The 72,089-nt window shown below is 44.1% G+C and overlaps 2 long non-coding RNA genes across 2 annotated transcripts; one reads left to right on the forward strand and one right to left on the reverse strand.

Annotated features, from left to right (window-relative positions):
* Positions 1–13,850: 13,850 nt before the first annotated feature.
* On the reverse strand, positions 13,851–28,260 carry LOC124105130 (uncharacterized). The gene is made up of 3 exons (XR_006855643.2): positions 28,082–28,260; positions 22,069–22,150; positions 13,851–14,744 (listed from the first exon to the last, which is right to left on the reverse strand). It is a non-coding gene; the product is annotated as an uncharacterized LOC124105130 (long non-coding RNA).
* Positions 28,261–30,342: 2,082 nt separating this feature from the next.
* LOC124105111 (uncharacterized) lies at positions 30,343–35,327 on the forward strand. The gene is made up of 3 exons (XR_006855636.2): positions 30,343–30,606; positions 31,062–31,124; positions 34,464–35,327. It is a non-coding gene; the product is annotated as an uncharacterized LOC124105111 (long non-coding RNA).
* Positions 35,328–72,089: the final 36,762 nt, after the last annotated feature.

Below are 72,089 nucleotides of genomic sequence, written 5' to 3' on the forward strand. Positions count from 1 at the left end.
AGCAGAGTGGAAAGCCGCTTACCGCAGGGCAGGGACCAGAAAGAGGGAAGAAAGGAAGGGGCTGGGATCCTGTTATCCCTTTTGAGGGCACACCCCCAATGACCCAAGTCCTCCACTAGGCCCACCTCTAGAGGTTTCCACCACCTGCCAATAGCACCAGGCTGTAGACTAAGGATTGAACACCTGGGCCTTTTGGGAGCATTTAAGATCCAAACTACAATAGAACCCAAGGCCCAATCTGGAAGAAGAATGAGACTCCATTTGGAGAGCCCTTGTTATGTGCTGACCAACTGTTGAACACCCACCATGTATAATCTTGCTCATCCCTCCCCACAAGACACAGAGGAGAGACTTCTGGAGGACTTGGGTACAGAGAGATCACCAAGTGCCCCCTCGATCACATTCAACACAAAAACCACTGCATATGCAAAGTCAAATCTTAAAGCCAACACTCATTTTGAAATTTAAATAGCTCTTTTCTAGATGTCTCTTTACCAAAGGCAAAATTCATTCATTGGAGCCGAACTGGTCACATTTTTTTCTTCCTCTTTTTTACTGGTGCCTGAACACATGCTCATTCTGCCCATGCTCACAAATCCAGAACTGCTCTCCATAACCCAGCAAGGAAGTTTTATTTGTGCCCATTTTACAGATAAGATATCTGAAGTTTGGGGGGATCACCCCATTGTCACACCCCATTTCCTCAGTTTTAAAACATCATATTTGGTATCCATCATATTTTTTTTAGAGAGAGTGATAGAGGGAGAGAGAGAGAGAGAGAGAGAGAGAGAGAATTTTTTAATATTTTATATTTTAGTTTTCGGCAGATACAACATCTTTGTTTGTATATGGTGCTGAGGATCAAACCCGGGACGCACGCATGTCAGGCGAGCGCGCTACCGCTTGAGCCACATCCCCAGCCCAAATCCATCACATTCTAACATTTCTGGAATAAAGGTATTCCCACTAGAGGAGTTCCTTTTTAGCATAGTGTTTCTCTCCCGACCCATTGGCATTACTTTAATGAGCTATCTCACACCCCATTGCCTCTCTGAAGAAGGCTTGGCTCCAGCACAGGTCGTGATATACAGTTGAGTTGACGTTCAAACCTGTTCTACCTGATTCTTTATCCTTCACCACTGCACCATTCTGCACTTAATGAATCTTTGTTAAATGTCATTAGGAATGAAGAGAAAAATCTTTAGCAAAACTTAGCTGGCTGAATGTGGGAGTCCAACAAGTAGAAGAATCTCCACACCTTTAGTTTTCAGCTTCTTTTAGCTTATGTCTGTAGTTTAATAGTACCCTCCTCAATCCAATATATTCTATATAATGGTCAGGCTGTAAATGGGAGAGTGAGCATAGGAGAGAGAAGGCACTCCCCACTGCAAGGGTGAGGAGAGGGGACTAGAAAAAGCAAGGCCTCTGGGCGAGGGCCCCCAAATGAGGTTCTCAGACCTCACCTTCTTCAGGGAACAGACACTGCAAATTCCTGATAGGTTTAAGTCCCACCTTAATTAGACATTGCAGAATGGTCCATGGTTCTACTTCCTCATCTATGAAATGGATAGAAGAGTCGTTGTGAACTCATTATTATCACTCATCAGCTTCATTTAGTGCCACGCCCCCCCCCCCACACACACACGCATGCACAAATGCACTCACAATTACCAGACGTGTTGGTTTTCCTGAACTAGAAGGAAGCCAACAAGCCAAGTTCTTTACCTTTCCGGAGTTTTTCACACATTCTGTTCCTTCTTCTGAAATGTTCCTTCTCTTTCTTTGAAGAAGCAAACCCATGCTTATGCTTGAGCCTCTTGGAAGAATTGTTACCTGTTCAGAGAGGACTCTCTGGCCCTTTCAACAGAGTCCCGCTCTGCTCTTTCTAGATGCTTCCTGTTGCTTTCTCCCTAGCCCTCACTGGAATCTGATTATATTCATTTGTTAATTTGTTAATTCATTTGTAAATTCACAAATGTCTGTAGTTTAATAGCACCCACCTCTATCTAAGTTTTGCATTCTGCTGTTTTAGTTATAATTAATGATAGTCTGAACATATTAGATGGAAAATTCCAGAAATAAATAATTCACAAGTTTTAAATTGCATATTATTCTGAGTAGCATGAGTCAATCTCCTACCATCCTTCAAGGGACATGAATCATCCCTTTGTCCATTGTATGCATGCTGAATATGCTATCTGCCTGTTAGTCACCTGAGCATCATCTGGGTTATCCACTAACCATTGAAGTGTACTGGTGCTTGTGTTCAAGTTACCCTTATTTTACCTAATAATGGCCCCAAAGCACAAAGACAGTGATGCTGGCAATTTGGATATTCCAAATAAAAGTCATAATGTGCTTCCTTTACATGAAAAGTTGAAACCACAAAAAAAAAGATATTTTGAGATGGAAAGATCACATTCATAAAACTTTTATTATAGCATATTGTAGTAATTGTTCTATGTAGATGTTAGTGATTATTGTCAACCTCTTACCATGCCTAGTTTATAAATTAGACTTTATCATGGGTATGTATGTATATATAGAAAAAAGCATAGTCTATATAGGGCTTAGTATCACCTGTATTTTCAGGCATCCACTGAGATTCTCGGACCGTCATCCCCCATGGATAGGGGAACTACCACACCTGCTGCCGCCACCCCTGGAATATAAACTATCTCACTATTCTTGTGTCCCTGCACCTACCACAGAGCCTGGCATGATGAATGCTCAGTAGAGTTTATTGTATAGCATTTTGCAGACTCAATAAATAGAAACTTCAGAATCTAAATCCAGGTCAGCTTATAGCCAGAAGCCCCACACAGGAAGGGCAATGATTTGTCTTGCAACTGGTTTGTTCTCCCACAGAAGCCTCAGTCACCTCCAGGAGCCCTAAGCCTGTGACTCAGCATTCAATCCCAGGTACCCCTCCTGTTCGCCTCCTGGCACAGGGGCCTGAGAATAGAGCTGAAATTTCATGCTCATGTTTTTGATGATTTGGATCCATTTCTGGCACCCTTGGGGAAACAGAAGTCTTCCCACCTATATTTGTTTGGAGAGCAATGGATGCAGTTTCACCAAGCTCTCATTCCCTGTGCTGTTTGGGGAGCAGCAGTTTTATTGGAGCCTTAAGCGCATCGCTTCCTGAATCCGACATTTTCAAACCAGATGCCTGTGGGATTTGGAGAAGTTGAATCAGGTTGGAGACTTTCCTGTCCTTGACAGAGACTCAGTATGGCGTGGTCAACATCCTCAGCATTAAAGTCACCTCCAGATTTTTAGTTTAAAATGCACATTTCCATCATCCCACTACTCCTGGGAGTCTGAGTCAATAGAACTTTTATTAAAGTAGTATTTATTCAGAGGATCTTTTGCACTAAGTATGGTGACAAGCAGCTTTACATACATTATTTGGCTTAATCCAACTAAGCATTCTATGAGGTAGACACTGCTCTTATCCCCATTTATAGGTAAAGAAAGTAGGGGATCAGAGAAATTTAGGAATTTTCCCAAGGTCCTACAGTTCATGAGTGGATCTCTAAAGCTTTGCTCCTCAAAGTGTGGTCCATGGACCAGCAGCTTCAGTATCATTTGGAAGGCTGTTAGAAATGCAGGCTCTTGGGTCCCACTTCAACCTTCTACACCCAAATCTGTGTTTTAAGATTCTCAGCTGACTAATGTTCACATTGGAGGTTTGTGAATCCTGACTAATTTATCTGACTCAAAGTCAGTATCCTTTTCCTCTCTACTCTTGCCCAGTGGTTTTCAAACATGGGTCTGCATAGAAATCATCTGGGACAGTCATACATCGGTAGTCAAGTATCGGGCCTTATTGGCAGAGCTCTGATTCAGTAGTCTGTGCTGAGGCCCAGGAATCAAATTTTTAACGAACAGCCCAGAGGGTTGTAATGCAGAATCCACTTTGTTAACTCAAAATTGCAAACACATTAGCCTCTCTTTCCTTATCTGTTGAGAGTGAAAAAAAAAAATTTAAATGAGGTTCTAGCTTCTGAAGACTCCCCTTTTGTATATCTATGATGAAGAGAGAGATTGGACACCTCAAAAGAGTAAAACCTGGAGGTGGAGGGACTTTAGCGAGAAGGAGGACGAAGCTCTTCCTTTTATGGGTGCAGAGGTGCAATAGCCTGCTCATGATCTTGGAATCGTAAAGCAGAGTGAAACCAGAACCCAGGACTTCTGATTCTTCCTACTCAGACACATCTCGACACAAAGGGCAGCAGCTCAGATGAAAATGATAACGGCCCTGGCACATTTTTTTTATTTTTTATTTTTTTAAATTTTTATTATTGGTTGTTCAAAACATTACATAGTTCTTGACATATCATATTTCATACATTTGATACAAGTGGGTTATGGCACATTTTTAACTGCTTTAATGTATGAACTCATTAAAATCTCAGAACAGCCCATAAAGTGGGTACAATTATCCCCATCACACTGATGAGGAAACTGAGACACAGAGAAGATAAGTTACCTTCTCAGCTAGTAAGGGATAGTGCCAGGATTCAAACCAGACAGTCTTTATTTTTTTTAAAGAAAGAGAGAGAGAGAGAGAGAGAGAGAGAATTTTTTTAATATTTATTTTTCAGTTTTAGGTGGACACAACATCTTTACTTTATGTGGTGCTGAAGATCGAACCCAGCGCCCCACACATGCCTGGCGAGCGCGTTACCGCTTGAGCACATCCCCACCCCCAAACCCAGACAGTCTTTAAAGTTTAGATTTTTAGGGCAAGAATGCATGAAGGGATGAATGAATGGATGAATTAAACATGGAACGACCTCACACTACCCCAGGATACCCTGTTTATTTCCTTCTCTTTGTCTCAAACAAGTGGAAGTGAAAATGTTCCATCGTCCCCTTGGCATCTGATCAGCAGCATGGAAGTCGGAGTCAGACCCAAACCCAAATCCAGTTTTGCTGCTCATCAGCTGCATGACTTTGAGAAAGCTGCAGTATCTACTTAACCCTTTTTTTTTTTTCTCTTCCTGATATATAAGAGAGAAAGCAATAATACTGGCAGTCTCCTAGGGTTGTGGTAATGAAAATAAGATAATGCCACTCAAACTCATTACTATTTTAAACACTGACATATATTTTTACAGCCATATTTGGTTTTTAAATGAGCTTGAAGTTGTTTTAATAGCTTGAAAGCCCCCTGAGGGCAAGAAGCTGTTTCTAGAACTTGCTTATGGCCACAGTCCCCAACTGGGTGTATTAATGAGCCCTGACTCAAAGATAGGGATCAGTGCCAGCACCAGCCCTCCTCACAGAATCCCCAGGAGGGGAGGGAGGAGGGGAGGGAGGAAGGGAGCTCTTATTGAAGGCAGTTTCCCTGACCTGTCCCTCACCCTGCTTCTCCTTTTACAGAGAATGGTGGTGGTGTGCAGAGAAACAAGTGCAGAAGATGAGCTTGGCTTTAAAGGAAACTGATCTTGAAAAATAATTGGACTGGCATCCCCAGCAGACCCTTCCCATCCTGACCTATGACTTTGGGCCTATCACATCACCTCTCTGGGTCTCTATTTTTCTCTCTGTAAAATAACTGGGATAACTACCTAGGTCTCTACGGGCTCTTGCCAGTCTTAACATTCTAATTCTTTGAGTTCTTTTTCAATGACTCTTAGTTTCCCCAACCAGCCCTCTTAGGCTTCACTGTGACACACTGATAGGAAATGAAATGGGAGGCACATAAACATTATTAAATATTATGGCATCTATAAAAATTTGAGAGCCTACTATGTGTTACCCACTATGTTAGTGCTGACACAGGTAACCTCCAGGACGACTTTGGGAGGGAAACAGTGTTGCTCTACTGTTATAGATGAGAAGAGAGCTCAAAAAGGTTAAGTTGCATGCCCAAGATCACACAGCTAAGTGGCATGGGTGGGATTAGAGAAACCGGTTTGTATGTGTGTGTGTGTGTGTGTGTGTGTGTGTGTGTGATCTAGGATATATTATTAGCTTAAAACAAAGCCAAATGTTAAATAATGTGTATAATATACTACATTTTAAGCAAGGAGAAGTTGTGAGTACAACTTATCTAAATATATATATATATATATATATATATATATATATATATATATATATATATCTACGTAATGTCTTTATATTCATGCAGTAGAAAGAAAAATTTTAAATTTGTAAGTGGTTCCTTATAGGGAGAAGAAGCTATTGAGTAGACAGGACAGGGATTTCTTTTAATATATCTCATTTTTAAAAGTACTCCCTGTAAACTCCAAGTTAAATGAAATGTAACTAACTAGTCATTGATATAATCAAATACAAAGGAGTTATTTGAAGTGTAAATCATAGTTATTTGGCTGTACATTCTTACTAAGATATATCCTCAGGAAGAAAGGAACTGGAGAAACAAATTGTCTTTATTAATCGAGTTAGGGACAATGCTGGCACTATTCTGGGGCCATTGTGAGTGTAGCATGTTATAAATCAAATGAATGATTTTGTGGGTGACATTGAAAACCAGGAATTTCAAGATAGGAGAAAAGAAATACAAATGTAAGATAGATGACAGTGGCTAAAATCCCATAATCCTGAATTTGAATAGAAAATATCTGTTCGATACATATCCGCATGATACATATTCCCTAGTTCTATTCACAGGAAGTATCTGGAAACAGCCATGCAGAAACACTTGAGCACTCATTTGCCTAGATTTGCTATCTCTAAATGCATTTCTCAAAGAGAGTTCGGGGCTCCTTGGAGAAATGACTGATTTGATGTCCAAAGCAGGAAATGTACCAATGAAGAATTTGTCACACCAGAAAGCAAGGAAAGCCATCAAAGACTACTAGGATTGTGTCAAAGGATTCCGGAGGAAACTTGAAGAGGCTCCCTTTGGCCAAGGATGGAATCACTTGAGCATTAATAACTTTCAAATCCACATCTAATATCTTTTAATCCATGATATTTAAAAACATTCATTAGTCATCCTTAGAGATTGCTACAGAATCAACACATTACTTGGAAAATTGTTAAACAAAGGGAAAGAATTGAACATTAATCATGTTTATCTATAAGAACAATGCCTCAGCATAACCAAGTAGTTAATGACGGAAAGTTTCTCTGTATGGAAGCATTCTGGCTAATAATATTTTTTTAAAGATAGACTGTAGAATTAGTTCATCACCCTTTTGCAATCCCTAATGAACTAATGTGTCTAAGCAATGATCGATGACGGTGACGGCTTCCATTGCAGAGAGTCGACACTGTGTATCTCCTGATGAAAGAACAGAGCTCCGGCTACCAAGTAGCTTTGCCAGAAAACATTGATTAGGAATTTAATCAAAATTCAACATCCAACTCGGACTTAACAGGAAACACAGGGGACAAGGTATCTGTTAAATGTCACCACAAAGAGGTTATCGGCAAGATCAAGATGTGGGAAATTTTACCAGACAACCCACCTACTTTCTTCTACAAAATACTTGCCAAACAAGAGAGACATAGGGAGACTCTATAGATTACCAAGGACCTATGAGGTCTAGAAATCAATTTAAGGTGTGGATCTCAGCATTAGAAATGAATTCTGATTCAATTGAACAAATAAAAACAAGCAACAACAACATTTACAAGATGATTGAGAAGTGCACAAATATCTATTAACTATTTGATAACATGAAGAAGTCACCATGTTGGCATGAACATACTTTATATACAGAGTTACGAAAAATTGTGCTATATAAGGGTAATAATGAGTGTAATGCATTCCACTATTGTCATGTATTTAAAAAATAAATTTTAAAAAAAGTTAATAGCAACAGAAAAGAAAAGAAGCCAAGTGCCTTTATCTTAAAATTAATAATAATTTCAGTTATATATTTTTAAAAATTAAAATACTTTTGTATTGGTAAAAAAAAAAGAAGTCACCATAATAAATCACGACATAAATTACATCATAATTACAAACACAATCACACATCATTCAGCAATAGGAATGCATTCTGGAAAGTGCATTAGGCGATCTGGTCATTGTGTCAATGTCACAGAGTATACTTAACACAAACCCAGATGATAGAAGGCTTTTGCTCTGTATGGCCTCTTGATATGATCAAAAGATGCAGTACATGGTAGGCATGAGGCTGCTATGAGCGTAATGTAAAAAAAATTACTTTTTTTAATAAGTAAAAATCATTCCTCTAAAATAACAATAAAAATAGTATAGCATGATAAATATATGAACCAGTAACATAGTCATTTATTATCATTATCAAGTATTATTACTGTACCATATAATCTTAATGTACTATGCAATATAATTAAATCATATTGCTACCCTTTTATGCTACTGGCAGCATGACAGGTTTGTTTACACAACATCACCATGGAAACAGTAATGCATTACACTGCGACCTTGACCTTAGGATGGATATGATGTCACCAGGCAATAGGAGATTTCCATCTCCACTGAACTCTTATGGACCACCATCCTATATGGATCATTGTCCAAAATAATACTTTAGGTCACTAAGATTTTTAACTCTTGCAGAGCCCTTATCTTATAGAGAATCATGCTGAAACATTCACAGATGGAATCATGTGGAGCCTAGGAGTTGGCCTCAGCAATGCAGGAGGAGAGAGTTTGTGGATACCGATGAGACATGATTGGCCATGAGTTATCAATGGTTGGAGATGATGGTGGGATTCACTATACTATTCTACTTTTGAATGTTTGAAATTTTCCACAATAAAAATCATAAATGCAAAACTCTTGCAAGGCCACCTATGGGGAATCCTAAATGCATGGCCCTTATTTCTGTGGCTCCTGTGTCCAGGGACTTGACAGTGATTCATGCACCACCTTGAGACAGCGTAAGCTTGAGTGGAGAAATCTCGCTCTCCTCTCCTCTGTCTTGTTCAGAGCCATCGATCTTCAAAGCCACGGTCTCAAGAACGGCATAAAATGAGAGGCCCGAAAGCAAGTGCTAAAGTTATATTCTCAGCAGCAGAAATCAATAATCCTCTACAGAGCCTGAGGTGGAGAAGGCACCGCAGTACCTGGGCAGAATGGCAGCTCTGAGAGGTAGCGAGTTTTGCTTGCTTCACTTCTTTGCCTTTTCTCCAGGGTGTCTCCATTTACCTCCAGGGCTCAGAGCCCTGCTGGTTGGTCCAGTCTATAGAGAGATTCCCACAGTCTCCTGGGGCAGTAGAGGAAGTGGCCACCACTAAAGAGCCATTTCTTTCCCAGTGTTCTGACCTTGCTCTGCAGGGTTCTTGCTAACTCCCTGTGGTTTGGTGGGTGTGTCCTACACCACTCTCATGGTCCACTACATAGCACCCTCCAATCTCCCTCCTCCCTTCAACCTCTGCTCCTCCCACCCACCACCTACGCCTCCAAACATTTCATTCTCTACATTACAGTCAGACGACCTTCTCAAAGCCCAGACCTTACTGAACCAAATTGCTCTGGCTTCAAATCCATTACTCGAGGGCTGAAGACCCACATACTTAACACCAGCATCTGCACATCTATCCTCCTCTGAACTTACTTCACACCAAAACCCTCCATCCTCTCTGTTCTCCAGCACCCCTGACTTTCTTGGCTCAGACTGTCATAATATGGCTAAGATTCATTCACTCACTCAACAAATATTACTTGAGGATATACTATGTCCATTGCAGACATATAACTTAAATAGCTCCATGGATTCTTCAGATCTCAGCTTGAATGTTACTATATCAGATTTTTTTCTGATTTTCTAGGTTATGGCTTTATGCCCCTGATTCAGGCTCGTATGGCATCAAGAACTTCCATCCAGAGTCTCTCTATGTACATATCTACTTGTGTAGCTGATTGACCACTTCTTCTTGTGTTATGTTTTATATATATATATATATATATATATATATATATATTATTCTAAGCTTTATAGACACAGTATTAAGATGACTCTGAAATGTACATACACAAAACACACCCAGAAACATTCACTAACATGAAACATCAGTGTTCTTGAAGAGGAGGTAGATAGGAGTGCCTGGTATATGGTAGGTTCTGGTGAAGTAAAGAGGACCATACATTCCTTCCAACTAATCACTAAAAGATATAGTCTATTTCACTTCTCCTTGAATCTGGGATGACCCTGTGACTTGTTTTGACTATTAGGAAGCTGCAGAAGTGGTGCTGTGTAACACTAGAGCTGTGCCTTCAAAGACCTGCAGCCTCTGCCTGTTCTTAGAGAGCTTCTTTCAGGAATTCAGCAGCCATACTGTGAGGAAACTCAAGCAACTATGTGGAGGGGCTTACATAAAGGAGAAATAAAGCTCTTAGTTGATCAACTGGTAAATAAGTGCCCCACCAAACACCATATCAAGGAGAAACACATATTGTTCAACCCATAGGGTTTAGGGACTTTAGGACACTAAGGTTTATAGTGGTTTGTTAGAAACAATAGATCATACACACAAAATAGAGGTTTGACAAATACTTGGACAATTGATGAACAATTTGTCATTTTCGGTGTCTTATTAAGTATGACAGGCCGTGCTATATGTGCTCCATCAGCAGAACTTGTAGATGGGGCTGGAGTTCTGATGCATACTTGTCAAAAGACTTGGAAATCTCCATGGCAGGAGCAGGAAAACTCAGTCAGGAGCCCAGAACTGAAGAGATCCCACTCATTGGGAAAAATACAGTATTAAGCAAGCAAACAACTCAACATTGCAAACTCCAGTGGTGGTGGGGGGGAACAGATGGGACTCTGCATAGCCACACCCAGCTCTCCCAGAGTTCTTCCAGACCCCTCCCAGTCTGGCCCTGGTGCCCCTGAGATATGAAGTCATCTCCATGGGAAGCAATCATCCTAAACTTTGGATTAGCTGATAGAGGTCCACACTGCAGTTCTGCCATCAGTCTTTGAGGGAACTTTGTAGTTTGTGACTCAGAACTTTCCCAAGGATGCATCACCTTTTCAAAACGATGGGTTTACCATCAGCCTCGATGCTCATAGTGTAGACTTCATTCCTTCAACACACAGGTATCTGTCTACATCTGCAGCTTTGCATTTAAGGTGAGTCTATATATAAGTTCAACCACTGACTATTTTGTTTCTAGAACAGTCAGGTCTGACTGCTCCCATATGGAAATACATATTATTTTATTCTAAATTATTTTTCTTCATTTTTAAGTTAGGTTACAGATGGGCATTATACATATTTTAAGTATGTTCTAAAATGGATTCTGTTCAGTTTGAATTTTATTTCATATTAATAAGGCAATTTAAAAAAATATCAGTCACTAAAAGGTGCTTCGGGATCTGATGGGGTTGGGAATCTCACCAGCACATCTCCAAGTTGCCGATCCTCTCTGAGCCTCAAATTCCTCATCAGTTTGAACAGGTGGAATATCAGTACCTATCTCTTGAGGCTGTTATGAGAGTTAAATGATAGCCATGGATGGGCTCAATAAATGTAGTTATCATGATGATGATTGTAATTATTATTATTATAACTAATTATGCAAAATTTCTCTTTGCAGCTTTGGTTAATTGAAACTTGGCCTCAGTACACAGAGCCTCTGTGACCTGACCCTATCCACATCACACCCCCAGAGACCCTGTGATCCGACACAATTTGCAATTCCCTCTGTAATTTATGCAATTTCAGGGCCCTGGAGCACATGCCTTCTATTCTCTCTGCTTAGGAGGCTCTTTCTGGGCCCCCAACCCCTCCCACTCCTTGTTCCAGGCTCAGTTCAACTATAGCCTCTTCCAGGAAACCTCTTCCAACCAAACTGATGCTACGGCCCCCTTGCATGCTGCTGGAACACAACATGTTTCCCACCCCTCTTATAGCTATATTGTAATTATCCGTAGATTTATCCATCTCTTCTATTGAACTTCAAATCCCCTGGGAACAGAATGATATTGTCTATATCTTTGAATTTCAGCACAAGAGTTGGTGCTCAATAAATGCTTGTTGATTGAGTGAAGAGTACACTTCCTTAGAAATCCCCTTGAGAGCTGGTAGGCAGTAGGACCTGGCTTATAATGTGGGTCTTCCTGCAGCAACCCAGCTCTCTGCAGTGGATGGCCTTGGTCAGCACCACAGAATAAATATTTTCTGTCTTAGAAAGTTTTACCTCCAGTTTCAGGCTTCTCGCCTGTGTTGGATAAAGGGCTATCTTCAAAACAATGAGGACTCCTTTAGGCCTCAAGATGTAAGAAACACTGCTCTGTGAAACCACTGGTTTAACAGCTGGGCTGAGTCTCCTTTTTTTTTAGTTTTGTTTTGGATTTTGTTTTTTAGAAAAGTACTTTTAAATTTGAGCAAAAGCTACTTTACCTAGGAGATTAGTATTGCCCAGAGAAGGAGGAGGGATCATTTTTTTAAACAGGGTATGTTCAAGCCCTACCCCCTATCTACACTCTGAACCTGATTCTTTCTCTCTTGACTTCCTTCCTCCTTCCTCCCTTCTTTCCTGTCTTCTTATATTTTCCACTAGGGAAATGGAGAGGAAAAAGAAAATTTCCATCATTGTCCAACAAAAATACTCCCTTGCTCCTGCTGCCCCAGGGGTCCTGGGCCCCTCTGGGATAATCACTGTGTGTGTGGCCTGGTGTGCTGCTTCAGAAGGCAGCCCCTGGATGAAAGGAATCATCCCCCAGGAGGTACAGGGGAGGAGAATAAAAAGCAAGAAAGAAGAGCTGTGAGCGGCTCTGCAGGAAGCCAGGCCCCACTGGCTTCTAAAAACAAACAGTGGAGATTTCTGTTTTTCTCCTTCTGGGAATGGGGCCACCAAGATTCTCTGATACCCCCATCCTTAAGCAGCCACAGGGAGATTCAGAGACCAAAGCCCCTCCCCTCCCCCACTCCCATCCCTGCTTACCACCAGTGCCCCAGACCCTGATGGAAGATAGATGACCACAAAAATTAACCCTGGGATATTCTCAGTTCTCTCTCTGACTGCAAAAGAGGCCCCTGGTTTTGCCTGTTCAGTGTTTTCTCCTGCACACCCTTTCAAGGAAGCTTCTGCCATTGCCAAAGGAGTTCTTTGGTGTTAGGAAAAGGAGAAGGGGATTCAAGTCTCAGTGATCATTAAAGATGTCTTTTAGGCAGGTTGTTAGGTGAGCATGAGACTGAAGGATGTGCGCATTGTCGATGAGAGAGGGGAAAAAATTGGTGAAGTATATTTATAAACCAGAAGTTCTCCACGTGTGTTCATAAGACCCAACAGTGTCATTTGAGAACTTACAAATTCTGAATCCCACCCTGGGCCCTACTGAATCAGACACCCTGGGGATGGGACCCAGATAGCCATTTCTTTCAACACTCTTTTCCAGGCAATTCGGATGCCTGTTAAAGTTTGAGAACTGTTATTTATGAGAGTTCATGAGATTTGGAGCTAAAACACTTGAGTTCATTTGGAACTATTATACTATCTATGAAGCCACACACTTTGGCTGTGAGACTGTGTCAAACAAAGAAGAAAGAGGGAGGTGGGGAGGGGGGGGGGGAGGGAGAGAGAGAGAGAGAGAGAGACAGAGAGAGAGAGAGAGAGAGAAAAGAAGAAGAAGAAGAAGAAGAAGAAGAAGAAGAAGAAGAAGAAGAGGAGGAGGAGGAGGAAGAGGAGGAGGAGGAGGAAGAGGAGGAGGAGGAGGAGGAGGAAGGAGGAGGACGAGGAGGAGGAGGAGGAGGAGGAAGGGAGGGAGGGAAGACTGCTTTGTAGGAACTAAGAAAGTTGTTTATTTCTGAGTTAAATGTTAAATTACCATGCTAATTTACCATATTAATTTTCCATGTTAAATTACCATGGCCCAGGAAGATGGTTTCAAGTTTCCTGAATGTATGGGCCATCATGGAAGAACTTATAAAAGTTACATGAACTTTAATCATCAAAAAAGGTCATCAATCAATTAATAAACTGACCAATTACACTGGTAGGAGCTTGAGGTGGGGGGCTACAGAAAGGAGAGCATCTCTTCTATGGTTTCAGATGGAATCTTTCAACAGCCTTAGCTTTAGGGTAAGTGGGCACTGGAGGTTTGCATATAGAGATATATTCTTAGAAGCTCATCTATTATTTACAAGAATGTGGGATTAGTTTTTTTTTTTTTTAAGTTAAGGTAAATGGCTATTCAAGGAGTTAAGATAGTCCAAGAAAATTTTGTCTCTTAACCTGCAGCATTCTATCTCTCCACAATCACCATCCAAGATAGAGTAGTCTTTAGGATGTTTCATATAAATGCAACTTCTTCAGCGACTTCAATCCACAACTGCAAGATGAATCGCCAACAGGATGGGGCTTCACTTTTCTTGCTGGAAAAGCAATCTGAAGCCAAATCTCTGCATTCTGAGATGTCGTCTTGTAGAATCTCACTACAAGACCCAATCATCCTGTCTCTGTGCAGGCCAGCACAACTGTTTAGAAAATAAATCCCAAGATGTCTATAAAATCCAAGAACTGGTCTTTTATCTTTGGGGTTTTGTGCTCACAAACTAATATTTTCCAAGTCCTGCTTCCTTCCACTGATGGACAACATATTTATCTTCAGCCCCAGCTTGTTTAGGAGCAATTCTACTTAAAACTTTCACCAGAACTGGGCAGTGACTGGAGGGCTGGAGAGATAACTTTTATCCTTGAGGTCCAAGCTTTTCTAGATCCCACCAGTCCATAAAAACCAAGAAATTTCAGTACTAATCCAGATGGTTCACTGACTTGTGTTCATTATGGTCTGGATATGAGGGGGGCCCCACAGATCCTGTTAATAGAGAAATATTCAGAAGTGAAATGATTAGGTTGCAAGAGTTGTAACTTTAACCAATCCATCCAAGGTTGAGTGGACTGACTGGGTGATAGCTATAGGGAGGTGGGCCCCTGGGGTGTACCCTGGAAGGGTGCTCCTTCCCTGTGGCCCCTGTCCTATTCCCTCTCTGTTTCCTGGCCCCACCATGAGCTGAGCAGTTTTCCTCCACCAGGCCTGTCCCCCATGATGTGCTGCCTCACTTGGGCCCAGAGCCATGCAGTCGGCCGTCTATGAGCTGAGTCCTCTGAAATTGTGAGCACCAGATTTTTCCTCCTCTAAGTTGTTCTTATTGGGTGTTTTGGTCTTAGCAATGAAAAAGCTAACTAAAACAATGCTCCACCTTGTTCAGAGAGGACCTCGGCTTCCCGGGGCCCCCTCTCCCCACAACATCTCACATGATGCTCCTAAATTGGGCCAGCAATTTCCTGATGTTGTCCCACTTAGGGAGACCTTTTGCCAGACAACACAACACCCTACCCAGTAAGTACAGGTACACCTGGAGCATACTCATGTAAACAGGCTGTGTATTACAGGAAGAGTTCCAAAAAAAAAAAAAAAAAGAAAGAAACTAAGTAAATAAATGCAAAATATGCAAATGATAAAAAAGTTAATTTAAAAGAGATACATGTCACAAAAAGTAAAATTGCCTTATTCCCTTCTTGACTCCCCATTCCCCATGTTTAAAAATATTTCCAGAAATGTTTTATGCATACGTACTGTATATCATTCACATAAATGGGACCGTTTTGTGCCTGCTATTCTGTACTACTTTTCTCCCTCAATAGCTTGGATGTAGTTTAGTACTTTCTTTTGGTGACTGTATAATATTCCATCATAAGGATGTTTCAGTAATTATAATAAAAAAATCCCCAATGATACCTTTTCCCATTGTCCCCTTTCAAACTGCTGCGGTGAGTATTCTCCTATCTACTGTTAGATTGTATGTCCATGAGTGTACATTATGATTTACACTCTTCCTCATGGGTCAAAGAATGTATGAATTTACAATCGTGATTGATATAAATAAAACACCCCAACATAATAATATAAAATGTTCCAAAATCTGAAACTTCTGAGCATCAACATGATGTTCAAAAGTTTCAGGTTTTGGAGCTTTTCTGACTTTATATTTTTAGATTAGAAACACTCAATAGAGAAGTCTCTTCAAATATTCCATATATGAAAAAAAGATCTAAAATTTGAACACTTTAGTCCCAAGCATAAGGGATAAGAAATACTCACCCATTTTATCAAAATGCTTGACTAAAATATTATATCCAGTTCTCTGCACAATGACTGTGAATGAGAATATCTGCTTTCTCCTTCACTCATCAACACTGAAGATAACAGACTTTTTAAGCTTTCGCCCATCTGATAGCAGAAACATGGCGGTATGTCATCTGGATTTGCATGACTTTAATTTGAGGAAAGTCAAACTTCTTTTCATAAAGTTATTAGATATTTGCATTTGTTTTTCTGAAAAACTGCCTTTCATATCCTTTGCCCATTTTTCAATTGGCCTTTTCATATTTAATTCATATCGATTTGTATGAGCTCTTTGTAAAATAAGGAAATTAACTCTTTGTCCATTGTATGTGTCACAAATATCACCGACCACTTTATTGTTCGTCTCTTGACTTTGTGGAATTTGCTTCCTTCCATAAAGACATTTTAATTTTTATGTAGTGGCATTTATTAATATTTTGCTTTAGGGAGACTGGCATGACGGGAGAAGAATAGGCAATGAGGTGACTCATTTCAGATGGTATTTACTAATCCAATTTGTCCTAAGGCCAGAGACTTGGAATTGACCCAAGGCTACCAGAGTGGGTGGAAGGTCATGTTGGTCCCCTGCTCTAGGTGGTACCATAACCGTTGGGCCACAGACCCAACCCACAGGAGGAAATATATATAATAGAAATACATCCTGTAGACCCCGAATAACATCCATTCTCACATCTCACCTTTGGTTCAATATCTTTTTCTCTCATGGAGAATCATCTTTCTGGGCCGTATCACACTTTCTGAAATCAACCATGGTGAAGTGACTCTGGGTGGACAAACAAATATCAAAACTCTGAACCCCTGAGAGATGAAGGGGGAGGTTTTGTCTCTGTGCTCCTAAGAAAGTAGGTCCAATGAGCCCATCCATCAACACAACACCCTCTAACCAGCTGAAACTGAAGCCCCTCGAACCAATAAAGGACCAGATAACGAGTCCCTGAGTCAACCAAAATGTCCTGGTACAGAATTAATGAACAAAACGATCACCCCTTCAACCTGCCGGGGGAATGTGTCAGTTTAACTAAATTGCTTATTGGTGGCATTTCAAGAAGTATAGAAAAGAGGTGACCGGTTCTGTGGGACACTTGAGAGCAAGACAGAAAGAGAGTGAGTGGTACATGGACACATCCACCCTGCCCAGGGGTCTTCCCCAGGGTGAGCTCTCCCTAACTGTCCTCTACTTCTCCACTCATTTGAATGCTAAAAATGACATCTTAATTTGATTTTTGAAAAACTACTCTGCTGTAAGTTCAGATGTGGTTTGAATGTATCCTCCAAATTTCATTGGAAGCTTGGTCCTCATTGTGGTAGTGTTAAGGCAGTTAGACCTCTAAGAGGTGGATCCTAATGCAAGGTAATCGGACCATGAGGTGAATACTCAGAAGCGATGAATGTAATTCTCACAGGACCTCAGTTAGTTCCTGCAAGAGTGAGTTACAAAAAGAACAAGGCTTGCTGGAATGTCTCTGGCCTCCCATGTCACCATATGATCTCTCCTTCTTACACATCCTCCCACTATGATGGCATCCAGCAACCATGCTATAGCCTCTGGCTATAACATGTGTTAGTCAACTTTCTATTGCTATAACAAAATACCAGAGATAAATTAACTTAAAGGAAGGAAGGTTTATTTTGACATACAGTTTTAGAGGATTTTTCCACAGTTACTAGGTCCTGTTGCCTTGGGTCTGTGGTGGCACAGTACATCATGGTAGAAGTGTATGGTGGTGGAGGTCTCTTCACCTCACAGCCATCAGGAAGCAAGAAGGGAAAAAGGAAGGGACCAGAGACCCTTCAGTGTCCTGCCCCAGTGACCATCACCAGAGCCGAGCAGATGCTGGTGCCATGTTCTTGACTCTCCATAACCATGAGCTAAATTAACCTCTTTGCTTATAAGTAATCAGGCTCAGGTATTTTGTGAGAGCAACGAAAAACAGACTAATAGAGTCATCTATGGCAGTCACTCTTCAGGGAAATGCACCATTCCTGCAGCTGCTGGAATCTGTCAGAATAGAGGAGGTTAGCTGATAACTCTTACTGTAATGGTTTTTGGATGAGTGCATTATCTCATGTGAAAAGCCGACATAATTCTTTTCTACTATAACCCACGTGTTCTTGGTCCCCAGCTCAGTTGGAAGGAACATCACATTACTTCAAGTTAAATAAAATCTAACTCTTAAGCCCTCACTCATCAGGTTGGTGGGAAATTCAATCTCAGTCATGATTCTGAGAGCCTTTCCAGCCCCTACGTTAATGCCAGAATCTAGTATCTTATTTGGAGGTTGGGTAACAGGAGAAGAGTCTTTTTGAGTCACTTCATGGCTCAAATGCTGATTTTTAAAACCTGTGGCCCTTCTGTTAGTGAATAGTACCATGTGCTGCTCGCACCTGTGGGCTGAGGGATCTTTCCTGAAAGCCACTATCCCACTGACCTCTGAGATTCCACACCCTTTCAAGGGTACTGGCAGAGGGTGGAGCCTAGGGACCTGTCAACTACATACAGGACTTGTCAAAACCCCTGCCACTTACCCAGTGGTAGTTGTGTTAAAATACTTGTGCAGATTCTTTAATATTCCTCTCCCTTTGAATATGGCCTGGGCTGGATGTCATGGGCTCAGTTGTGTCCTTTTCCGAATTCCTAAATTGAAACCCTAATCCCTAGTACTTCAGAATGTGACTGTATTTGGAGACAGGACCTTGAAAGAGGTCAGTTTAGACGAGGTCTTTAGGGTAGGCCCTAAATCTCGTCTGATCCATGTTCTTATAGGGAGGAGACAGCAGGACACGGACAGACAGAGGGGAGATCCTGTGAAGACACGAGGTGAGGAGGGCCATCCTCAAACTGAGGGTAGAGGCCCCACCAACATCGTGGGCTCAGTCTGGTGGCCTTCAGAACAGGAAATAAATTCCATGGGTTAAGCCACCCAGTCTGTTTGTTAACCGCGGCCTGAGAAGACACGCACTTGGTGACTCACTGCCAATGGACAGGTGCGAAGTAAAGCAGCGCGACTCTCCAGGCTGGGTTGGAAAGGGTGTCTCAGCTTCTGCCTGGCCCTCTCCCCCTGGGAAGATGCTCATCCTGGGACCCCAGCCGGCACATGGGGAAGAGGAAGTCCAGGCCACATGGGCAGCCCCAGCCGACAGCCAGTACATGCGAGTGAGTGAGGAGAACAGACCCAGCCCCAGCCTTACAACAACTTCAGCTGAGTGGAGGGAGACACATGCTGTTCCCACTGAACCTGGCCAAATTGCCAACTCAGGAACAAATTAAATGTTCTTGCTTCTAGCCATGAATTTGGGGGGGGGGGGCACTGTGTTTTAGATAAAAGGAATATCAGTCTTGAGGTATGGACGGCTTCTTCTGCTTCTCTAAACCTGTATTTCCTTTCCCCTCCTCCCCATTTGGCAAGATCCCATATATCTTTACCTTTAATTTGTCTTGTTATACAACTTAAGCTTTTCTTTCCGGGAGCAAGGGAGGAAGAAGGAGAGGTCTATGTCAATCAGCTTCTATATGAATCCATACCCACATTAATCTGTTCTCTCAATATAATTCAACTTTACTTCAGGTGAAGAATGAGATCTACATAAGTAAGCAGGTCACTGCATTTTTAGGAAAGGGTTATCACTATGTGCAGGGTCCCTATGTTAGTCACTTTTCTGTTGCCATAACAAAATACCAGAGATAAACTAACTTAGAGGAGGAAAGGTTTATTTGGACACACAGTTTTAGAGGTTCCCGTCCACAATTATTAGGTCCTGTGGTGGCATAACACATCATGGTAGAAATGTGTGGTGGAGGTCTCTTCACCTCAGAGCCATCAGGAAGCAAGAAGGGAAAAAGGAGGGGACCAGGGTCCCTTCAGTGGCCTGCCCCAGTGGCCTAACTTGCTTGCCCTAAGCCTCACCTCCTAAAGGTCCTCCCTCTCCCCAGGGCCACAGGCTGGCAATCGTGCCTTTAACACATGGGTCTTTGGGGAACATCTAAGATCCAATCCCCTTTGGCCACTTCTTTTCACACTCAATGCCAACCTTGAACTTACATTCGGCACCCCCAAACAAATCTAATTCCCCAAACACCAAAGAGTAACACAGATATCATCACAAGTGGAACTGAAGGGTGGAGAAAAGGTTCCATACCCACCATACAGGAAAACCGCTGTAAAAGATGCCTTCCGCCATCTTTTCCCTCTGCCATCTCCAGGGACCGGCCTCCACCCCTCTGACAGTGAGATCTCACCTCCTCTCATCTGACCGACTACATCCAGCAGAGTACGAAGCCCCAGGCAGCCAAACAGGAACAGCTTGTGGCTCCTGGAGCACGCCCCAAAGGCTTCCAGCAACTTCCAATCCCATTTTCATGTTGTTCCTCGTGTTACGCTTTTCTGTTTCTTTCCCTCAGAGCTCAAGGAAATTGGCAAGAGCCGCACTGTTTTTTCTGTGCTGCTCTGAACTCCCCCAGAGTCCTCCATGCCAAAGTCAACAGTGGGGTGGAGGCCCTGGAGCCGCCACTCTGCACAAGACATCCCAGTCCTAGGGCGGTGTCCTCAGCTGCACACAGCCCCAGCCAACAAGCCCAGGCAAGCACAGAAGGCCTATTCACAGTGAGTCTATCACCGTCGCACCTGCTAGAGGGAGGGGACTGGAGCGTAGTGCTGGACCCAGAGGCAGGCACACTTGAGCAATCAGGCCAGCGGGTGGCAACAAAGATGGTGGTTAGTGGAAGGAAGCCACCTCCCAGAGAGGAACCAAGATGTAACAATTCTAGCAGGAACTCACAGCTACCATTTGTGGTGCTAAAAACTTACTATGTGACAGGCGACATGCTAAGGGCAATACATATATCCTCAATGAATACTCTGAGCAACCTTCATTACTCCCACTTTACAAGTGATAAACCTGCGGTTCAGAGGACTTACCCAAGACATCCTTATTATGCCTTAGTACCAAACCAATACCAAAGGAATCTGGTCCAAGAAGACTCTCCCCAAGAAGAGCTACTGTTCTTGAGCACCACTTCTTATGAGCTAACCCGTTAAGGTGAAGTCTGTCTCTTATTGCACACATCAGCCCTGTGAGGAGAGAGTGCTCATCTTCCTTTCAGGGCCAATTGAAAAGGATCCAAAGGGTGGGCAGGGAGCAATAAGCATCATAGGGTGAAATGGAATCCTGAGTGCAGGGTGGGCAGGTAAGTTTGAGAGGGTTTGTGAGTCACCCCCAGAGGGTCAGCAGGCTGGCTTTTAATGTGTTCACTTTTCAGAGGTCACTCTTTTATTGACTGTGCAACCAAGAACAGTTGAAACCTCCTCCTCCCCATCTGACCACACAACTATGAGACTTTTTTTAGTTTCTTTCCTGCATTTTAATGCCACTCTCTGAAGAATGCCTACTGTGGGGTCGAAATCCCTAAAGGATTTCTGTAGCATCTAATGTGCAACTCCAAAGTTGGTCTTCCCAAGGTGGAAGCCAAGTTTCATGCCCCCAGTGGCAGAGGACAGCGCAGCCCACCTTGCATTCCTCCCCCGGGGGAGTGAGGGTACCCCTGCTATTAACTGTGTGAAGGGTGACTCTGCCCATCTCTTTCCTGTGTCCCCACACACTCACCAGCACTAACATCTTTGCCAACTGAAGATTGGATTACTGTCTAATTTGCATTGCAAAATAAATCTTTTGCACTGCGGAGCACAAAATAAGCTCAAGTTCAACACATAACGTCAGGTGCACACCATCTACATGGTGACAGTGTTTAGGACTGTCAAGATGCACGGTGTAAAGGTGACTTTGATCAAACCCTTGCTAAGTGCCACATACTCTGATGAGCATTTTCTATAACTCAGGTACCATGGGAGGGGGGGGGGTGGCGACTGTCACTGCCCTATTCACAGAGGAGGAAGCAGACAAAGGAGCCTGAATGGGGATTACAGCTAGTAGGTGTGAGCAAGGAGAATCAGTGGGAGGCATTTGGTGGCCACTCCATCGCTCCTCTGGCACTCACCTTGGTGTGACTCCAGGCAGGCAGTGTCCTCTCTCTGAGCCTCAGTTACTCATCTTTAAAATATTGGAAGCTTGCCTGGTTGCTGTAAAGACCAAATGAGAGGATGGAGAGGGAGAGATGAAGGAGTAAGCAGAGGAGGGAAGGAGGTGAGGAAAGAAAAGGGAAGGGGAGACAGAAGGTGAAATCCCCTCATGAAATGTGACAGGAGCTAACTATTCAGTGCTCTGATTACTCTGGTGGAAGGCGGCGTTTTTGTAGCGATTTCAGGACAAGTGGGTGTAGAATGTAAGCCTGGTCACTCCCCATCCCTGGGTTCCCTCATTAGCAAATGAATGGAGTCAATTACCCCTAAAATGTCCACAGAGCCAAAGCATGCATCACATCAGAGCCAGTGTGGCCCCAGCCCCTACTCTCCCTCCTCACCCCTCTCTTGCTGCCTTCACCACCTGAGCACCAGGTGGGCCACCAGCTGCCAGTGACACTTGCAGGTGCAGGGAAGCCCCGCAGCTGCTCAGGACAAAGGCTCAGCACCCAGCAGCACCACTTTGTTAAAGGTGGGGCATCCTCTTTGGTTTTCAGGGGACTCAATCAGGGGACACTTTATGCTCCCTGAATGATCTTGAGCATCAGTAGGTGGAACTCAGGGAGCAGCTGCTCTGTTTACCTGCTTTGTGAAAACATCACAGCAAGGAACTCGGCCCTGCTCTCTGGAGACACCTGCTGAGCTGATCTTAATTTCAGGGGGAGGAGGCAGTGGCCTTTGTTGTGTTTTCTTAAGGGTGATAGAAAGGCTTTTCTTGTTCCCCAGAAAATCCTCTCTTCTCAAGCCTATTAAGGAAGGTTGACTTGCTCCTGTGATCAATTAATTCTTCCTTTTTCTTTTCTTTTTTCTTGTCTTTTTGTTTAGTACTGGGGATTGAGCTTAGTCATGCTTTAACGCTGAACTACATCCCCGACCCTTTTTACTTGAAGACAGTGTCTCCCTAATTTGCTGAGGCTGACCTTGAATTTGTGATCCTCCCACCTCAGCCTCCTGAATCCTTGCGATTGCACATGTGTGCCGCATTGGCCCGGCTTTCATTAATTCTTCAGAACTAGACTCTGACCTCTTTTTATAAAACTACTCTGAAAATGCAAACCCAACGATGGAGATCGTGCCCCCTCGTACCAATGACCACCAGGCTGCTGGCTTTCCTTATTCTGTCTATAATAGCCAAGGTACCTATCCAGAGGGGAAACCATGAGGGAACCCCAGCTCAAAAGCAAGAATAGGAGGGGTGGTTGAGATTAGCTGGCATGTCCCACATTAAAGGCATCATGCCTGGCACAAAGATGGCACTAAATCAAAGGGAGGTGGCAGGAAGAAGCTGCAGCATGGGATTTATTGCTGCTCATGTCAGAAGAGATGAGGAAAAATAAGGCCACTTAGTCCCTGGAAGGGGAAGGCATGCTGGAAGGAAGAGAGAGGACAAAGGAGACCAGCCACAAGCTCAGCTTGAGGCAGGCTTCAGCATCTGGCCTCACACACAGAATTCCTACTCTCTGAATCCTCCTGAGAATTCCTTGAAATGGGTCCTTCTATTAGCCCCATTTATGGAGGAGAAAACTGAGGTTCAGAGAGTCAATGCAACTTGCCCTAAAGTCAGGTGGCCGGGAGGCCACAGAGCCAGAACCCTAACCATCTGGGTCTCACCCCAAAGCCCAGGTGAGAAACTCAGTCCCTCTCCCTGACTCCTGCAGCCATGAGGTCACCAACCTGCCCCCTCCTTCAATTGGGGGGGGGGGTTGTGGGGGAGGTGCAGAGATTGGGGAGGGCACTCAGCTCTTCTCCAGGATCTAAGGACCGTGACCCTGCAGCAAGCAGACAAGCCCGGGTCCAGGCAGGGCTAGATGTGAAGCCCAGCTATCTGCCTCATTTCCTCCGGCTGCCGGCAGCCAGCACAGGAAATTAAAAGCAACTCATAGATCACAGAGCGTGGCACCAAGTGATCTCAGACAGCACCCATCCCCCGGCCCTCCCGCTTCTCCTTGGGCAAAAACACAGCTCTAAGCTGTTGGTGGCTGAACTTGTACAAGGAGCTGCAGGGCACCCACGCCCCAAAGGCAGACAAGGAGTCCTTCCCCTCAGAGGCCCAGAAAATGAAAAAGCAGGGCCTCCCGGGGAGGGTGGAGTTGTCTGTGTGGGGTGTTCTAGAAGGAGATGGGAAAGCGCTGTCCCCTGGCGGGAAAGCCGAGGTCAGAGGCAAAGGGAGGCCCATTTTTCCTCTCTATCCCTCTTTGTATGCCGAAAATGTTTGCCATGTGCTGCGTTGACTATTTTCACAAGCAATAACTATTTTAAAGATGAAATAGAATAAGGGTAGAGATGGAGAGACACTCCTACCTCTTGAGGAAGGGGAAGGTTAGAAAAGATTCCTTTCTGGGGATTCTCTTGTTTGAAGTGAATGAACAGGTGACAAAGAAAGGGGAGGCGATTCCAGGTAGAGGGAACAGCTGGAGCAAAGGCTAGGATGGGGGGTGGGGCTGGCAGGGCCAGGGCGCCACGTAGAAGGTAGGGCCCAACACGGGAGGACAGGGGACTCCATTCTCAGCCCTGCCCTTTTCCTCCATTGGCCGGCCCCTGCTGGTTAGTTCTAACCAGCAGCCCACTGAAAATATAACTAATTCGAATAAATTTTTAAAAATGCATTCCTGGAGAGCACAGGAGACAATGTCACCTGCTCAACCCTTATGAGTCAGCATGTGCAGAGTCAAGGTACCTATCCGTGGGCCTGAACATGGGGTGTTTCTGTGGGCCTGGCATCCCCTCTGTGGAGTTTTCTGGAAGAAGTGTCCCCTTTCTTTCCTTCATCAAATCTCTTTGAGACAATGGTCAATGGTGACTTCCCTAATCCATGCGGCCCCAGCCAATCATGTGGGGAGGTGACCTTGAAGGGGTCCATGCCTCCTTAACATGGCAAACCACTAGGCCAGTTCACCCCCGGGGTCCCTGGACTGGTGTCCAGTCCACTAGTTCCAACTCACCAGGACCTGGCTGATGGACTTCCTTTTCAGTTCTGTGAACCACTGAGAATACTCCTGAGAGATTTTTTTTACTGACATTTTAGCCACAATTTCTGTTACTTAGGACTAAAGAATCCTAATGAATGCCCCTATTCTTTGAGGGTTAAATAAAGGTGGGTTTGAGACCCCAACCTGCATGCAACAGACAAGTTCCATTCTCCTCCTGGAGAATTTCTGTCATCTCTCACTGTGATCCCTTGATTCCAACAAATTACTTCAGTTTGGGGATGGTCCACAAAGCTGTGTGGGTTTTCTTTGCCAATATAAACAAGGTACTCAGCAATTTTTCCTCAATTTCTCTTCTCTCCTCTACCCCAAACCCACTAGAGGTTCTTGTGCATGAGGGTGAGGAGGGAGAGATCTTTATAGAAGACAGAGAAAGATTTACAGCACACATGCACATGCACTTGCGTGCGTGTGCGCACACACACACACACACTCAAAATGTGCTAACAAATATCAGACACCCCATTCTTAAAAACTTTCACCAATGCAGATTCCAGATTCTACTTTGTCCTCTTCTCCTTTTTTTCCTTTCTTCTTTCAAATCCCCTCATCCAAGTTCCTCATTTATTTTATGCCCCAAACACCCGTTCTCTCTCTGTCACTTTGTCTCCTGAAACATTGCCTTCTGAGTTTTAAGACAGTTCTTCCCCCAAGAAAGAATTCTGGGGCTGGATGTTAATATACCTTCCACAACGATTTCCCACATCCCCCTACATGATTTCTACAGGAGATGAGAGCCGGCCAAATGACCAGCTGTGGTCCCTCCCAGGCATACAAGCAATGATGCTTAGGGGCAGGAAGGGTCCCTGCCTTTTGTTCTACTTTAATTCAGGCTCAAGTAGATGGGCAATCACCCGGCAGGAACTCAGGGCCCTTTCATGGGCCACAGTCATTGCTCTCTAGAGGCAGAGAGTCCTCTAAGGGAGCAAGCTTTGGGAATCAGAAGTGGGCTGAGGACACAGCTGGGGACCAGCATCGGTCCTGGACACAGGGGGTGAGTGGTTGGCATCTGGGCTCATCCTCTGCTGGATCCTTCCTTTGTCACTTTTGTGTATAGGTCTGGTCACTGGACACTTAGACTCCTAAGGATGTGAGCTCTTCTGGGTGCTACCCAAGCAATGATCTCAGTGTTAGACCCAGCGTGGGCGCTTGATCCATCCTTGAAGAATTAATATATTCATTCTCCAGACCTCAGAGTTTTCACTAATCATTCAGCCAATAAACATGTACCAAACTCCTTGTCTATGCCAAGCAGTGGGGAAAAAAAGCAAAACAAGACCCAACTTTTGTTCATAAACATCTAAGATGCTAGCAGGTTATATAGGGAAAAACATAGTCATTCAAAAGTAGGATAAGTTCCAGGTCTTATATGCACTCATCAAATAGCTAGAGAGAACTTTCTATGGGCCTTCTTTGTCAATTCCCTGGAATTCAGGGAAAAAATAAAACACATCTCTATAAAGAAACACACACAAACAAACATCAACAAAAACCAACCACCTGTGAATTTGAGGGCGTGTTAGGTGCCTGGAGGACAGGGTAAATGGACAGGAGAAAATTCACAAGCACCTAACACAATGTTCCAGCAGATGAGTCACTCAGCAAGTATTTGCCGAATGAATGTTGATGAAAACAAATAATTACAGAGCGTGCCATGACAGAAGCCAAAGGACTGGCCGTTTGGAAATCAGAGAACATCTTCAAAAGGGAGATGGCATCTTGCCTGAGCAAGAATGTGCCAGAAGCAAGAGAGAGGACAGGGTTTCAAGAATAAGGACCAGCACCCACAAAGGCTCTGGGGTGTAGAAGAGTATGGAGAACAAGCCAATGGAGGATGCTGTGGAGGGGGGAACAACCTGGTGGGGGGTGACAGGGTCTGATAGAAATGTCTGGGCTGCATCCTTTAGGGTCTCAGACTCCACTCTGACAGTGAGACGCCCTTAGCTCTGTCTCCTGGTGGGCTGGTAGGCCAGTGCTACTTCCACGTGCCTTGCTGCCCCAGTAGATGATGCAAGTCACTACTCACTACAGAACCCAGCAGACCTTAGGTTCAAATCCCAACTCTGCCACCTTTTAACAGGGACATGGTGTGGGAAAGCAGTGGAACCTCTCTAAGCCTCAGCAGCTTCATTCTCAAAGCAGGAATCATAATATTCATGCCCAGAGGAGGGCTGTAAGGATGGAGTAAGGTGAGGCACATAAACCCTTAATAGAGGCCCTGGCTCGCGAACAATATTCTTTAAATGGTGGTTTCCTTACTGTCGTTATAATAACAATTATCACTACTGTCATTCTCTTTAGAATACGGTTGCTTCTCATCAATCCCCTACTGGAAAGTTAATTTCGAGGACCACTTTTCCCATATCAATCATCTCAATAAGCTGAAGAGAATTTAAGCCACTCATTGGAGGGAGAGTATGGTTTACTCATTTTGGATTACTCTAGAACATGAATCCCTACTTTCCTGATTTACCCTCAGAAGCCTGAAAGTCAGAGAGACTAAACGGTTGCCGCTAGTCCCTCTGTTGCATAGAGAAAGAGGGTCCTCCAAAGCTCCAGATCCCCGCCGGTGCCCCTCTAAATGGAGTGACTGCCATTTAACTCTGTTGCGGGGGAGACAAGGCCAAAATTAAATCAATTTCCAATGCCAGACTCCCAAAGCCAGCTCCTCCAGAGGACCCACCCTCGCCTGGGCTCTGCCCTCCTCACTAGGCCTGAAGGGGCTGGATTGGCTTTCTCTCTCTTTCGGGATCCTCCACAGGCCTGCTGCTCACATCTGAGGACAGAAGCTGTCCTGCCTTTCTCCTGACCCAGAGGAGGAGAGGAGAAGCCCTTCCTAGCCTGAGGGGGTTTACAGACCTGGGGAAAGGCCAGAACCACCACGCTGCCCCAGGAATGCTGTTGCTTCCCTGGTCCCTCATCCCCAGCAGGGGCTGCCACTCACCAGGACCTCACCGGAGCACAGGGCTGTTTCTCACCAGCAGGCCCCGCCTGTCACTTGGAGTCAGCTTCTCTTTCTGGGAGTGGCTTCAGGCATCCCCGATTTCCCAGAATTCCCCCCTTGGCCCTGCTGGTGTCTCTCCTCTGTAAAAGCAGCTCGAGGGGGATCTCAGCAGGACAGCAGCAGCTCTGCTTTTCCTGGAGCTTGCCCAATGGCTCTCCAAACCCTTGTCAGAGGGCTGTACCAGGAGGACTCAAGTGGCCTGCACCAGTGACACAAAGCTCTCAGCTGCTCTTCTCTCCCCTCTGGGAGACTCAAATGCCTGCCATGCCCAGTTGAATTCAAACATCTCCTTATGCAAAAGGAGTTATTTTTTTGTGTCCTGGCCTCCTGCTCATCACTGATCCCACTACAGTTGAGAAGCTTAACCATAACTAACCAGGCTGAGGGCCCAAAGGGAGCTGGTGGTCTGTTCCAATAGGAGCTCCTTATGGCATGGTGACTGACCAAGTGAACCAATCAAATCCTCTCTCATGTTCTACCTTATTCCCCCAAAGACATATGAGGACCTTCTGTGCACCAAGTACTGTGTTTCATTCCAATGATATAAATGTAGAAGGGATTTTGTAGCCATGGATTTTCTTATCTTTGGTACGAATTCAATATATGACTCAGTTTCTTATCAGTAATAGACTAGCGGTCAGGATTTTGTTGTGTCACAGTTCTCATCTACAAGATAGCTATTACTTTAAAGAAGCCCACTGTGGAGAGCCATCCACAGACGACGCCTGAGGACCTTTTCAACATCATAGCCAGTGAGTGGGAAAGTCTGGTATTGGGAACTTACAGTGACACTCCTGCTGTTAAGATGGCCCAAGTACATGTGAACTCCCCGCCAGCTCTGATCAAAAAGGTCCCTCATGCCTCAGGGACAGGACCACTGCGGTCACATAGATACACAGCCTCTCAGAGATGGGTGTAAACTGCCAAGATGACAACCAGCCTGTTGACTGGCAAGACATCAGGAAGCAAGACTCCACCCCTGAAACTTATCCCCACCTTTGATGTACCCCTTAAATAAACCATGGGAGCCATTTTTTAACTGTACAGCTCCAGTTCCTGTGTGGGCTGGACCTAGCAGTTACTCTGCATTTAAAGCTATTTTTCTGACTTTTTCTTTTATTTCTTCAGTAATTATTTCAGACTTTATTTTCTCAGGTGACTTACACCCTCTTGGGCAGGAGAAAGGATCTCCAGCATGTGCTGGTGGCCTCGCGATAGTCCACGAATTTGTTAGGACCTTAGACTTCAAGGAACAGAAACCTAACTCAATCTGGCCTAAAGAAAAATCAGAATTCACTGGCATGTGTCTATGAAGGCCAGAGCTGTCCTCAGAAAATCCAATGATGACTTCTCTCCCCACCTCCTTCTTCAGTCCCTCTTAGCTCTCTGCTCCTTTCCATGTCTGAACTCAGTCTTTCCTAACTACAAGAGCAGGAGACACAGCACAGGCAGCTCAAGGCTGCATCAATTTGCATTAGCAGCTCCCAAGAAGAATCCTTTCTCACTCACAAGTAAAATTCAAGGGAAGAACACCAATAAACCAAACTTGGGTCATGTGACCAGACTGAGCCAATCACTGTGGTCAGAGGCAGGAGATACCATGATTGGTCAAGTCTTGGTCACAGGACCCCCCCTTAGCCCATCAGAACCATAGAGGGCAAAAGAAGAACAGCTCCCCCACCTGGAGGACATGGGAAATGGACCTCATGTTGAATATGAGGACGGGAGGAAGCAAGGGAGAAATGGTGCTTATACCAGGAGAATAAAAGGAAAAGTTGCTGTTCCACAAAAGATAATGTAGTAGGAGGGAATTTACCAAAGAGTAATTAGCTTTGGGATTGTTTCTAATGGCCAGCTTATTTAGAATATGTAAAATATGAATATTTTAAAAAATACAATGAGCTGGCAATTTATATAGGATACATGGATGTAGTGAGTTGGGTTTCCCTCCATGTACAGAAGAGGGCACCGATGCTCAGAGAAATTACCAGAAAGAAAAATAAATAAATCTCACTGACAGCCCATGGTTAGTATGCTCAAGAGCTGGGACATAAACCCAGCTTGCTCGACTCCAAAGCTTGTACTCTACAAGTCTAATCTGCCTGCCAAAGGCAAAATGTAGCCCAGAAGAAAGGTGGAGAGGTGAACAATAAGTTCCTCCTCTATTTATAGACAGAGAACACAACCAGAGAGCCCCAAAGGGCACAAGCGCCAAGAATGGAATCAGTTTTTCCAAGTCCTTCATGAGGACATTCTTTGCTTCCAAAGTCGAGGTGGCACCGGAAAGCCAGATTACACATCAAGAATGCCAGGGCAGCCAGGGAAATGCAGCGAAGAAAGGACAGTGAATCCAGCAGCCAGGGCTCATTAGTGGCCTGCAAGCAGCTGCTTCAGGGCCACATATTCAAATCCAGCATTTAAAGAGGTTTCCATGAGCAATTGGCTGAGAAATGGAGGCTCCAAAGGTAGGTCTCATTGGAGATGTTTGACAATAAATATGGTGATGTCCACATGTTCTATAGTTACAGGAAAGCAGTACTAGAAGAAGAAGGGTTAGATAAAATCAGAGTATCATAAAAACAGTGTTCATCTGTTATTTGTAGATAAATAGAACGATGCTAGAAAACCAGTGAAACTCCACATTGTGTATGACCACAAGAACAGGATCCTCATAGAATAAGTCATGCTCCATGTATGTACAATATGTCCAAATGCTCTCCACTGTCACGTATATCTAAAAAGAACAAATTTAAAAAGTGGGGGGAAAAGTGCTAGAAAAAATTGTAATTAATGAAAGAAGGAAGAACCCAAATTAACTTGACCAGTTGAGACCTAGACTTGGAAAAAGTGAATCCGGATCACAACAGGGCTTTTAGTAGGTTTTGTCTTCCTGACACTATTTTCTCACTCTTTTCTTCAGGTAACAGATGCATCCTGGTGACCCCATGGGCTATTGGATGCTTGTGATACTTCACTACACCAGGTACAGTCCTTGGTTGACTCAGTGTGACTCAAGACACACCAGCCAGTCCTCCAGGATTGACAAATGGATGTTGGGAGAGAGCTATCCTCTCCTTCCACTAGGTCGCCAAGCTGGGGTCACACAGCTGGAGACTTTATAGGCAGCCCCAGGCTTCATTGACTCAGAATTGCAATAACTGAGGCAAAAGAGCTTTCTCTCCCCTCAGCACCCATACATAAAATCCGTCTTCCCTGGCCCTGTGACGGTAGCCAATTCACAAATAGGAGAGACAAGCCACTCTAGAGAGGAAGAAGTGGAGAAAAAGAAAGGAAAGAAGCAAAAGGCTTCAAAACCCTGATTCTAGCCCTACCTGCTCTCCATGTTGGACTCCCCTTTATTTCAAATTAGGTTTCTGTAGCTGGCAACCAAAACACAACTCACTAATATAATAATATAATTCCCATCCACACCTCAATTAGTGGGATAGGGTACCTGTAAATAGATAGGAAAACTGTGACCTGCCAGAACCTCTAAGAATGAATATAATTAAAGAAAAAAAAAAGGCACTGGCCCTATCCTCCAAGAGTTCAGGGTCACAGGAAGTTCCTTTGCTTTCCTGCTTTGAATTAGAAATTCCTCATAAATGATGGTATGTCAGTGTCCAACATATGCACGGTGGGGGTGAAGATAAGAAGAATCTTTCATAGTTACAACCCTCTTCCAAGAGAGAATTAGGACTGGGTGCAGTGGCACACACCTATAATCCCAGAGGCTTGGGAGGCTGAGGCAGGAGGACCAAAGCCAGCCTTAGCAACAGGGAGGTGTTAAGCAACTCAGCAATACTGATACCCTGTCTCTAAATAAAACACAAAGTAGTGCTGGGGATGTGGCTCAATGCGGAGTGCCCCTGAGTTCATTCCCCAGTACCCTCCCTCCCCGCCGGAATAAAAGAGAGAATTAAGAGCACAAAATTTATCTAGGAGACCTGAGAAGTACACATAGAACTGGGGACAGTGTTCAGAGCTTTGTGGTTTCCCACTGAGACCTCAGACCTGTGGAGCCTCTCAGTGGGCTTCTATGTCCTCCTGTCTCCACTATCCTTTCCTCTTTCCTGGGAGTCCCTGGTCTTCGTGGGCTTTGGGGCTCCTCTGTCCTACCTCCAGGATTCCCAGAATATCAGTCTTATTTGTTCATTTCCACAAGTTCCTGGAAAGAGCTGAGCCTGGCTTCCTGGAGGATGGGAATCCAGGCCTGTTAGCATGGCATCTAAGTCCAACAAAGTTTTACCTGGTTGAGGATGCCATTGCTCCTCCCACAGCACCACCCACCAGCTGCCACACATGGAGATCGGTCTCTCTCTCTCTCTCTCTCTCTCTCTCTCTCTCTCTCTCTGTCTTACCAAAAACATTCTCCCAAACAGAAGGGCAGAGTAAGAAGTAAGTTGGAGAGGGACACCTACCCCAGGAGCAGCCTCCGGATTATACCTCTCCGCGGGCCACAGTGTGGGACCAACTGGGAAACCTAGGCCGTTTCATTACCTCCACAAACACAACAGCCTGTCGGATGCTTGGCACAGCTCTTACAAACTATTCCAGTTACATAAGACAACTATTCAGTCTCATTTTTTATAATCCTACTCTGCAAGATTTTCTTTACATGAAAGGAGAGATTTTAAATTGATGCATTCCATTGGAGGATAGAATCTTTTCCAGTTCCAACACCCTGTACTGTCTCATAAATGCTGCTGGTTAAGAAGTTTTATAGCCTTTCACATTTGGCTGCGTGTTTTAAAAACCTTAAAATTTTACTAATTTTTCTACCCAGCAATTTAATTGCAGAGTATGGACTGGCTCTACCACTTACCAGCTATGGATTTAATTTCTCTGAGTCTCAGACTTCTCAACCCTAAAATAGGAATAATATAGGAGTACCTACATCATAGGCTGACTTTGAGGATTAAAGAAAATAGATGGAATGCCTAAGAATCATGTGTAATATCTGGTTACATGCCATATAAATGCCACCTACATAAGTACTTGGAGGTTAAAATTGGAAATGCATTTCATTATTATTTTAATTGACAAATTTTATAAAAATATGTAATGAAAGGTTTTTGGTGAAAAAATAATTATGTGCATCTATACAATGGAAAATTACCTAGCCATTTTAGCAGAACATTTAATTATATAAGAAGATGTTCATAATATATTGCTAGTACAAAAAAAAAAAAAAAAAACCAGCATTTGAACTGGGGTTGTGGTTCAGCAGTAGAGTGCTTACCTAGCATGTATAAGGCGCTGGGTTCAATCCTCAACACCATGTAAAAAATAAATAAATAAAATGAAGGTATTCTGTCCAACTTTTTAAAAGCAGTGTTCAAGTGCAGTTGGATCCAAATAGTAAAATAAAAACGAAAGGGAATGCTTTTAAAGTATTACTGGTAGATAACTCCAATTGATGGTTCGACCTCACCAGCCAATTGGAATTCAGTTGGGAACTTAGAAAAGATGTGGGATCCCCTGGCTCTAGCAGTTCTGATTTCACTAGCCTGCTCTGGGACCTGTGCCTCAGGACTTTTGTTTTCTTCTGCATGCCTGTTTTTCTTCCCCAAGTCTTCTAAGATAAAAATGCATCACTTTTACAATTAGAAATTAAAACGTAAATGCTATTTAAAAAGCAAGTCAATTACCCCCATGAGGCGTCTGACTAAGCAGTTCTATCAGGACTGGTCCACCAGAGCATTTTCTCCCGGGGAGAGCTGGAGTTTGGTAGAACAGGGGGAGCAGACTGAGTCACTGCCCTGGAGAACAGTCCTGGGGAGGGCTCTGGGGAAGCAGGACTCCGGGAGGGTAGGGACATTGGCTGCCTGAGGGTCCAGCGCAGGGACTGAAGAGGACCCCCAGGCAGGCTTTGCTGGCTGAGCCACTGTGCGCAGGTGGCTCTATTGTTGATGGCCCTTGCTGTCTGAGACCTTGCTCGGTACGTGTTGTGATATTTCTGGAGGTCAGCATCCTGTTTTCTGTTTTCCAGCACACCGTCTTGATAAAGGCTGGGAGAAGCTGGTACAACAAGAGGGCAGGCAGCAGAAGGTCTTTGGCTGCTAAAAAATGTAACTGACAAAAACATCCAGGGCTGTTTGCATTTTTCTTCCTCCATGTCTAGCGTTAAATGCCTTGGGTTTGATGATGGAGCTTCTTCAGCAGATATTGCATTTTTATTTTTCCCATTCATTCAGCAAGTTCTTATTGAGCACTTATTATGTGCCAAGTCATGTACCAAGGGCTTTCAATCATTTAGTTCCTATTCAGATCCTTAAATGACTCAGGTATTGTTATTAGCTCATTTTTTTTTTTTTTGCAGATAAAGATTTGAAGTTCCAGGAAGTTATTGGTCCAAAGTCACCTAGCAAGTTGTTAATCGTCGCCATCGTCATCAGACTGGCTGCTATTCACTGAGGACCTCCTCTGCACCAGATTCCAAACTACGAGCTTTATACCCACTTTGTGCTTGCTAAGGTGTCACCTCCCAGTGGCTCTCAGAGGCAGGGACATTATTATCTCCCCTGTTTTGTAGATGAGGACACTTAGAGAGAGGCAGAATAACTCACCCAAGCCCACATAGCTTGTAGGCAATGGGAAAGGACTTCTATCCAAGTGTGTTAAACTCTTCAATTCCTGGTCTTCAACCCTAAGTCACATTTCTCCACTGCTTAACAACTGAGCCTCAGAAGTCAGATTTGATGCCTTTCCTATACAAAACATTTAAGATACATCAATTACAGATGTTCACCTCAGTCTGTCTTAGCCTTTTCTCAACATCAAGGTTTCTACATCCTACAAGCAGATCATATAAGGAGCTGTGTTGTGGTTTGGTTGTGAGGGGTCCCCCAAAAGCTCATGTGTGATACAATGAAATAATTGGGTTGAAAGAATCTTAACCCAATCAGTGATTTAATCCCCTGATAGGTATTAACAGAGTGGTAACTGAAGTGGTAAGGTGCGGCTGGAGGAGATGGGAATTGCAGGGTGGCTTTGGGTATATATTTGTATCTGGCGAATGGTGTCTTTCTCTGCTTCTTGATCATGAAGTGAGCTGTTTCCCTCTGCCACACACTCCACCATGATGTTCAACCTCAACTGGGGCCCCAAGGAATGGCTCCTGCTGTCTATGGATGGAGACCTCTGAAACTGTGAGCCCTTAAATAAACCTTTCCTCCTTACAGTAGTTCTGGTCGGGTCCTTTGGTCACAGCAGTGAGAGAGCTGTCTGAAACGAGCTGGAATCCTACTCCAGCCTAATTTGCCTTTTTATACATCTAATTCTAATTCTCTTTGTAACTATTATTTCAGGCATATGCCCATTATCATCCAAAGAGCCATGGCAGTAGAGAATTATGAGAAGATGAAAGACAAGACAGGAAAAGGGCACCTGCCAGTTGCCACGGTAAAATGTTCAAAGGGAGCAGGAGGCAACCATTAGCATTCAGTTTAATGGTGTGCTTAGCACCATCCATAACTGCAAGTATGTTTACCGCTTCATATTTCCTTCGTGAGCTGGAGCCACAAATCTCACTGTCCATATTGAAAGCGAGTTAATGGTTCTAATTATACTTGGGCTCCCGTCATTCCTCAACCAAGGATGGGGCGATCAGAGATCCCCCATTACCCCAAACTCTGTGAGCAGATACCTCAGACCTTGGTCTCACAGGATAGGCCACTTACCACCCCATGGTTCCTGATGATTCTGAGCTGCCAATGATGTGGTGCCGAGCACCCCCACACTGAAACAAAAAGAGGCCACATCTTGCCCCAGGAGCACTTCTTCCGGATGCTTCCCATTTAAATGGCACATTACAAGCTGTTTACCCATCCAGCACAGCAGTGAGGAAGCACCATTGCCCACGCACTGCAAATGGAGATACTGAGATAAAGAAATAGCACCTGGAACGTGAGTCAGCCACTTCCACAGAGAGAATGGAAAAGTTGCTAAACATGCGAAGTTTGCTACAGGGCTCCCAACTTTATTCTTCTGCCCTGGGTGATCCTCGAATCTAAAAATCTATCAGGATCACCTGGGAGCTGTGACTCCATTCTAGATAAGTGCATCCAAAACTTGGCCAGGGGCCAGGGACCAGGCATCTCTGTTTCACAGATGCCGCTCCGGTGAGGGGGCAGCTGGGCTCAGGAGGCACAGGAGTAGTAATAGCGGCAGCTTTATAAGGTTGCCCAATGGCTTGAATGTGTGCCCCCAAAATATGTGCTGGAAGTTGAATCTCTAGTGCAACAGTGTTGGGACATGGGAGGTATTTAGGTCCCAGGGGGCTCTGTCCTTATGGAGGGACTAATGCTGATTATAAAAGGACTCAGGTCTTTTATGAGTTCTACCTCATCCACTCACATTTTTGCTCACCCTCCTCCCTACTGCCATATGATGGTGCACAATATGGCCCTCACCAAACCCCAGACCTCAGTAGATGCCAGCACCAGGGACCTTGGACTGACCTGCTACTAGAACTATGAGTTGAGCTCATGTCTGTTCATTGTAAACTACCCAGGCTCAAGTATTCTGTTGTAGTAAGTAATACTAAATAGACTAAGGTTGTCAAGAAAATAAAGTCCCTGATATACATGTAATGCCAGACAAATGGCAGGCGAGACGGGTGGGTATCCATGATCTAAACTGTTTCCTACAGAAGCGGAGGGGAAGGGCTGTCTCAGACAAGTGCGTTTCCTTGTGGGCGAGTGGAGTGATGTCCAGCTTTACATTCTCAAAACTGTTGAAAACACATAGTGAGAGAGTGCTTTTTTTTTTCCTCCTCTTTTAATGAGAAGGAGTCCTAATTGAGAGGCAGCAACAAGGACTTCAGACAGTACTTGAAGAAGATGAACAGCTCTGACCAACCCTGCCCTTCCCATTTCTGAAAATACCAGTTCTGAAAATGCCAGGCTAAGTATTCCAACACCCAGATGCCCGCTGGGAAGACGAGCAGAACCCTGCAGCTATTTGGTTTGGGTCCACTTAGATAGATTCAGAAAATGGCTCTGTTTTTCCAGGTTCCCTGCGTGCATGTGGTTGCCTCACAGACAGCATGCATTGAGTGCTTGCTGTATGCAAGAGCCAAGTCATTTTCCTCTACAAACTGTCTTCTCATTTAATTCTCAGGGACCCTAAGATAGGTAATATTTTAAGAAAGTGAGCGAGGTTCAAAGAGTTTAAGTAACTTACCCAAGATTACACAGGAAGTGAAAATATTGGAACTTAAACTCTACAGGCTTCACCCTTCATCAATATACAGTGCTCCCTCACAGGATTTGGCTGGACAGTAAATCATGGTGATTATTCCATGGCCAGTGGATTGCAAAGGCTGACTTGCAAGCAGGCTCCATCCCCACACTCCAGCTCAGAGCCTGTCACCTGCCCCCACTGCCTGACCCTTTTTTATTTTTATTTTTGTCAGTTTTTGTGTTGCTGTGACCAAAAGACCTGACAAGAACAACTTCAGGACAATTTCAATTTTGGCTCATGATTTTAGAGGTTCAGGGTCAGCAGATTCCACGGTTCTGGGCCCAAGGTGAGGCAGAACATCATGGCAGATGGGCATGGTGGAGGAGAGAAGCTCAGTACTCAGTAGCCAGGAAGGAGAGAGAGATTCTGATCAGATGCCCACTCTCATAATCTAATCATTTTACCTCTGACCATTCTTGCATTGTCTCACACATGAGCTCTTAGGGGACACCTCATATTCAAACCAGAACACCTTGCTTTCACTGAAAGGTGAACAGTAGCCTCTTTGGAGGCCCACAGAAATATCAGGTGATCCAGAGCCCCTCCAGCACCATGAGGACAGCTCAAGAAGCAGTATCACAAGGTTTCCAAGACTCTTCAAAGCTGTTCGTATTTGAGATTGCATTCCAGCCTCTACACAAGCCTGTAACAGATGTGTTCCCATTCAAAGAAAAGTGTAGCAAGAGGAAGTAAAAAGTCGGGTCAGCAAAGAAGGAGAACATTTCTTTCTGCCCCTCACTCTTCCCCCTCCTTTTTAACCTGTTGCCTCTATTGATCATCCTTAGGGAGATCCATACAATATAGTGTAAGAGCCTAAAATAGGTGGCACATACATAACTAGATGTTTTACTTCACCTTGCAGACATTACTAATTGATTTCAGCTAAATCAGACATGACTAATTGATTTCAGCGCTCTTTTCCACTGCCTCAATTTTCTATTTTACCAAGAGCTCCTGAGAGCAATTGCCAATCAAATGATGTTGGTACTGAAGCCTAGATTAGAAGCCCAGCTCTGGCTGTATGACCTTAGACATGTTACTTGATCTCTCTGAGCTTTAGCTTCCTTATCAGTGATAACATAAAAGATGATCCTTCACAGGGCTGTTCTGAACTGTCTGTATAGCTCCAGGCTCCTTATTGAGCACACAGAGTGTTTCTGGTAAATGCTGTTATCCATCCCATTCCTTAATGGCATTTTTTGGAATATTACTCTGCACCTACCACTCTGCTGGGCGCTAGGAATACAGGAGCAAGCAAGTAAGATAAGGTTCTTGATTTCATGGCACATTTTAGTGGAGAGAGCAGTTTTTGGTAATTGATTATCAAATTATTTCAGGTTGGAATAAGCATACACAGGAAAAGTTCAGAGTAATGAGACAAAGAACACCAGTTTGGGGCGGAAAGCAACATGGGGCATCTCAGACAGTCCAGCAAGCTGCACCCTCTCAAGTGCCAGCCTTTGAGTCCCTAGCAAAGGGGGCAGTTTATTCCTAGCGCTTCTCCCCCGCCCTCTCCAGTTTGATTGGCTCTTTCCCTGGGGTGAGAGAAACAGCACTCAGCGCTAGATTCAGGCGCTCTGACAAGGCCCTTTTTAGGTCCCAGCTAATCTGCAATCAACCTGCAATCTGCAGAGCCAGCCCAACCACCCCAGCCAATCAGCCCTGGACCCCTGGGGACCTCCTGCACAGGGCCCCTTACTTTCTCATTCCCTCCCTCTCCCGTCCCTCTCTCACCCTGCTTCCATCTCTGCCATTCCTTCCTCTGTTTTCTTGTACCTTCCCCCACTACTTCCTGTGCCTGTGGGTCCAGAGCCCACTGCTGCCTGGGGTGTGTCCCCTCTGCCCCCTTGATAGCTACCTGTTGCAAGATCAGCTTCCCAACTACAGGCTGGCTAGAGACACAGCCAAGAATGGATGTCTGGGAAGGGGACACTTCTAGAGAACTGTAGTCTCAGGTCACCAAAGGGTAATTTTAAAGACGTGTGCATTCAAAGAAAGAGCTAAATAACAACAGACTGCAGCCATATGATGTTGACAAAGCATCTTCAGAGTGTTTGTCTGAAGAGACCTTAGGCAGGTGAGGAAACTAGAGTCTTAGGGCATCAGGATCATGGAGACGGGTCAGCAGAGGAGCCAAGATTAAAAACAAAAACAAAAACAAAAAAAACCGGTCTATTTAAACACTCCTTCTCCCCGTAAAAATGCAGATTTTTCTTCCTCTTCGTCAGTCAGGCACTTCAGAGAAACAGAACCAAAAAGACATAAATAGATATATAGAGGAGACATATAGATAGATAGATAGATAGATAGATAGATAGATAGATAGATAAATGATAGATAGATATGGATAGCAAGTCCAAAACCTGCAGGGTAAGCCAACAATCTAGAACTTCAGGTGAGAGTTCATGTTGCAGTTTTGAATGTGAAATTCCCAGGGCAGCTAGCAGCTGGAAAACAGGCAGAATTCTTATATTATAGTCTTGAAGCAGAAATCCTTCTTCTCTGGAAAACTTCAGTTTTTTTCTCTAAGGCCTACACCTTATTGGATGAGTCCCTCCACATGATAAAGGGTAATATGCTTCACTTAAAGTCAACTGATTATAATTGTTCATCACTTCTCTAAAATGCCTTCATAGCAACATCTAGACTGGCAATTAACCAAACAACTGGGCACTATGGCCAAGCTGAATTGACACATGAAATTAACCATCACACCCTCCTTGGGACATTTTCTGCATCATCTCACTTAATCCTCACATTAACCTGTTGAGGGGGCTGATGACATCATTCCCCACTTAACAGATGAGGAAACCAAGGCTCAAAGAGAAAAGGTGACTTCTCTGATCTCTTGCACAGCTCATATGGCTGAGCCAGAAGATTGCCTCCCATCACAAAGGATGCTCAGGGTCTTAAGGAGAAAACAGTGAGAACTATGTTTAGCACAAACCTACTGGAAAAAAAAATGCAGTCATCTTACACCAGCATTCAAGCAATGCTTCAGTGATTTATAGCTGCCTCTCTTGGCCTCTTTCAAGTCATTTAGGAGAGATGCATCGGCTCCCTCTGGAAGATCACATTTGAAACTTGGAAGAAAACCTGGGTGGGGGGGGACAAGGAGGAAAAGGAATTTTTAATCATACATATATCCTTTTGTGCCTTTTGCAGTTTGAAATGTGAATGCATTGGTTATCCAATTAATGAAATAAAAATAGAATAAGAAATAAAAGTGTTGCTCAACTTTCCATCTCTGTGGCAAAATACCTGACACACACAGCCTATAAGAAGAAGAGGTTTATTTGGGCTCACAGTTTCAGTCCATGGTCACTGAGCTCCATTGCTTTGAGCCTGTGATGAGGCAGAGCATCATGTCAGGGAACCTGTGGTGGACCCAAACTGCTCACCTCCTGGTGGCAGGGAAATGACAGAGGGAGCAGAAGGGGCCAGGGGCCAAATTTTCCCTCCAAGAGCACACTCAGTGACCCAGCTTCCTTCTACAGGGTTCCACCTCCTGAAGGTTCCACCACCTCCCAGCAGCACCAGCAGCTGGGGACCAAATTTTTCACCCTTGAATCTTTGGGAGGTATTTAAAATCCAAGCCACAAACCATAAATAGAAAACGAGGTTTAAAAGGAACCAGCAAGGGTCTCAGACACATGATGGCTTCATTGTCCTTTGCTTTGGACACAGAGAAAAGAAATGGGCACATCCTCCTGCCAAGCTCTTCACCAACACGGGACTCTCAGTGTCTTCTGGCTTTTTCCAAAGATCTGAACCTCTTTCCAAGAATGAAGATTTGCCACTGTTGAGAATATTCAAAGAATGTGCTTCAGGCAATGACAACAATTCCCAGAAGAGTTTGAAAAATCTTTCTGAGCAAAAGAAGACTCATTGGAAAAAGCATACATTACCCCAAGGTGATGCTTAGAAGGAGGTGAATTCACTGGGTTATGTAAGTGCAAGTTCCGTTCTATTCTTTTTTTCCTCTTCCTTTCTTTGTTCATCGGAAGTACCTGATCCCAAGCACATCCTCGAGTACCTAATTGACTACTTACTACAGGAAAGAAGCATTGGATCTGGACTATGAAATCAAGTCCCTCCCCAGTCCATGCAGGTAACATAAATAAATGAAGGCTCCAGGGAGTAGACTACAGGTACTTGTGGGGGCCACAGGAAAAGGACCGTGCTTACCCATATAAAGCTTTGTCCTGGGCAACGATCTTGTCCAGGACCAGATTCAGCCATAGTCCACTGGATTACCACCATTAAATGAAGCTTTCTCTTTATAGACAAGAGGGAACTGAAGCCAGTAGAAGTGTAGGGAGGAAGACTTCAGATCTATAAGGACTAATAAGCTAATAATGGGAGACAGCAACGAAATGATCAGCCTCGGGGGAATCAGTATCCTTCCCTGGGAGGTGTTGGAGAACATAAGTTGATTTTACACCAGTTACGTGTCTGAAGGAGGGTCCAGCATTCAATGATCCCTTGGAATTGATGGCCTCCAAATTCCTCTCCTAGCCATGGATTTGGTGGGTAAGTGGCTGATACATGGCAGACTCAGAACAATAGCTGTATCTACTTAGCGCTAGATCCACAGCCCTTCTTCTTTTATCCATATTTAATCTTCCACTTCCAACACCCCAAAGTGCCCCATGGCACATTTTGTTTTTCTATTTGTTTAAAAGAAATAAAAGATTTTTTTCTTCCATCCTTCCTTTTTTCTTCCTTTCTTCTTTGATATTTCTTACTTTTTCTTCCTTCTTTGAGACCCTTTTCCCTCTCTCTGTCCTTCCCTCCCTCTCCACTTGTCTTTCCCTCCACGCCCCGCCCCCATTCTTTTGCTAATAGCCCCCATTTCTTTAGGAAATCATTCTCAGGCCTGTGGCTCATTTCCTGCTCCAGAATTGGATCATCTGATCCAGGCCTGTCCAGTCTTTGGAACTTCACCTTCTTGGCCACAGTGATTGTTTCAGGGATGATGAGCACATGTCATAAGACACAGTCCAAAAAGAGTGAATACAGGGACCTGTGTGACAACCCCCTTTTCCATTAGACTTGGATGTGGAACAGTGGAGACATGGAGATGCTGGAAGCCATCTAGCCATGGTATTTTGTCTGAGACTGAAGGTTTCCCACAAGGCAGAGGAACTGTGAAATGGAGAGAAACTCCATCTGGATCCTCTGGATTTTTCCTGTTATATATGATAATTAACTTCTTACTTTGCTAAAGTCATCTTGAGTTGGGTTTTTTGTCTTTTATCATCAAAATAAATCTCCACAGATACATCTGCAAGTAGCAGCATGGACCTTGAATATGAAAGCATTCTCTATCTGCCAAAATTCCCCATGAAATTGCACATACTTTTGGGAAAGGAACTGATGTAGGGGCAAAATTTAAGAATCATAAGGACGAGAAGGACCTCAATAAGTTCCTTTGGGAAACCACCAATGGTTTTTAAGTTTTATTTCAAAAACAGAACCCTTTTACAAAGAAAAATCATATCTAGGGCCCTAATACATAAATATATTTCTTGCCTCATTTCCACTCTGGTTGTACAGGTTTGGTAACTATTCTGCCAGGTCTTTGCATATGGCATTTCCACTGACCGGAAGGTATTCCTGTCGCAATTGCCCACCCTCCCAACTACCCTAAGCCAGTGTCCTAGGCAAATTCTTATCAATGTCTGCATAATTCAGTCTAAATGTCACTTTCATTGAGATGCTTCCTTTGACATCTATGGCTGGTGTCCTTCAATGTGCTCCCATATCACCCTCTATTTCCCACCTCAGCACATGGAACACACTGAGTGGTAAGCCACCATATCTCATCTGCCTGTCCATCCAGAAGTCAATTCTGAAAGTACAGATTTGGATGCACTGTTGGGTGAAACATGATTATTTCTTGAGTGAATGAGTATTCAAACGGATGAGTGAGATCTTTGCTCCCAACTACCCCTCCCCGTGCAGTAACCATCCCCCTCCCCCTGCAATAACTATCTGCTTCTTCAGATTGGAATTTAAGATTTAACCATTTCAGTTTGGCATCTGAATTATGCAACAGAAGAGTTAAGAGAAGTGTTTCCCTGCTTGTCTGCAAATTATCCTTCCACAGTTTATTTTATTCAAAGAAATAAGTTGATTTCTGAGTTCAGGGACCAGCAGTCACTTCTCTAAGCACTTAGGTAAGTGATTTAAACTTCTTCTAAGATGTAAGCGTCACGAGAGTGGGGATTTTGTTTTCTGTTTTCCTCATTGATGTATTTTTCACACCAAGGAGTACCTGTTGCATAATGGGGATTCGATAAACATGTGTTAAATAAATGATTGAATCAGAGGGCATTGAAGTCAGAAAGTGTTCCTGTTTGAACATGAGGTATCCCTCCAAGCTCCCATGATTGATTATACAGGGATGTTTGAAGATGAATTGATTGGATGTGAGAGCTGTAACCTAATCAGTTCATCCGAGTTTGAAGGAACTGACTGGTACCTGTGGGCAGATGGGGCATGGCTGGAGGAGGCAGGTGACTGGAGACATGCCCTGGAAGGGTCCATTCTCCCTATGGCCCCTTCCCCCTTCCCTCTCTCTCTGCTTCCTGGCTGCCATGAAGGGAGCAGCACCTCCCCATTGAGCCCTCCCACCATGAGGTTCTGCCTCACGTTGGGCCCAGCACCAGGGACTCAGCTGACCATGGACTACACCTCTGGAACCATGAGCCAAAGTCAACTTTTCCTCCTCTAAGTTGTTCTTGTCAAGTATTTTGGTCATAGAGACTACCACAAAGGAGAACTTGGAGAGCAAATCATTCCGTGTTTTCCAAAAGACTGTATTCTGAAGAACTAATATTTTGAGAAAAGAAGAATTTGGTGACCAAGTAAGTGTGTTGACAACTGCAAACTATTTCCCAATTTTAATAATCCACAATGTACATCAAACAGTAAAGACTGTGGTAAAGACACTCATTTAAGCTGGCTTCACCATGAATTTTCTAAATGTACTTGACCAGCGAGGACACCTTTGTTTGTTGGTTTTTTGGATGTGTTTAGTGTAACACCCATGGAACTAACATACCATGGACCACTCTTTGGGAAATGCTACCCTGGACCAATTGGCTCATTTTTCCAAAGAATCATAATAGTTTACATCTATGTGATGTGTTATATTTCAAGTGATTGCTTTGCTACTGTCCCCTTTAAACCTCACAAAACTCTTCAGAGATCACTCAGATAGTGTCCCTATTTTGGAGACAAGGAAATAGAGGTCCAGGAGGATTAAAGGATTTGCTCAAGGTCACATAGCTAGTTAGAGACAGAGAGGAGAAGAGAGTCCAGGCCTCAAATTAATCCACTTATCACCAATTAACACCTTAGCAGGTGTGCATCCAATCTTCTTTCCATACCAGAAAGTAAGTGGAAAGCAAGATCTTTCACAAAGAAACTTGAAATAGATAATTTTTATTTGCTGAGGAAACACAAATATTAAAAACATGAGAATTTTTAATAAGAATACTGATTGATTGTCCCTCCTGCAGACAACTGCAGAAGATTAAGAATGAGCCCAAGTATTCCAAGTAGCCTTACTATCTGCCACATGCATTCTTCCAGCCTGGAGGTGGCACATTTGTGGCACACCTGCCATTATGGCACCTCCCTTGGCCAAGGCAGATGTGTGCCATTTATGACCACCGGTGGAGTCCATGCATGGCTTGGGAGTTCTTCAACGGAGCACTTCAGGCACCGCTGTTGACAGATCAGCATTGACCCAGAATTGAACCTCGTCTGCTTCCTCCTTCTACTCTCTCTACTTCTTGTTTCAACTATCCCGAGTCTGTAAATTTATTCCTCACAGGGTCAAGTGTTCTTTTTTCATTGCCTGGAGTATGCAGCTTTCGAATTTCAAAGAATCAATGCTTATTTTTCTAACAGTTCAATGATACATATACAAATGAAACTGCTTTGGAAACAAAGCACTCTGAAAAGCATTGTTATTGCCATTATTACTCTTTTGATTCATCTCTCTAGGCTAGAGCCAGTATGCTTTATCTTTCTATTTCTAATTTTGGTCCATTTGTCCTAACTATTGGATGCTGTATCCCAAGTGGTCCCAAATAATTAAAAAAAAAAACAGCAGGTTTATTTCAAATAAGCCTTCTATTAAAGTAGCACAGCATTTGCAAAGGTTTCACTTAAAGGAAAGAGTAACTAAGACACAAAATGAGAAGCAAACAATTTTTGGTTTAATTCCAATGGTGTCAGTCTTTCTGAGTTTCTATAATAAAAATTCCTGAAATTGGTTGTCTTACACAGAAAATAATTTCTCATAGTTCTGGAGGCTGGGAAGTCCAAGATCAAGGCACTAAGAGTCTGTTTCCTGGTTCTTAGACAGCCATTTTCTTACTGTGAACTCATAGGGCAGAGGGCACATACTTGTCTCTCTCAAACTTTTTTTTAGAAGAGTACTAATCCCATGTCCTAATCAGCTCCCCTGAGACTCCCCTCTCAATACCATCACCTTAGGGGTTAGGATTTCAATGTATGAATTTGGGAGAGACAAGCATTCAGACTATTCACCAACTGTCACTGGATGTAGCAATGTCTTCAGACCCAGGTGAGAAGGGGCCTACCCAGATCTCTCATCTCAGAGAGGCCTGCTCACTCTCTACTCTAGGCAAGGACACTCCCAGGAGCCCAGGGAACATGCCAGGCAAAGCCCCCAGCCACCTGCTGCATACTAAGTACCAGCACCCTGGCATTTCCTGCCTAAGTGACCCACCTTCGCTCCTGGGACCCTGCAGTCCTCTTCAAGGGACCACCCTCCTGATGAGGTGTGGTTGGAGCCTGGTGTGGGGTGGCCATACGCACTTGCCTGCACTCACACCCTGTGCAGTGCAAGATGGAGTAGGGTGTAGAAAGAGCTGGAGGAGGCACCCCATTGGTTTCCCCTCACTCCTCATGTTCCACTAGGGGACTCCAAATAATGCCAGATCCTCGATGCAAGCATGGCCTTACAGAGCATCATAAAGTTCTATTTGTCAAGGTAGGGGGTGGAATATATTTTACTTAGTTTTCTGGCTTGATTTACACATTTTATACATTCATACATATGTAAGTGGGCCCCTCCTGGACCTCCAAAATCTTAGACATGAACTTGATTGTATTTTCTGGAACTTTCAGTTCTCAAAATAGCCTTATATGATTTTTCTTTTCCCTAAGATTCATCATTAAGGTCAAGCTGAAGTATAATCCCAACTCTAAATGGAGTTTGCTAGAGTGACTTTGTCTCCACATAGCTGGTTAATAAACCTTCGTTTATTTATTGAACACCCAGAGGATTCCTCAGCTTTACGACTTTAGCCATTTAAAGTTTACTATGTGATTTACCTTTTTCTCAATCAAATGATATAATACAGATAGAAGTGCTGTCTAAACTGCAAAGTGCTATCTCTTCAAATACAAGAAATTTTTATTTTTATCTTCCCAAAAAGTCTTAAGGAAAGGAAAGGTTGTAATTTCCCACACCACCGTGTGACTGGGTCTGTGGCGATTTCATCTGTGATTCTAATCAGAAGCATAGGAAATGAATGACCTGTAGAATGTTTTGGTTTGCCCATGGTCTTTCCATAAATTTGTTTATTTGAAATCCCCCATCACTGAAGGCGCACATTTGCTTTAGGGTAGATTGATCTTGCTTACTGAGGATAATGTTCACAAGAGCCATATGAGACATGAGCAAATGTGTGTCCTTTGTATATATTTCTACCTTTCCAGATTGTCTCCAAACATCTGCTCAGGGGATCGACTTTCCCTGAAGCCTGGAGGCATACCAGCGCTGAGGAGAGCTCCTCGCTGCCAATCCATCAATCAAAACCAAGTGGGCACCCATGGAAATTTCCAGGGACCAGCACACTCCACAGAGCAGGAGAGACCAAGATGGAAAGAAGGAACTCACTGAAGGAGTTACTTACCAGTTGTCCAGAGAATGAAGCAAAGGCATGATAGAAACCCAGAGAGGACAAAAGTTTTATTCTGGTTTAGAGTTCCTACCCTCTCCTCCTGCCACACCCTTTTACACAGACATCGATGAGCAGACCTTGACCCGGAAACCCTGCCCTTCTCAAAACTAGCTGGTGCTTATTGATCTCCTAGGCCTCTTAGCTGGCAGACATTTGCTTAGTATATTTTCATTAAGCAGCTACTATGTTCTGCTGTTCCAAGTGGTAAAGAAGATGAAAAAGGTCCTTGCTCTCATGCAATTCATATTTAATAACATTCTTTTACTCTCTGAAGAGTGGCCTCTTTGAGATGCCGTTCCACTTCTCCACTCCTAATTCCTCCCCAAAAAACTTTAAATAATAAAAAACTAAAAAATAAAAAAAAATTAAAATTCACATTTTAAATGCTACCAAGAAAATAAACCAGGCAGTGGAGTAAAGTGTGACCGGAGGGAATGCTATACTAGGCGAGGTGGTCAGGGAAGGTTTCTCTGAGGATGTAACATTGGAACCGACTCTTGAAAGAAGGTGGCAGCAGTCCTCTGGGGTAGGGCTTTTGCAGAGCAGCTGAGCCTGGGGAACCACCTGCTGGGCCTGCGCGGCCCATGGCAACACACCCCCATCCTGCCCCAGGATGTCCTGCCCCACAGAGGACATAAGCACATTGCTCCCACTTCCATGCTCTCTCCCAGTGCCACCTTCGTGGGCTTTAGCTTGCAAAGTCTCCCAGGCAGGGGATACACACCTCATAACTCCACATGTCTATTCTTACATCTCTCTTATTTGCCTTCAAGTGGCACTGGTGATCGGGAAGTCCCCATGGTGCTCTTCACTCCTAAGACATCCTTTCATTTAATCCCACCATCTCCAAGGTCTGATCTTTCTCTTACACAGGCTGATGGTGAATGTAGGAAGGAAAACCCATTTTTGGTCTCTCTATAACCTTGCTTCTATATTTTCCCAGAAAGGTGGGTACTTATAATCACTGCTCTGTTCTGGAGGCTGAGTAGAGTCCATGCACCTCAGGGAATTAGATTTTATTCTGTAAGTGGTCCCCAAAGAGTGGCAGGATCTTCTTTCCTTTCCGGGAGAGGTACTGTCACATATAGAGAAGTTGGGCCACTATTCTGGGCAGAGAGAGCAATTGGGTACTTTTTCTTAGTCCCCTTGGATGTCTGACTGGACATCTCAGCAGGAAGATTGTAAGATTTGTAAGATTCTAATACATTAATTATTTTTTGCTCTGAGTTAGGCAGGAGAGTTAAAGGACAGACCCTGGGCATTTACGCAAATAGAACTCAGTATATACAAACCCCCATTGGACCATGATGAACTCCTTCCAGACCAGCATGAGAACCTCTGCATCCTTCACATTAATGAGATTTGCTTAAATTAGACAAATGAGATGTGCATATCTTTTCAGACTTTCTTCAGGGGAAGTGAGTTTGGGGGCATTTTGTCTGCAGAATCGAACATGGTTCAACTCTGGGCTTTGCCAGATATTCACTTTGGGAAAATTGGAAATGATTCTAAGCTATAATAAACTTTTCAGAGTAAGATACTCCTTCAAGGCAAGAGAGATTACCATAGCCCACCAACCCATGAAAGTGCTCCATCATCTGGACCCGGGGCCACAAGGGCAGGAGAGCATCCAACCAATCAGAGCACAGCATTGACCTGGCTGCCCTCCAAGCAGACATCTAGAGATGTTTGTTCATGCAGTGACTCAAAATCTGGACTAGTCCTTGTGAATGGAGTATTTAACAAACCACATAAGCCCATTAAAAAGGTCACTCACCATGGTTAATGACCAACAGAAAATAATACAGTTATAACCCATTGCACAAATGTCTACAAGTAGGAAAAATTTTGACAAGGTCAGAATATTAGATCAAATTATGCAAACAGGAAAAAACAGCGGCTTTCTCTGAAAGAATTCCATTTACCACCTGCCTGGCTTTTGAGTAGGCCTTGCGCCCCAGGCCAAGAGGAAAACATTTGTATTAATTCATTCAGTTATTTCCTATCAGATAGCAAAGTGAAAGGCATATTGTGACCAGTGCTGACATTTGAAATCAGGACAAGGGTGAAAAATCTCAAGTAAGTAATCTTTAGATCTTAAGCTACCTGAAGAAGTCTCTTTAAACATCATAGGGTCTGACTTCCTGTGAATTCCAGAGAGGTAGTTTCACTTCTACAAGGCCACACAGCTAGCAGACTGCAGAGAAGATCACATTCTGGGGCCCAGACTTCCCGTCAAGTGTTGCTTTCTGGTAACTCTCCCCCCACCATCTTTTTTTAGCAAAAGTGTTCATTTTTTAGGACAGTTTTCCATTTCCAGAAAAATCAAGCAGATAAGAGAGTTTTCATATCTGTCCCTACACAGCTTCCCCTATTAACATCCTGTATGAATGTGGTATATCTGTTACAATCAAGTTCATAGTTTATATTAGTGGTTACTCTGTATAATATGGTTCTATGGGTTTGGATAACTGTGTAATATCATGTATCAGTCATTACAGCGTAACACTGAGTATGAAATTTCAACTTCCACATGAGGTTTCACTGTCCCCCAAACCACTGAGTTTGACCCTTCATCAAGTTGTCCTGAGATCTCACTGGGCCACTCCTTTTTTTGGTGGGAGCGACTACTGGGGGGATTGAACTCAGGGGTACTCAATCACTGAGCCACATCCCCAGCCCAGTATTTTATTTAGAGACAGGGTCTTCCTGAGTGGCTTAGTACCTCACTTTTGCTGAGGCTGGCTTTGAACTCATGATCTTCCTGCCTTAGCCTCCCGAGCTGCTGGTATTACAGGTGTGTGCCACCACACTCAGCCACTGGGCCATTCTTAATGAAAACCCAGGCTTTCATACTTTTCTTGTTAAAAAGATGGCTTTCTACTTAGTTGAAAAGTCATGGACTACTTCACCCCTGCTCTGGGGTTAGCAATCATCCCACTGTAGGGACTGAGACTTGTATCACTGTCCTCTGGAGATGTGCTCTGGCCTCCCCTGGGGCTCTGAAAGGCCCTCCACAGCATCAGCAGAGCCACCTGCTCAAGGCGGGGTGAGCTCTCTTCCCAGGACCCCGCTTCTAGAATTCAATCTCCTATTATTCCAGATGTACTCACGACTTTGTGAATACCACCTTTCTAGAATAGAACAAGAGCAGCTTCTCACAAGCACATTAAAAGAGGTAACTCCTGGATTAATCACATGAATGGGGAAGAAAATCAATAGAAGTAATTATCACAAATCAACGCAAGAAAATAAACAACTTATTTCCTGAATAGTTTGCTACTAGGTGTTCGACTTCAAAGAACCATAATTTCAACGAGGTCCAGCCTGCATAAATGAGAACAGGCCAGAAAGGGGTGGATGGGAGATTTCTAAAGGCCACCATGGCCAAGGTGGGAAGAGCTCAGGGGGTGCAGGCTCAGGACAGGGGATGCAGGCTCAGGACAGGGAATACAGGCTCAGGACAGGGGATATAGGCTCAGGACAGGCGCTCCAGGAGTGAGCGCCAGCGGACACACCTCAGCAGGAAGCGCTCTGGCAGTGTGTAGCCAGAGACAGAATGTTCAGATCTTGTCATCCCGAAATTCCACTGTTAGAGAATTTATCTAAGGGGATAATCAGAGAGGTGCTCGAAGATTTTGCTGAAGAATGTTCAGATCTTTATCATATGAAGGAAAGAGAACAGTAGGGAACAGCCTAACATCCAAAAATGGGAGGTCACGGATGCTTTGGATATTATTTTTTTCTCCTAATCAAATTCCTTTCCCACCCAAGGGAAGACCCTCACCAGGGAGTCCTCCTGGGAGTCAGAACCCTGCTTCTCACTACAATACCATTAGTCTATCAAAACTCATGAAGTCTGTTTGTTACCTGACCTCAACCTGTCAATCACTCCTGGTAACATATTTAAAGAGGGAAAAAACAACATTGCAACCTATATAGATTGTAGTTCTATAAATCTATATGTATCTATATGGTTATTATTTGCTTATCTATTGATTCAGTCAATCTGTGGGAGGGGTTCTCTATATGTATATTTAAAAAAAAACAGAAGAAAACATACATAAATTTTATGTATTGATCACTTGTCTACCTACGTAGAGGTCATTCCAGTGAGTTGAGTCAACATCACAAATCTGTTTCTCTCTTATATCTGAGAAGATGAAAGGTGATACAGGATACTTCCTCCAGGTCTCCAGCCATTTGGGGTTCAGATTTAGCTTATCTGTCACCTCCTCCAGAAATCCTTCCCCCTTCTGAGGTAGGCCTCTTACTTCGAGTTTTGAGAGCAACTAATAATCCCCGTAGCAAAGCACTGAATTGTGGTTGCCACTTTAATTTATCTGTCTCCCTGACCGTTTCTTATTGCTTTCTCTCTTGTATCCTGCACAGTGCATGCTCATGGGAGAAATTCAGCAAAAATGGGTGAAATGAAAGCATACAAGAATTGCTGTTATAATAAGAAAAATTGATGTTATTCCAAAGAAAAGGCCAGAGACTGAAGATATTCAGGTGAGAAATAAAACAGAAAACTATTCCTTTACAGTGAAATGGGCAGATGTTGTGTTGTCCAGTATATTAGATCAGTGTGGACAGATAAAACATGGCTTTTTCCTTGGTCTAAATCATTGCAATAACTGTCTCTGCTCTCCAGTTTTACTTCGCTCCCTGAGATATTGCCTGTTCATCGAGCAGCCGGCCTCCGAGTGCGTCTTCCAAGATTACCATCAGCTAAAGATTGCATTGTCTTTGGACAATTTTCCTACGTTGTGACTCCTCACCACATTTTCAACACTTTTCTAGCGCCAGACAAGCTACAGGCTGTTAATTTATCCCTGCCTTTGCCTTGCCCAAGGAAATTGAAAATAAACTTTAATTTCCTAGTGGAGGTTATGGGCATTTCATGTGGTTCGGAGAAAAAGAATAATTATTGTTTGCTGGAATTAGAGAATATTAGGAAAGTTTCTGAACTTAGTGAAGTTACATGGTAATTGAACACTTGTTTACCTACGTAGAGGTCATTCCAATGAGCGGAGGCTTAGTCAACATCAGAAGTCTGTTTCTTACCTGGCCTCAACCTGCCAATCACTCCTGGTAACCATATTCACAGGCTTCAGGTCTGAATATTGAATTCTATCAGGAGCTTTTATCCAACCATGGAGATGCCGTTGAGACCATTCTTATAGTGAGTTACTCTCAGACTGCACAAACCAAAAGGGAAAATGTCCTTTAGGGAAAACCAGCAATCTCTGGGAGGAAAATAAACAAGAGTGCTTTCAGAATATCAGGAGCCCAAACCTGGACATCTGGAGGCAAAAGAAGGGCAGAGAAATCTCTGGCTGAGTACAACTGCCTGTAGGACTTTAGTGGGAGTTTGACTCTTTAGAGTTGCTCAGTGAAGTTTTAAAACGAGCCCAAGTGTGATGTGGAACCAGCTGGAGAAAGCAGAACAAATTGTTATTTCTGGGGAAAAAAAAAAAACTCAACCTTAATTTTTAACAACTTGGGTTTGTTTCTTTATTTTATTTTTATTATTTAGTTTTTATTCCTTCTTTGGAAAATAATTTCTTTGGGAAACTGTTTTCATTATAAAATATATATATATATATAACTATCAATAGAATAAATAGTCAAGAAGCATTGATTTTATACCTACTATGTAACATGAACATAGAAGTATACATGGAAGAGATGACCTCTACCTACAAATACACAGGTGTATGTGTATCATCTTTTTTTTAATCCATTGAAATCTATATGTGCATAAAAATGCTTTCTTCTTCATTTTTCCATGTCTCTCCATGATCTTCATGGTCAGTAATTTGCTTCTGACAAGTGACAATTTCCCTTCTGTAGTACAAATAGTTGCTATCATAATCAACACAGAGAACACTCTCCTGGCTTATAGCAATTTTTCCTTCCATCATTAATTATCTCTTGGGATAAATCCTCAGGAATGAGATCTTGAGTCCCTGAGAAAAGTCAAGATGGCAGAGGCCTCCCACGACACTTTGCTTCTATGACACCATCCAGTTTTACTTTATCACTTACAGTGCTATTTCTGGCTGAGTTCAGATACCACTTCAGAACCTTTCTTAAAACACCCAAGCAGTCTCTAACATTTAACCACTATAACCATCCCTGGCAAACAAATTTATGAGTTTGATAGGTACTGCCACAGCCAAATTTTTCCTTGGAGATGTGTCAGAGGAAAATCACACTTTCATTTGCTTCCTCTTCCTAGGAAATTAGTAGACTTTGCTGTAACTGACCCAAATGTTCCTCTGGTTCCCTTGATCACTTTTGAGTTTCTATATGTCCCATCCCTCCCTCCACATTTGTGGTGTTCCATCACAGCCCACCACGCCAGGACGCAGACTGCATGTCTGCATTCAGCCAATAGCTCCAGGATTTAAATGTAAGTGGCAGATTTCCTTTGGCTAAAATCAGCAACCTTCCTTCCAGCTCAATGACCACCAGTCCTGGGAAAGAAACCCCCTCATTGTGGGAGAAAAGAAGCTCTGACACCTTTCTTCTTAAGTTGCAGAAAATAATTAAAACCATGAGGATCCCCAGGGTCCCCATCCTTGTCTTTCCCATCAGGAAGCATCCACTGACCTTCACACAGGAAGAGGCGAGGCTGGCTCTTGTAGTCACTCTTCCCACAGCCAAGACCCTGCTGATGCCATTAACAGCTTCCCTCCATACACACCTGAAGCCTCCAGCACCCTAAGCAAGTGTTCTGAAGACCCTGCCTTCTACACCAGAAAGTCTCTACGATCTGCTTCTTAGTCTTCACTTCCAACTGTATGACTCTTTTTCTAGCCTCCTCAGTTTGGGGGACATCTGCTACTCATATTCTACCTAGTCCCCAACTATCTCTCTCCTCTCTCTCTCTCTCTCTCTCTCTCTCTCTCTCTCTCTCTCTCACACACACACACACACACACACACACACACACACACACATACACACCCCTCCATTCATAGTCTCACTGCCCCCCTGGTTATTCTTTCCAGGTGGGTCTGATGGGATGACAATTCCAGTTCCCTGCCCATCCCTCTGAATGAATTACTAGATAGTATAGAGAGTGGTCAGTTCAAAGGATGGCCACAGTAGTCAGTCTTTCCAGAGTTTTCAGTTCTCTGAAATGGACTTCTCCCAAGGTAGACAGGCTTGGCTAGCATGAGCTTAGAGCGCACCTTGACTATGTCCCTTTGCCCTCTGCCATGAGTGGAAGCTCATTTGCAACATTAGAGGAGGCTAAATGCAGAGGTGGGGCAGGGCCCAGGTGAGTCCTTGTTGGCAGATTTGATGGTCTGGATTTACTGTGACCAAGAGAAGGGAATCAAATCTAAGGGGTTTCTTTATTCCAAAGCACCCAGAGTCTGCCCCAACATAAAACGGTGAGGATCGGGTGGTGCCTAATTTTATGTATCAACATGACTGGGCCCATATATCTGGTAAAACATTATTTCTCTCTCTGTATGTGTATGTGTATGTGTGTGTGTGTGTGTGTGTGTGTTTCTGAAAGAGATTGGCATGTGCCTCCCTAGACTGAGTAAAGAAGGTTGCCCTCACCTCTGTGAGCTAGCACATGCTACCCACTGAGGACCTCAACAGAACAAAATGGCAGAAGTATGAATCATCTCTCTACTTGAGGTTAGACAACCATCTTCTCTCACCCTCAGACACTGGTGCTTATGATTCTCAGGTCTTCTAATGGCCTCTGTTCTCTGGAGAACCCTGTATTAGCAATACAGTTGGTCTGAGAAAGAGCCAGATGGCTAGTGTAGCTTCATTGGAGAAGGCAATGGTCTGGGGTAAGGCCAACGGGTCTGTTCATTGCTGGAAATGCAGACTTCTTAACAGAGGCCCGCATGGAATGCGTCAACATCAGTATTGTTTCTTACAGGTCTCTAGGGAGCCATTTTTTAGAAAGTTCACAAACTTGGTTCTCCACAAATTTTAGTAATATCCCCAAACACTCCTCCTAAATTGCCATCAATAACTTTCTTTCCCTAAGAGGGCCATTTCGCTGAGATACCAGTGTCAGATGTTTCCTTTTGACAATAGGCAAAATGATTAATGAGCCGTTGAACTCATCAGTCAAGGGAGCGCTTGCCACGCACTGAAGGTCCCCTGCCCTGCCCGCATGCACACAATGCTCCCACGTCAGCATCCTTCTTCCTTCTTGCCATTGACTCTGGGGACATCCAGATTTTTTCAGTTGTGTCACCTGTCATCCAAACTCCACGTGTGGGTGTGGGATTGCTGCAGGGGTGATTTATTGAAAAGTGGGCTGAGAGCCTCCACATTTGGTATATGACTTTTGGATGTGGTTCAGTTATTCGTCAAGTGTACACAGAAGTTTTATTGAGATTTATTTTTCCTTTTGTCAGTAATCCCTCAGCAGGCAACAAGTTTTATGAGGTAATTTCAGTGAAGTAAAATTTAAGGACTTCCAGATCGCATCATTTATTTGTATTTTACTTCATGACAGTTACTAATTGATTCCAAATTTCCAGCCAACACCTCACTGGCAATGATCTTCCATGGTTGTACAATAGGCTGTGTTAGCTACTGAGGGCCATGTATTAGCTACAAGAGCTCAGATGGGCTGGGCGCAGGAGAGGGAAACGCCCCCTCCTCCAAGAAGCCTTCTCTCACCCCCTTCTCCCTTTGAGAGTCTCGTTGGAGTCGGGTCATTTGCTGCTTCTCATTAAGAAGTGTTCACAAAGCAACCTCCATGTGCCAGATAACTCTGCAGGGTGTTAGGAGAATCCTTTCCCCTTCTCCTCCTGGAAGGACATACTTCTGTCCCCCTCTTCACCCCTTACTGACTCTTCCATGTGGAAGAGGAAGAGCTAATGCAGTTGATCACACCTTGACATTCCACCGCCGTCAGCAGTGTCCCTGCTGATGGCTCTCCTGGCCCGTCTGCAGCCTGTGGTGGAGGCAAACTCGCCTTCCCTTCCAGCTTGCTGTTGGAAAACCGGCTCCAGGTTTGCTCCATGTCTCCCACCCTCCCTATACATGCCTGGCACGGGACAGATTCAGGATAGGAGGGAAACACCTTATTAGACTTGAACCTAAGCCACATGTTTTCTTTCAGCTCATATCTTCTTTTTATTTATTTTTTTTTCTTTCTATCTTCTTTTGAACTGGATATTGGTCTCTGGCTTGGCTGTTAGGATGGTGGAGCCATCTAGAAGTGGAGTCTCGTCTGTTGGTCCTCCTTTGGTTAGGCAGGCACAAGCATGCAGTGACAGACCCCAACTGTCAATCACAGACAGCATTGCTAATTGCATCCTTCCTTGTTAAAGTGACAGAAGAGTCATAAGACTGTTATCCCAGAGCTGAGGCAATGAACCCATCTGAAACTCATTAGGGATAGTCTTGTCTGGGCCACCAAACCCTGTGGAGAGGGTAGGGTTCCCCTTTGGGAGGAGTGGCATTCCCAGTAATGACCATCCTGGGAAAAGATCAATCTCTGCAAGGCCTGGAGGACCTTAGCTCTCTGAATATATATATATATATATATATATATATATATATATATAATATTTTTCTTCTTATCACTGCATTGTCTATTTTTTTCAATGTTTTATTTACTCATAAATTTATTTTGGTGATGCATTTCAAGGCAGGAACTAAGCTTAGGATTCGGCTACACAAAGAGGAGCCTATGACCACTCACTCACTCACTCACAGGAGAATCCTGACTAGGAGGACCCAGCTCTCCACTGGAGGTACACAAAGGGCAGAGGCTATGAGGTTTTTCCTGAAACAATCAACCATCCCCCCTGGAAACTTCTACCACATGGATCTTCCTCCACATAGGACCAACTGTCATATCTGGGCATTGAGGGGTACAAGGAAGCTGGGGCCCACGTTCCGTGTAGATGCTGTCACTCACACCCACTATTTCTATCCCTTTGTTCAACTGGGTCTCAGGTGCAACCTCTCCAGAGAAGAGTTCTGTGTTGTGCTGGGATGAGGGAAGGCCAGCTGCCTGCTGCTCAGGCTAGGAGACGAGCTCAACAAGTGTCACCCAAAGGCCACGTGTTAAAGGCTCAAACCCCACGGTGGTGCTATTAGGAGGGAATGGAACCTTTAAGAGGTCCCAGGTCATTAGAAGTGTGCCCTCAAAGGGGACAGTGAGACGCTGGCCCCTTCTTCTTCCTCTCTTTGCTTCCTGACTCATGATGTGAGCCTATTTGCTCCACTACAGGTTGCCACCACAATAGTCTGTCTGTCTCTCCATGGGACCACGAACTGATCATGAATGAAAACCTCCAACACTGTGATTCAAAAATTAACTTTTTTTAAACATGTTAATTATCTCAGGCATTTTGTTACAGTAACAGGATATAAACTAATATAGGATCTAAGTGTTCCTCAATCAGAACTTTAAACCCAGAGTCCTGGGTCCAAGCCGTCACACACAGCCTGGCTCATAGAGGAGCCTGAGGCTTCTAATTTCTAACCCTGCAGAACTCTGTGGGGTGAGTCAACTAACTCTTTATGGCTCCCCTTCCCTCTGACTTACAGGCTCCTGATCTTTGCCGTTCCTTGCTCTTTGAGAAGACCTTTGTCCCTCCTACATCCCATCTTCCATTCTATTAATGTCCCTGATTGTCTCCCTTTCTTTGTCTGTTTGGGTGTCTTCTCTTAATTAATGTCCTGTTAGCTCAACTTAAGGAGGAAGCTAAGACTAATGGATCTGTCCACTCTGTCACCTTCAAGTGGAAGCTTTGAAGAGAAGCTTTATTTCTTAGGTTAAATCTTCTTTATCTTTTAGGTCATTTATTTATGTTAAAACAAATCTGAATCATCTACTTCCTACTACAACTAGGAAAAGGAAACATAAGAACTTTTCTGAGATCCTATTCACATGGGCTACATATTTTCTCAAACCAAAAAGCAGCTGACACCGCGAGCACCATCTCTGTCTGGGACTCTTCCACATTAAAATTCATCTCAGGCCTTGGAAAGGGCTGGAGAGTCTCCTGCTCAGAGTTGGAGGATGACGAAGATCAGGAGCACGGGAAGTAGCAGAGGGACAAGCAAAGAGAAGAGCCTGGAGGGGACGACGGGGTGGGAAGGAGTCTCCCAAACAGACCCCAGCTCCTTCCTGGGCCTTTGCAGGGTCAGGCCCTGCCCAGTAGAACAAATTGCATTGTGATGAAACTCTCTCCAGTTAAAAAGTGTTTGGAAGCCTGTCCAGGGTTGAGCCCGCAGAAGCAATAGCACAAAATGTCCCTCAAACCGGAAAATTAGTCCCTGGAAATCCACAGTGATGGGCTCTTACCACTGATCTACCTGAAAGGCCAAGGTTTGTCGTTGGAGATTAAAATGCACACATTTACAGATAGCAGTGACAAAGACGAAGCGCCTTATTGCAAGCTGGTGTTAGTTTATATAGAAAGAGAGAGTCAGTTATCTTAAACCAGGAAGCTCCTGGGGCCAATCATATTTTTTTTTAAAAGAGAGAGAGAGAGAGAATTTTTTTTAAATTTATTTTTTAGTTTTCGGCAGACACAACATCTCTGTTTGTATGTGGTGCTGAGGGTCGAACCTGGGCCGCGCGCATGCCAGGTGAGCGGCGCTACCGCTTGAGCCACATCCCCAGCCCTGGGGCCAATCATTAAAGGTCAGGTCATCACCTACGGTGCACGCTCGTCTGCCCTGCATAAGATTCGTGGGGGGCACGAACTGTCCACGAGTACGGAAGACGGGAGGGCCAATTAGAAGGTTTTCAAAACAACTTGTTATCCGCCCACTGGCAACTTGCCCGCTGCCATGTTGCATTAGGGGCTCCTTATCTGAAAGGCCCAGGGAGTTCTAGCCGCCCACAGGCAATTTGCCCACCGCCGTGTTTGAAAGGCCTGGGGAGTTCTCAGGGAGACTCCCAACACTACGCACTGTGGCTGTTGGAAGGGCAGGACACCTGGATTGGGGCCAAGGATGGCCCAGCAGCCTCCCTTGCTTTCTTCGGCCTCCCTTGCCTTCCTCAGCCTCCCTTTTATCTAGATTTCTTTCTTTTTCTTTTTTTTTTTTTTTTGGTTTCGGGTTCTTTCCCTGCCAGTCTCCACTATTCCTGGTGAGGCCATGAAAACTTCATCTCAGTTCTCTTTGCTTGGCTTTCCTGATTGTATGTGCTTAGGCAGAAGCCAGATCTGAAATCCAGTTACCGTTATTCATTTGACTGTTGTTTGAAAAGACAAACAGATAGGTTCTGAACCCCATTATTGCCCAGCTCGGTCCCCGCCAGCCTCGGGTCTGCTGGAATGCACTGGGGCCCCCTCCAGGGAGGGCTTCCTATTAATATTTATCAGACACTATTTGCTCTCTAATCCTCTTAGCCTCCGACGTGTTTTCGCCATTCGTTGCAGGGTAAGAACACACCACGGTAACTATGGACTTAAGAGCCTGTGTTCTTGGCCCTTGATTCTGAACCAGGAAAGGAAACCAAATAATGATCAACCCATAAAATGAAATGCCCAAATTAGATTTTGTTCTTCCTAAGGCTCTGCCTCAGGATTATGATGACTGAAGCAATGAGTGGATGTGGTTCGGGGATTGGAGGTCCTGGGGGAATGTTCTAGCTTTGGCCCCGTGTCAGGTGGTCAGAAACCTGGAGACGGGGCCTGCAATGCAGGGTTATTTGGAAAGCACCAAAGTGCTTTTCTCAACCAATTCTATGAGACATCTGCCGGAGCAGAGCCAGGGTGTGTGGTTTTCTGGCCTCGCTTGCTCTTGTAACCGTGGACCCGTTACTCAACTGAGCTAAACGTAAGGCCACCCAGACTGCAGGGCAGGAGAGGGCCAGGGGCAGAGGTGGGAAGGTTGAAAAGGGACTTCTGCGGTTCTGCATTTTTATCTGGGTACCAGTTCCCCCAAAGTATTCCGTTTATGCAAATCCAGCAGGCTGTACATTGCTGTGTGCAGTTTTATGTTTGTACTATTCTTCAACATAATGTATTTAAATACTTACATCCATGACTCTTACACTTTTCAGGTCACAGAGTCCTTTGACAATCTGATAAAGCAGATGACCCTCTCCCTAGGAAATCTCACAAAACCCTACCCCCAAAGTATTCCATTTATGCAAATCCAGCAGGCTGTACATTGCTGTGTGCAGTTTTATGTTTGTACTATTCTTCAACATAATGTATTTAAATACTTACATCCATGACTCTTACACTTTTCAGGTTCACAGAGTCCTTTGACAATCTGATAAAGCAGATAACCCTCTCCCTAGGAAATCTCACAAAACCCTAAATTTGGGGGAGTTTGGGTTTCATGGACTCCCTGGACAGAGAGGACCGAAGGCCCTGAACAAAGACACTCTGCCTCTGAGGTTCTCTGCTCCCTCCCTCATCTCCGCCCCATCTCTACTCAGCAACCACGTTCCAGCTATGCTTCCTGGAGAAGCCAGGGCTGTAACTGTCATCTTTCAGTAGCTGCCTGCTGGACATTTCCATATTGCCAACCTGACCCATCTCTGACCTCTTTGTGCCTGGTCCATCCTGGACAATACTGCATGCATTGCGACAGGCGTTCTCAAACCTACACCACCTTCTCACAACTAACAGGAACAAAGAGAAACATCCTGGGCCAGAATGCAGAACCTCAGCCCATCCCCCAACCTCTGGTCTCCCCAACTCCATCTCACACCCTTCTCCAACTATAACCTGCAATTCCAGAAAAGCTCCCAATACATCAATCCATTCCTGCCTCTGAACATTCCACTTCTTTCAGCCAAAAATCCCTCTCTTTTTGTGAAGCTCACAAAATACTACAGCTGCAATCCTGTCTTCTCCAAGAACTGATTCTCCACCAAAAATGGTCTTTCCCTCCCTTAAACCCTATAGCACTCTTTTCTCTATCTGCAATCTCATTGCAAGGTCCTATACCATTCACTCATTCATTCATTCATTCTATGGAGACTGACTCTTTGTTTGAGCTCCATCAGTTTTGACTGGTATTATACTAATCACCACAAACTTAGTAGCTTCAAATAAGCAAAAATGTATTATTTTACATTTCTATAGGTCAGATGTCCAAAATGGCTCTTGCTAATCTAACTGCAAGGAAGATGGGACTGCATTCCTTTCTGGTGGCTTTAGTAGAGAATCTACTTGTCCAGCTTCCAGCAGTTGCCTGAATTCCTTGGTTCTGGTCACCTTCCTTTATCATCAAGGCCAGCAATAGTGAGCTGAGTCCTTCTTACCAGGCATCACTCTGACCCCATCTTCCCCTTTTACAGACCTTTATGATGGCAAAATAATCTAATGGTAAGGTCATCTAACCAGCAACAGTAATTCATCCTACAACCTAAACTTCTCTTTGCCTTCCATATTGCCAACCTGATCCATCTCTGACTTCAGGTAACATACTCACAGATACCAGAGACTATGTTGTGAACACCCTTGGAGAACCATTATTCTGCCCTGCCATAAATTCAATGGCACTTTCTTCTCTATATTTTATTTTATCAAATGGTACTGTATGATTCATTCATTCATTCACTCGTTCTTTTTTTTTTTTTTTTGGTACTGGGGATTGAACTCAGGAGCACTCAACCACTGAGCCACATCCCCAGTCCTACTTTGTATTTTAATTAGAGACAGGGTCTCACTAAGTTGCTTAGCGCCTCCCTTTTGCTGAGGATGGCTTTGAACTCCCGATCCTCCTGGCTCAGCCTCCTGAGCCACTGGGATTACAGGCATGCACCATTGCGCCCAGCCATTCATTCACTCATTCTATAGTGAGCGTCTGTTGTTTGGTGACCAAGTGTCTTTTTACACTTCATCTTATATAATATCCCTGATTCCCCCTTGGAAATCATTGCCTCCCTCGCTATCAGGCTGTTACTTTGCATGGGCTCCAATGGAGAAAATCCTCACCTCAACTCTATCTCTGGCTTTCCGGGATAGGCACATGGCCTCACCAGAATTAGATTTTTCTCTGATTAGATTACAATTACAATTAGATTAGCTGGGGGGAGGGAGCATGGGATGAGTGGAGGAATTTTGGGTGGGGCAAAGGGGAGTGGGAGGGCATGGGGGCAGGAAAGATGGTGAAATGAGACAGCCATCATTACCCTAGGTACATGTATGATTGCACAAATGGTGTGACCCTACTTTGGGTACAACCAGAGAAGTGAAAATGTCTGCTCCATTTGTGTATAACGAATCGAAGAGTGTTCTGCTGTCAAGTACAACTGATTAGAATAAATAAGTAAACAAATAAATTAAATTTAAAAAAATAAAGAATTAGATTTTTGGTGGAACTAGACATAATTTTTGCTACCAAGCTTGTTTAGGAAGATGAGGATCTATAGGTGCCAAGAACACCAGGAGAGACTTGGAAATGAATTTGATCTTGGGGAAGACAGATCTGAATGAATATCATTGCCATCATTGGAGCCTCAGGTCAAGCCACACCTGAAAGCCCAACAACCTCTGGGATTTTCCAGTGAGGAGATCTACACATTTCTTAATTAAACCAGGTTGTATTTGTCACTTGTAAATGAAAGAGTTCTAAATGAAGGACTTTCATTCATTCACTCCTTCCTGCAGCAAATTCACACTGGACAGCTTTGTGTCAGACACTGTACATGGGGCATGTAGCCATGAGACAGCATGACCCTGCCCTCATGGAGCTTACACTCCAGTGGGGAAGCCTGACCAAAGGTGGACAAATTTTAAAATAATATTGCTATTATGATGGAGATTCTGAAAGCATTCAGAATAAAGAGACTCCCTAAAATCTGGGATCAGGTGACAAGTAAACAGACCCAGTAGCAGGAATAATAGTGCTCTGGGCTAAAGTGGGAAGGAGGCGTGATAGACCATTCCAGACAGAGGGAAGAGCATATGCAAAGACTAGAGATCAAGAGGCTCCCTACTTGTGTTCCAGGTGTTAAGTCTTGCCACAACAACTAGATGCCAACGGTTGTGTTCTGAACTCTTCCTAGATTAGGAGCAATGCCCGGCAAGAGGATTTGCTCAAGAAAAATATTTGTTGGCCGATTACTATCTGTCCTGATATCTAAGGTTAATTCAGACCCACATTTTCCTCTTCTTCTATAGCAGGGTAGAATTTTACCTGCCTGGATTTAGGGTGACATTATAATAACAATTAGATGAAAGAACAGTCTCCACGAATGTCTAACACCATTTGAGCCCTTAATGTACATCCAGTACTAGCGTAGGTATTTTATACGTATAATTTAATCCTTGAAGCCACTCTTTAAGATAGTTAGAATCATGATCATTGCCACTGTGTGCATAAACAGACCAAGACAAAGACAGAATATTTGCTGAGCACGGTGACACTTCTAGTTGAATGACCAACAGTCCTAACCTGTTTTCTCCTTGCCAGAACACAGGTTTTGTTCAAGGGATCACGTGCAGCAGGGACTGGAGCCCTTTGCTAGGCTTAGGAATAAGTCATAATGGGCCAAAACCCAGGGGAAGCTCCTTCCCACTGGTCTGATCACGGGTGGGATCACAGTTCCAGTAAGGCGCGAAGTCAAGTCGGCCGGGATCCTTGCTGACCCAAAGGAGATAGGCGAGGGACACTTCTGAGTCTGGACATCGTCCTCGGCATGGAGAACCTAGACCTGGGGCAGTTGTCTGAAATAAGAGGGAGCCACTAAAAGAAGAGGCCAATAGACCAAGGCCAACAGTGTGGAGATAAAAAGAGACAGTGCCCTTAAAGGTGGGGTTCAGCTGCCCCCCGGCAACTCTGGCTCTGGCTTCCCTGTGGCCTGTCGTGATGCGACATGCATTTAAGATGCCATCAGCTGTAAAGTCGCCATCACATTGTGTCCAAGAAGGAAAAAAATAAAATGCTGCCAAACCAACTGCGGCACTGCACTCACTCATGGCTTAGAATCCTTATTTTATACTTAGACTGCGTTCAGACTTATTTATACCTAGATTCTAGTAGTTTATACAACATATTGCTCTGGCACATTCATATAGAAATATTTATTTTACAAAGAAATAAGTATGTATTCATAATAAATACACACGGGAAGTAAAGTGGCCTAGGTGTTCCTGAATATGACGGCATTGAGAGTCTAACTCTCCCAAGTCACTAAGGTCTTCTGCATACAGTTGTCCTCTACCATGAAGAGCATCAATGGAGCAATGTCCCTGAAGAGGTTCCCATCTGCAATCTCTGGGATATGTTCCCAAGAAGCCCTCTCCATTCTGCAGGTTCCATGCACAAGTAATGCTTAGCAATACCCATTGAATGATATACCCAATATTAGAGATGTCAACAATATAGCCTGTTGTAGTGGTACACACCTGTAATCCCAGTGGCTCAGCAGGCTGAGGCAGGAGGAATTACGAGTTCAAAGCCAGCCTCAGCAAAAGCAAGGCGCTAAGCAACTCAGTGAGAGCCTGTCTCTAAATAAAATACAAAATAGAGCTGGGGATGTGGTTGAGTGCCCCTGAGTTCGATTCCCAGTACTCCCCAACAAATATGTATATGTATATATACATGCACACACACACACATATAAAATGTGTGTTTGCATATATGCATAGCTTAGGTTTTTTTTTTTTTAAAGATTTTTCTTATTATTAAAACACTTTTAGTTTGGCTGCTGTTATTTGCAACCAAAAACTTCCTTTCTGATTCACAGTGGTCCCCAGCGTAAGTGACAGAGCTCAGATTTGAACCAGCCAATCAGCCATCCACCTCCAGGGTAAGTTTTGACCACTAAGCTAAACAGCTTTTGTGTTCTAGAGAAAGCAGTAGGTCCGAATATGGGTAGTACCTCCCTGGAGTGTCGTGTTGAGATGGATTCTGAGGCTCTGGTCTATTGTGCATGGCTGCCCTGGGACCCTGGGTGGTGAGTCATGTTATGCAAGACACGTATTTATTTTTCTTAGATAACCATCTTAGATAATCATCTGAACTCTCAACTTTCATTCAAAGCCATGGATTCCTACAGCTAAAACAGGACCAGGTCCAACATAAACACTTCAGAGAAAAGAGGCAGGACCGCCACAAAGGGAGAGGCACGTTGTGTGTTATAGAGTCCTGGAGAGGACCAGCCACACCCACACCACGGTGTAAATGGCAGCCCCTGGTTCTGTGTTGGACTCAATCTGCACCGTTATACACAGCAGTTCTTCACGTGCATGTCTCTATTTAAACACCATGAATTCAACCTCCACAGCTAATTACAATCATTTATTCTGAGATTTTTATACCCAGTATGAAGGTCGGGTTATTTTTATGTTCTAATTAAATTTCTCCTGTTTAAATTAAATTCTCTTCCTGGGTGACACAGACTTAAGAATAGTACAAAACATTTAGTCTGGCTTTGTAGAGGCTCAATAGTCATCAAACATAAGTGAATCATTAAAAATTTCTCATATATTTGAAGGCAATAATTAAGTCTCATATTTTCATTAGCTTCTCTAAGCCAAAGAAACCCAATTTATTTAGAAAGCTCTTATTGTGGGACAGGAGCTAGCTACGTTAAGCATTTTTACTTGTGACATCACTTCATCTGGATTATAACCTTATGAAATAGGTGTGTAATTATTCCCATCTTACAAATGAAGATCATAGTGCTCAGGTATGTGGCTGAGTTTATTTTTCTATTACCTATGACAGTACCTGAGACTGAGTGATGTATGTAGAAAAAGGGGATTATTTAGTGCGTAGTTCTGGAGGCTGAAAGTACAAGATCAGGAGGCTTCATCGGCTGGGCCTCTGACGAAGGCATTCTGGAGACATCACAACCTGGTAGATGGCACCATGGTGGGGATACATGTGAGCAGGATAAAGCAGTCACGTGGTGAGATGGGAAACAAGAGAGATCCAGGGGCCAGATTTGCTCCTCTTAGAACAAACTGCTGTCATGGGAACTAAGTAGTCCTGCAAAATCCACATTAATCCTTTCCAAAGATGGTGCTCCCCAAGACATGACCACCTTCCCCTAGGTCCCACCACCTCCACAACACCATGTGGGAACTAAGTGTCCAGCATGTGAACCTTGGGCACCGTAGGGGGCCACAACACAGGACACACAAAATATGTCTGAACAACGCAGAGTATGAGTTCCGAAATTATACCACCTGGATCCCAAATACCAAACTCCAAGAGATCTTGGAGAAGTTGCTTTGTCTCCTAGGGTCCAGTTGCTTCAGTGAGGAAATGGAGAGCGTCGCAGTGCCTACTTCAGGCCCCAGTGTTTGAATTATCCACCATAATGTCCAGCATTTAATTAAGGGATTGACACTCTTTCACTGGTATCGTGATGACAGTTTTCAAATCATATGGCTAGGAGGGGATCAGAACTCCGGGATGCCTTCCCACAACCCCCACTCCATCTTTCCACCACAGGTTTGAAAAGGACCTTGAAGACTGCACCATCCAACCTCCTCATTCTGCAGACAAGACCCCTGAGCCCACCATGAGGTCTTTCTGCACTTTACTAATGGGGAGAATTTGTGAGAATAACCACTCACCTGGTCTTCTAGGCTCAGCCTTCACCTTTCCATTGGCATGAGTGCAGAGGCCTTTGAGGAATCATCCTCACACCAGACCAGGCTGATTGCCGTTCCAAGGATTGCCAAGCCTGGTGCCCCCATGAAGACCTGGTACCCAGCCCAGCCCAAGTGCAGGTTCATACTTGAAAACAACAATTATAGGGCACCGTTTGCTTGCCTGGGGGGCTTCTTGTGTGAATTAATGTCTCCTCTTACAAATGAAATTCAAGATGATAAATTGTCCTAAAGGGATCAGATGTCTTTAATCGTGGTTTTATCTTCTCCCCCAGACCCAGAGACTTCTAATGAGTTCCAGCTCACATCCTGGATGAATTATCGTTGGAGGCGTGTGTGCACTCAGTGAAAATAAACTTGCAGTGAGACTCATGTTTACTGTTTAATTCACTCTATCCAAAAATAGTTTCCTTTTTAAAGATGATTTACTCAAATGGAGGAGAGATTGCTGATTAACCCTTGTGCTTCAGACCAAAACGGGGGGGCGGGGGGATGAGAGACACGTAGTGACCTGTTGATTTATGAAGTGATGTGAATTTGAAGTGCTGGTGAGTGGTGAGTTGTGACAAGTTTTTTCCTAGCCTGGGCCTCAGTTTACCCAACTATAAATTGAGAATGATATCTACTTTGCATGGCCATGAGGATTTGTGTAAACAAACCATGTAGTTCAATATCTAGTAGAAAGTGTAAGGTCTTTGTGAAGTCGAGCACTTTACTATGTTACGCAGAGTTGGTGTGACTTAAACTTGGCAAATCCATTTTGCTTTACCAAGGACTTATCGGTTTTCCTAAGCACTTCATCTCTGTTCTTTACGTCTCTCAGATCTATACCACACAATGGCTCCAACTCTGGTTTCCTGCCTCCCTCTGCCTTTTATCGGATACTCCTGATCTATAAGCAAATTCTTAAATGCCCTAGGGAATGACTGCTTAAAGAAATTTGGGTTGAAGCAATACCTTTGCCCGTAAAACAAAGAAAAAAATTACCTCTTAATCAATCTGTTTGTAAGTCGGCATATTGAATTTCCATAAGTTGAACTCACGCACTGGGGATTGCCTCATTTCCATCTTCCTGGAAATCCATTCATTGTGATGGAAATTGGGTAGAATTTCTTATACTCCAAGGAAGGGGAGGATACAGCCACTCCTCACCGCTTTCTATGAGGTAGGCGATGAGGGTGATTATTGTCATTGATGTTGTTTTAAGATTTAATTTTCTTAAGCATTTTTAGGTCACAGCAAAATTGAGAGAAAGGTACGGAGATAAAGATATGGCCTCTGTCCCCACGTGTGCATACCCATCAACCACAACTCCCACCAGAGTTGGAACATTTGTTATAATTGATGAACCTACATTGACACCATTTACCCACAAAGTCCAGAGTTGATATTAGGGTTCACTCTTTTTGCACATTTGTAGGTTTGGACAAATATATAATAACAGGCGTCCATCACTGTGTCACACAGAGTAGTCTCCCTGCTTTGAAAAACGTCTCTGTGTGCTGCGTGTCCCCCTCCCTCTCCCTCCTAACCCCTGCCAACCACAGGTCTCTTTACCAACCTCCAGGGTCTTGCCATAGTGTTTATTTGTTTGCATTCCCACCCCCCACCTCCCCCCCAATTCCTTCTTCCTCCCATATTGGAGGAGGGAAGGACCTCCAGGCAGGGATACTCCTGCGCCTGGTGGCAAGCAAGAGCTTTCTCTGTGAGCCTGTGAATCTGGAAGTGGGTGTGGAGAAGGGAGCTGAACTTCTGACCTGGAGCCTGGGTCTGGGGAACAACAGGCCACTGACAGGAAGAGCCTCCATCCCTCCTCCCAGAGCCTCTTGCCCACCCCCCGGAATGCACTCCTCCCAGGGGTTCTGCACCCCATGTAGAAGGATCCAGAATCCAGAAGCCTCTAGACAGACCATGGTAACCTCCCTTCAGCTCCCAGCGGTGAATCATCCTTGATTTCTCCTCTGATTAAAAGGCGGATGCGTATGCCTGCTCCCTCGGGGAAAACGTGGCATCTAAAGATGTCTCCTCAGCCATCGTTGGTGGGTATAATATCTACCTTGGTCCTGGCAGACACTTCAGATGACCAGGAGGCTTCCTGAGAAGGAGGCCAGAGGGGAAGATAAGCATGGAAACATTTGAGGATGTTTTTTACCTAAACTGTTGTGGTTATAAAATCCACAGTCATGATTCTGGAATCACCGTTTCTATGAAAGGAAAAAAACAACTGTCATTTTTTTAACATTATGATAACACCATTACTCCTCTGATTAAAGCCATTCCCTTCGAGTCATTGATTCAATTGAATTAGAAGTTCTCTCCTCCCTCTTTCTCCTTTTCGTCTCCCCAGGAGAGAAGCGAGGTTCCCAGAAGCCTTTTTCCACCCTCCTGACCTAGTGGGACGTCATCTGTTCCAAGTCACCCTGACATCCTGGCTGGCCCCTACTGAGGAGGGGTGTCTCCCCAGGACGGGGCCACACCCACTTCTAAAGTGTCCACTGTGGGTGTCTCAGGCACAGTCGGTTTGGATTGTCCTCCTCCCTATCTACTTGGGTTTTGACCCTGAGACCTGCTGTGTTCCCCCTCTGAGCCTCAATTTTGGCCCAACCATGCTGCAATGTCCCCTCAAACCACATCACAGTGACCCATGCCAGCACCTGGCTGCCAACTCTTAGCCACCTTTCTCTCCCCTGTTAGGGGGCATGAGGATATTTTCAGATCACACCCATGTCCCTGGATGGGAGGGAGACTTGAGGGCAAGGTGTGGGGAAGATGTCTCCAGCCCTCTTTACCTAAAAATGCCACCACCACAGCTTCACGGAGGTCACCCCATGTGGCATGAGGTATCCCAAAAGACACATGGTGTCTCCCCAGTATTCCAGCTCTGGTTTTTAGATTTCCAACCCTCCCTACTCCTTCACGGATTTGGCACAAAGCAGGAGGATTGGGGCAGGTCCAGGAGAATCATTCTATGTTCACCCTGTCTCCCTGTTGACATGAATCCTCAAAGGAACCAAGGAGAAGAGGCACGTAAGGCATTAGACATGGGGCCTGCACATAGAAAGTGCTCTATCTGTCTCAGGTGCAAATATCCTTATTAACTAGTCTAATCAAGTAATAAATAAATATAATTTTTTTTAAAAAAAGGATTTAATCAGTACTTAACTGATTGGTTCATATGGTTATATTTGGGCTGAGAGTGTAGCGCAGTGGCAGAGCACTTGCCAGGCATACAGTGAGGCCCTGGGTTCAATCCCCAGCACCGCACATACACACACACACACACACACACATACACACAGCCAATATTGCCCAGACCGTGGCTCTGTTCTTGTACACTACTGTCCATAACAGGAGCTCACATTATTTGCTGGATTCATTCATTTTGCGGGATGAGAGCCAATCTGCCTGAAGACAAATCCTTTCCTTTCCTCTGGCTTGGGGGGGACAAGGGGTGCTGGTAGTTCACTTGGAGAACAGGACACACACTATCTAGAAAGCAGGCAGGTAAGTACCAGGGTTTCCCATCCACAATGGGCCTGCTTCCTGTCGCTTTGTAATTATGTGACAAGGCTCCCCTAGAAAGCAAGTCAGGTTTAGGAAATGATTTTGAAATGAAGGGAGCCAGAGAAGTCCCCTGGGCTCAAAATCTGAAGAAAGTGAAACTTGACGAGTGAAAGAGCTCACCGTCCCTAGATGTGATGGCTGAGAGGTGGCAAGCAGGAGGATAGCCATGCTCAGGATTATGTCCAGCACGGACAGGTGCTCCTTTGTGCAGGAGTGGATGAGTGAACGAGGAAAGGATTCAGTGCAGGCAGATTTTCTAAACCTCACTTTCCATCCTCCCTATTCAGAGCATTACCATGGTGCACATTTACCAGATGTTACCTAAGGTCTGAAACCAGCAATCGACAGGACAAAAAAAGTGCCCCAAAGAGCATGAGCCGTTATTGCACATATGTGCACAAACCCTGGCGTACCACGTCCCTGGCACCACTGCCTTCAGCATGCCCTGTATTCTAGAAACTCAGCGAGGGCATTGACTATGTATAAGAACCAGTACTCACGATTTTGAGGTAGGGATGGTGGGAATAAAGTGTGAATTCCTACCCCAAGAAATTTGCAACCTAGTTTGAGAGGGAAAAAAAATATGCACACAGATATAGATTTATTTGCCGTAGGAAATACTTATATTAAATTTCATTTGAATGACAGAGTCATTTCATATTACAGGTTTTCAAAGTAGCAGGTGACATCTTCAAGAAGCATAGAGGCAAGGGAAATCATTCTGGGGAGATGAGATTGCCTGGGTCATGAGGCATGAGTCACACCCAGACAGGGGCGGTTGGGGGCAGGGCTAGTGACTCCACTTGTCACCTCACTGGTAGATCCTCTGAGAAGACCCTGGAGTCTCAAGCAGTAATGACAGTTACCACGTGCCAGGCATCAGGCCAAGAGATGGGTGGGAATTATCTCAGGAATCCTCTGGGCAACTCTTCAAGATAGTGTGGCAGACACTGCTGGGCGTCCCTCCTTCCTGCATTACGGGACTTCCGTTTTGTCAGAGAAAACAATACGTGCAGTTAAAATTCCTGATATCTCAGCTTGTTCTGCAGGCAGGGTCAGTCATCTTGGCACAGCTGTGACCAAGGAGGTACAAGATGCAGTCACTAAAGGGAGGCTTTCCAGAAAGTTCTTCCAAGGGGCACAGATGCCACTGACACATCTCTTCAACCTCTCACCCTTTCATCCTTTTCCTTGTCCCTTGCCTACGACTTGCAGCCATCTGGTGGCCCTGGATGCTTGGGCAGCAGGAGAGAAGAAGCCTATGTCCTTAATGAGTCCCTTGAAGGACGCCAATCCCAATTTCCCACCTCTGAACTACCCTATTCGATTACAACTCCGAACTCTGACTCTGCTGTGTGTGGCAGAATGCGATCCTATCACATAGCGATGCTGTACCTTGTTTACAGATGAGGAAACAAAGACTCAGAGCTCTTAAGTAGCAAATCCAATATTCAAATCCAGTGCAGTGCAGAACAAGGCTGTCTGACTCCAAAACTAGACTTGTGGCCTCTGAAACGACTCCAAAATCCCATTTGAAAATGAATTACAGAAAGAAAGCCACCTTTAGCAACCGCTTCACAT

Source organism: Marmota monax, unplaced genomic scaffold (assembly GCF_021218885.2).
Source record: "Marmota monax isolate L192 unplaced genomic scaffold, Marmota_monax_Labrador192_F-V1.1 WCK01_AAM20220418_F8-fsc00236, whole genome shotgun sequence".
Taxonomy (NCBI): domain Eukaryota; kingdom Metazoa; phylum Chordata; class Mammalia; order Rodentia; family Sciuridae; genus Marmota; species Marmota monax.